General features: G+C 51.7%; 1 protein-coding gene across 1 annotated transcript; it reads right to left on the minus strand.

Annotated features, from left to right (window-relative positions):
* Window positions 1-14,418: 14,418 nt before the first annotated feature.
* CSRP1 (cysteine and glycine rich protein 1) lies at window positions 14,419-36,804 on the minus strand. The gene is made up of 6 exons (XM_034667019.1): window positions 36,671-36,804; window positions 26,114-26,232; window positions 20,657-20,825; window positions 19,595-19,724; window positions 16,174-16,267; window positions 14,419-15,686 (listed from the first exon to the last, which is right to left on the minus strand). Exons 2-6 carry the CDS (start codon window positions 26,223-26,225, stop codon window positions 15,610-15,612), a joined length of 582 nt encoding a protein of 193 aa, XP_034522910.1. The 5' UTR covers window positions 26,226-26,232; window positions 36,671-36,804; the 3' UTR covers window positions 14,419-15,609.
* Window positions 36,805-57,269: the final 20,465 nt, after the last annotated feature.

The following is a 57,269-nucleotide window of genomic DNA, read 5'->3' on the forward strand; positions in this document are numbered from 1 at the left end:
TTAGATAACATTTGTGAAAGGCCGGGGTCAGGGCCTGGCAACTCTCAGAGTCTCAATAGATGTCATTCCTCCCCTTCTCCCACTTGTATGGCCTTCAGAAGAGGATGGGGACCCTAAGATTAGGCCAGGCACAGGAAGATGGCTCATCTAGGTCCTGATTCTGCCCCATCTTGGTCAGCTCCACCAGCTCCCCCAGTTTCCTCAGGGCCTCTTCACCGCCACGTTAATAATAGATTATTATGGGGATAATAATAGATAGTAATGACAGTAATAAGACTTCTTTGTCCCCACAACCTGTTTCCACCCTCCTGCCCACTGATGTAGAGCCTAGCAGGCACAAGGAGGGTCCAGGCTAGAGGGGAGGGTTCCCCAAGTCAGGATGTGGGGGAGGGCGGCTGTCAGCGTACCACCACAGCTCTTCAGCCTGTGTGTTGCGGGAGCACCCCCCACCCCTAACACGCACGGGAAGTGAACTCCCTAACCTACAGAATGCCCCTCCGGGAGAGGGAATGGCCAGCACCACGAAGGAAGAGAAGCAGCCAAGAAAGGTGTCTCTCTTGAGGCCCAGATGGCAGCATTGGAGAAAGCTCAAGGTACCCACAGCCCTGTCTTAGGGACCCCCAATGGCTCAGCCTGCCTTCCAGCCCTGCCCTCCCATGGCTTCTCTCTCTGCCCCCACATCACCTCCTCCACAGGAATCTCTGAGTGCCCCAATCTGGCACAGTCCTGCCATGAGCCAAAGCTGTATCTTGAGGAGACAGGGCCCTAGACCAGGCGGCTAATCTGCCCCTAACTCCGTTTTCTCTCTATCACTTCAACCTCTCCCCGCGCTGAGTCTGGGACTCACTGACTCTCTCTCCAGTTCCAGGTTAATTCACAAAGAAAGGTACAGGCATTTAACGGTTATGGAGCCCTCTCAGGTTTTTTATTCTCACAACAGATTGCTATTGTTATTATTATTGTAATCGTTTTCCTGATGAGAAAAGTGAGCTCAGAGAGGTCAAGCAACCCAGATGAGGTCATACAGCTCTGTAAATGGCCAAGCTGGGAAGAGAATGGGTGGTAGCTAAGAAGGCCCAGGATCCTGTGTTGATGCTCAGGGTTCTTTTTTTTTTAAAGATTTTATTTATTTATTTGAGAGTCAGTGAGAGAGAGAGAACATAGTGGGGCGGGGGTGGGGAGCAGAGCTGAGCTGAACAGGGAGCCCAACTTGGGGCTCAATCCCAGGACTCTGGGATCATGACCTGATCCGAAGGCAGACACTTAACCAACTGAGCCACCCAGGGTTTTTTTTTTTACACAAGACCCAGCCACCCACACTTTCCTCTTCAGCTTACTGGGCAGAGTGGTACCAAGTTTTCGGACACAGGAGAAAGCGCAAAAAAACCCCAGGAATATTGGATAGCAAGATTGAGTGTGTAAAGAGGAAGCCATATGAGGGAATTCAGCACAGCATACTCTATTGCTGGAAAGATCTTTAGCAACTAAACATCCAGTTCCCAACACCACCTTTCCCCAGTGTCCCAGTGACCACTAAATTTGGTTTAGTGGTCAGATCGTGTCACTCCTTTCCCCAGTGTCCTGCGTAGGTCCTAATGGGAGTCCTGTCCTCCAGTCGCATGACCTCCTGGGATAAGGGGAGGTGACTCACTCTAAATTTTTCCCCAGAGTTGGCATCCTGCCTGGTACCCCAATCTGGGAGAGGCTTGGGCCCAAGTAATCCAACTTGATCCATCAGAAGGATCAATAAGCATACGCAACTAATGAAGCATCAAACTTTACATCGGAATCCGGGGATGTACTGTATGGTGATTAACATAATATAATAAAAAAAATCAAAAAAAAAAAAAAAGAAGGATCAATAAGCACTCTAGAGCCAGGGGAGCAGGGTAGGGGCTGCTGGGGTTGGTGGGGGGCTGGTGACCTACCCTCACCCCTTTGATGAAGAGTCCTTTGCTTCCTTCCTGCCAGAGTATCCCTGCATAGGGGATGGGGGGGAGCTCTAATTTAGTTTCCCTGGGGACACTCAGCTGGGGGCAGTGCTGGGCCCTAGAGATACTCACTCAATTCTTATGGACTTGTTGACTACATGGGATTGCTGGACAGAATGTCCCTGGTTGCAGCCCAAAGCTGGCTCCACCCTCTGCCCAGCCCAAAGGAAAGCTGATCTGCACTGTTAGTGGATCTGAGTCCAGCTGGAACAGGCTAGACTACAAAATGGCCCCAGGGAATAGTGTGCTAGAAATGCTCTCACTAGGTCTGAGCCATCCCTAAGGGGGAGGAGGGAGCCCTGGATCTACTTGGTGGCTACCCAGGACAGGGGGGAACAGGAGATGGGAATAAGGAGGGATAGAGGCCAGAACGGGACCCAGAGGGGCATAAAAAGTAACCTAACTTCTGTTTTCTACAATATTTACTTAATCTTCTAAATTTGGTTTAGTGGTCATTAATTGTCAGACTCAATCTATACAAAAAGCATCAAAGATCATTTTCTTTGCAGAGTAGAATGTCTATTAACACTATAAAAATTGTACACTGGAAGTCAGATCGTGTCACTCCTTTTCCTGCAATCCACCAGAGCCTTCTCGTCTCCGTCTGAGTAAAACACGTCAGCAAGGCAGCACCCTGAAAGACCTGCCCACTACTTTCGGACCTCAGCACCTGTGCTTTCTGCCCTCCCTCCGCTGGCTCCCGCCACACTCCTTGCCACCCCTCCACCAACGCCTTCCTCAGGGCCTTTGCTCATGCTGTTCTCTGCCTGGATCTTTCTCCTCCAGATCCTCACATGGTACATTTCCTCACCTCCCTCAGCTCTTTGTTCTGATATCACCTTCTCAGTGATGTCTTCCCAGAACGCCCTGTTTACCACGGCAACCCCCTCCCCGCAGACACACAACACATAGACACATACACACCGTCACGCTCATACACACGACATCCCCTCTCCTGCTTGATTTCTCTCTAGAGCACATGCCACCATCTAAAATTCTTAATATTTTTCTTATTTATTATTTATCTCCTCTACCACAAATGTCAGCTCTGTGCCAGCAGGGAATTTTATCCCGTTTTCTTCACCACCGTGGCTCCAACACGAGAATGTTGCCTGGTGCACGGTAGGGCCTCGATAAATAATTGCTGAATGAGGGAACGGGATGAGGATGGAACCGATGAACAGTGGGAGCTGGAAAAGGGAGAACGGAGAAGTTTCCCCTTCATCATGAACGTACCACACTAATGCAAGCTGTTAACAACGGGAAATGTATGGGGGTGGGGAGAGATACATGGGAACTCTGTACTCTCTGATCAATTTTTCTGTAAATGCAAACCAAGTCTGTGGGCACCAGGGTGGCTCAGTCGGTTAAGCATCTGCCTTCAGGTCAGGTCATGATCCCAGGGTCCTGGCATCGAGTCCCACAGCGGGCTTCCTGCTCAGCGGGGAGTCTGCTCTTTCATCTCTCTCTATAGCTCCCCCACCTTGTTCTCTCTCTCACTTTCTCTCTCAAATAAATAAATAGAATCTTTAAATAAAATAGTAAATAAATAAATAAATTTTAAAAATCAAGTCTGTTACTTAAAAACAAACAAACAAAAATAGTTAACAGTAGTTCCTCTGGGGAAGGACGAGGAGAGAAGATCAAGACTTTTACTTTTTTGTTTTATCATTCTGTACTGCTTGATTTTTATTTATTTATTATTTTCCTACCATCTGCATGTTTTGATTCTCTTAAAAATCCAGTTAAATGCACAGTGCATAAATGTTCATACAGTGGAGCAGTTAACAATAATGAAGCAGGTCTATAGATCTTAATAGAGAGAGATGTCTAAAATATATGGTTCTGGGACACCTGGGTGGCTCAGTCAGTTAAGCATCTGCCTTCAGCTCAGGTAATGATCTCAGGGTCCTGGGATCCAGTCCCACATCAGGCTCCCTGCTCAGCAGGGGGTCTGCTTCTCCCTCTCCCTCTCCTCCCTGCTTGTGTTTTCTGTCTCTCTCAAATAAATAAATAAAATCTTTAAAAATAAAAATAAAATAATATATATTGTTTTGTAGGGAAGACATTTCAGGATAGTGAGTATCATAAGGTGCAGATTTTGGTCCCAAATGAGCAAAAGTTTGTGCCTCTCTGTTATACAGGTTATATCTGGAAAGATTCACACCGCTACGTTGCCTGTGGAACCTCCAGGATATGGATCGACAGCATGAACGTGCTTGTTACTGTATAAGCATGTTTCTACAGGCTTTCCTCCTTTTATTGTACTTTGCAGATATTGAGCTTTTTACAGATGGACGGTTTGTGGCAGCCCTGCATCGAGCAAATCTATCTGCCCCATTTTTCCAAAAGGGTTTCCTCACTGTGTGTCTCTATGTCACATTTTGGTAATTCTCACAATATTTCCAACTTTTCCATTATTATTATATGTGTTATGCTGATCTGCCATTGGGGATTACAACTCGAGGGAAAGCTCAGACAATAGGTAGTATTTTTTAGCAATAAAGTATACTTTAATGAAGGTATATGTACAGTGTCTTTTTAGACGTAATGTTATTGCACACTTCCTAGACTACAGCATAGTGTAAACAAAACTTTTATATGCACTGGGAAACCAAAAAATTCATTTGACTCGCTTTATTGCAATACTTGCTTTATTGCAGTGGTCTGGAACTGAGCCCACAACATCTCCAAGGTATGCTTATATATGGTTTGGATGTCACACACATGTATTACACCTACTTTAAAAATAAAATAAACACATACATGGTTACATATATTTTTAAAATTTAAACAAAACCTGGGGTCGACTTGAAAGCAAGGGCCAATTTGGAGACTTAAATGGCAGCCCACTGGCCACAAGATCTCCCCAGGATGGGCATTGCAGAAACTTCCCGGCGAGGAGTGGTGTTGTGTGCACACAGCACAGCAGAGCAGCCCTGGGGCTGGGTGTGTAGCCTCTCCTCCATCTGCGGTCCCCTCACCCATTCCCCTCCCTGGAAAACACAGAAACAGGCAGCTTTCCCCAGAGGCCCCTGGGCACCTGTCCCATTGTCGCCCGGCAACTGGAAATGGAAGGTTCATCTAGGCTGCCTGGGTTTGACCCCAGTAAGGAAGAGGTGGTGTGGTGTAGACCAGGGCTTCTCAGATTCTAACGTGCAACAGATCACCTGGGGATCTTGTAAATGCAGATTCTGATGCAGTAGGTCTGGGACGGACTCTGAGATTGTGCATTTCTAGAAGCTTCCGTATTCCATTGAGGCCACTAGTCCTCGGACCACACTTGAATATCAAGGGTCTAGAGCAGCGGTTCTCAAAATGGGTGGTAGCAGCATCAGCATCAACTGGGAACTTGTTAGAAATGCGAATTCTTGGCTCTATTCCAGACCTACCAGAAGTTCTGGGTGTGGGACCCAGCAATCTGTGTTTTAATGAGCCTTCCCTGTGATTCTGATGCATCTGAAAGTGTGGGAATGCTGTGAGTGGAGGAAGGAGCAGTCAGCCAGGAGACAGGGCACCTGTGTTATAGCCCCAGCTCGGGGACACCTTGAACGGGTCACTTCTCTCACATCTCGTCCATCTTGTCTAGCTTGTATTGGGTTTGCAAGAAAGCCTGGCTAGTGTGGGGGGAGGGATGGGGAGTGGGGGCGGGGTAAGGAACTCTATCAGTTGTCTTTGCTTTAGGTTAAGACCGGAGCATCGCTACTTTGTCCTCAACACCCACAGTCCCCGATTCATGGGGTCAGACGGCGCCTGCTCGCTTAGATGACACAGGAAAGTGGGTTTGCCCACAGCCTGCTGCTCCTCCCCTCCTCCCTCCTGACTTTGGCACACGCCCTCCAGTCCACAGGTTCCTCCCTGCCCTCCTCTCCCTGGGAAACCCACCCCTCCAACAGCTGACCTGTCCCCCAGACTTCTCCTGACCTGCCCGCACCCCTTTGATGTAGAGTCCTTTGTTCTAGAGCTTTGGGGTTTCCTCGGATCTCTGTTTCTCTAAAGGGAAACAGAAGAAAAAACTGATCAAGGCTTCAAGCCTGACGATTTGGGTTTTACAGGCACCATTGCAACAGACCTCAGTGGGCCGCAACCCTGCAGCCGACCCGCCCAGGCTTGCTCCTGGGCCTGGCTCTCTCGGTGGAAATCCCCTCCCACGCTCAGCCCTTTAACCACTTTCTAGCCCAATAACTTTCCTGATTCACCAGGGATTCCTTTCGTCTTGAGAGCGCCCACTGCCCCCTCTCTGATGAGGCTGAGTCTGGGCTTGAAGGCATTTGATCCCAGCTTGGGTCTGGCAGGGATTGGACTTGTGGGCCCAGGGATCAGGTTGGGGCCTGCAGAATCTTCCCTTTTCCCACGTCGTTCCAGCATCTGGGTGCCCATGTTGGAGGAGCAAAGGGGCTGCCCTGGGATGACCCTTGTCCTCAGGACCAATGGGCCGAAGGGCAAGGACAGCAGAAGAAGACTGGCAGATACCCAGGGATCTAGTGGCTTTAACCTACCCGCCACTAACAGCTGGGCAAATCTGCACACATCAATTGCTTTCTATCCCATAGCTTTCTTTTTCTGTTCTTATAACATGAACCATGTGTTTCAAGTGCAATTAATAATTGAATGCATTTTTGTTGCAAAAATATTCAAAACAGAGAAAGTATCTTTCCATCTCCCTTCCAGTGCCCCCCCCACCGCCCCCACCGACGACAGTCCCCCGGTAAGAGTTGTGCCAGACATTTGTCTTGACTTCACACACATTTGCACCCAGAACATTTTAAAGCAGTGTTCTCATCGGTCATGGGAGGAGTAGGCTGGACAATTCATAGGTCCCCTTCCAGCTCTGACATTTCCTGCATTTGTGGGTGGCTCTCCCCTCTTCTAAAGAGCAAGCCTTCGTGGGATCTCACTACAATGAGGCCCAGGGGGCGGGGGGTGGGGGAATGCATAGAAGAAGAAAGGATGGAGGGAATAATAACAGTGTCAACAATAGTTCCTTCTGGGACGGGATTATAGATAACTTTTTTTTCCTGCTTGCCCTTGATTTTCAAATGTTTCATAATGAGTGATAGTGAATTTTCATGAGTATCACTTTCATAATTGAGAAGTTCCTATATAGTGACATTGTCAAGATCAGGCAGAGAAAGGCAGTGAGTTGTCCTGCCTGGGACTGGGGTCAAGAAGAAATTAACCAATGGCTCAAGGCAGAGAGGTGCGGAGGGCTGAGCGAGAGGAGGGAAGCTCATGGTATATTCTTGAATGTAACCTACAGGGATATTTGTGGAAAGGAACATCAGAGTAAATCTTATCAGGTGTAAATTAAGTGTGCTACAAGCCACACCCGGGCTAGGCCCTAGCAACACAATGGTGAATTGGTGGGTAACAGTTCTTTTTACAGGGGACTGGCAAAACAGGGGGAGGTGGAGCTCACATCTTTAGGGAACCCCCTCCTACCTTCCTCCTATTGAAGAGGATCTTGGGAGGTAAGCATCAGTTCGGTGACAGGCCAAAATCCTGACTTTGCAGAAACACGGTCCCCCGGTAATGGACACAGCTGATGTGAGTATGTGTATATGTCAGGATGGGCTAGGTTATGCTGCATGAACTAATTTCCCCCAAATCCCAAAGGCTTAACACAGCAAAGCTTATCCCTCCATACCGTGCATCTTCCTAAAGCTGGCCGGGCAGGTTCTCCTCACTGTGGTACTCACAGGTCCAGACTGAGAGAAGCTCTATCCTGATACATTTGATCATCTGCAAATAGGGTTAATGATAGCACCTACCTCTCGAGGTTACTGTGAGGATTAAATGCATGAACACATTAAAGGTCTTCCCATAAGCAATGGCACATGGTAAATACAAGAGAGGGGAAAATGATACTTTCTGTCGCAGGGGAAAAGGGATATGATAACATACACAGCAGGTCATAAAGAGTTCTGCCCACAAGTGACACAAATTACTTCTCATCTTAATTTAGAGGCCGGAGCATCGAACTTCAAGAAGGGAGAAATGTAACCCTCCCATGTGCCCAGAAGATGGGGAATATCTGTAAAGGGCAATGTGGCCACCATGGGACTAGCTGGTGTCCCCAGGAGGCAGGGCCATGAGGTAGGGTGTCCAGGGACATCCCTTCACTCTTTGATTAGAGAGAATCAACCCCCTTGGCCCAGAACCAAGCCCTTGTTGAGGTCAAGTTGAGGTCAACAGAGTGGAAATGTAAAAGGCTTGGGGCAGATACTTCAGAAAAGGCACCAAGGGCTTGTCTGGGCATGAAAAATGCCCACTAAGGGCTTTATTTACCATAAGCTACTTCCTGAATTTTCATGGCCTTTCGGGCGAGTCTTCCTAGGCCCACAAACTCAGAACGTCAGAGTTGGGTGGGTCCCCTAGAGCCTGGCCGCTAGAGTGTGGCCCCAGGATGGGCAGCATCAGCACCCCCTTCCCCTGAGAGCTTGTGAGAGAGGCTGGATCTCAGGCCCTGCCCCGAACTCCTGAATTGTAATCTGCATTTTAACAGGATCCCCGGGAGATTCCTATGCACATTAAAGCCTGAGAAGTACGTCTCTAGAATTAATTTAGGCCAACATCTTCATTTTGTAGAATGAGAGGTTCACACCCAGCAGGGAGGAGGCTGGCTCAAAGTGACACAGCTGGTTCCGATGTCCGCTCCGCCACTCGCCAATGATTTTGTGTAAGTCACTAAAAAATTCACTGCATCTCAGTTTCTTCTACAATAAAGGGATTATATAACCACTTCATAGTGCTGATGTAGGGATCAAATGAGACAACATCTAGACCAGAGCCAGCACATAGCACATAGTACGTGGTCAGTAAATGCCAGCTACTGCTATGGTCCTAACTCACCGTTTGAACGGCACATCGCATACCTCCTGGCATATGCAGTGTCTTCTAAAGGAAGAAGGAGCATGGAGTGGGGCATGGACTCAGCTGCCTGCGTTTATATCCTGCTCCTGCCAAGGCCATTTGACCTTGAGCCCAGGTCCTAAATTGTTCTTTGGTTCTTGGCTTCAGTTAGATCATTCATAAATGGACATAATGAAGGCATCTACTCACAGGGTTATTATAAGGATTAAATGAATTATTACATTTAAGGTCTCCGAATAGGTGATGGTACATAGTAAATCCTTCCAGAATGTCCAAAGAGGAAGTCTAGATGGGGTGGAGCCAGGCCGCGGGGAGAGTAAGGGTCTTTCTCAGAAGGAGCTGCCTCTGCTTTGGCCGCTTGACCCTACTGCAAGTCCCCGGTCTGCTTCTCCCGCCCTTGGACAGCCCCCAACCCCTGGCTGGGTTTTTCTTTTTCAATTGATGAGATGGCCTCACTGGGCTCTCTGGTGCCTCCATCAGGAACGGCAGAAAGGCCGGAGAATTTTGGTCCTGGAGACCCGCAGACGGCGGCGGGTGGGGCAACTGTTTCCCAGTCTCTGAAGTACTGTCAGGAGGAGAGGAGTTAGACCTGCTCCGGATGACTTGAGGGGACAGAAATTGGAAGCTTCAGAAAGTCCTCTCCAGTCATTACGACTGCTCAGAGGCGGTTTGGGCTACCAGGTGGGACACGGGGCTCACCTGCGAGGTTATCCGAATACCCATTCCAAATACAGATTCTCAGACCCCACCCAGGCCCGCTGACTCAGAGTCTCTAGAGGTGGGGCCAGGAGTCTATTGTAAAAGCCTTCAGTACTGATTCTCCTCCTGTGGGTGAGCAGGGCCGAGAGTTAGGGGAGGGGAGGGGAGGGAAGGAGTGAGAATCATCCAGTAGATGATCTCAGTGTTCTCTCTTGGTCTTGACCATCTTCCTCCCTTGATCTAGGCCTGGAGAACGTGACCTTCCTGGGTCTCTGCCCCCCCCCAAAGGGTTTCTGTACCCTTGGCTCAGAGATTATTCCCAACACCTGGCAGCTCTAACCCCCTCATCCCTGCACCCCTACCCCATGGCTCCTTCTGGTCCTTCTCCACCCTCAGCCCCTCAGGTGACCCAAACAGGTTGCAACGGCTCACGGAGGAGGCAAGCCTCGGGGGGGGGGGCGCTGGCCTGCCATCTAGAGAAGCAGCGTGTTCCCACATCCGGGCCACTCCTGCAGCCAGGGCATTGCTTCCACCAAAAGCTGTCTCCTGTGGGCGCTCTGGAAGCCAAGCTCAGCGATCACAGAAATGAGGAAAGAAATACACCCGAGGGAACAAAGAGCCTTGTTCCCCCTCTTCCCTTGGGTCAATTCTACGGTTGGATATACCGCAGGGCCCTATAGGGTGCAAATCCCCCAGCGGGAATCTATTACCCGGGGTTTGGAAGCGAGCGCCCTCTAGCTGCACAAATTGAAGTGCCCGGGGGTCAAGGGGGAAAGGAGTTGGTGTGGGATCCGCGGAAGGGGAACGCCCGCCTTATGCCCCGACCTCACAGCGCCACCTGGTGTCCTGGGTACTGCGCCAGTGCCGCGCCCGCGGATAGAGCCCCCTCCCTGCTGGTGGACTCTCCGTTTCCCAAGGCGCCGTGGCCTCCGGGGGCCCCCTCCCTTCCCTCGGAGCCCTCCCGTGTCACCCCGTCCTACACTGTCCAGAGGGTGCTTCGGGGCCAGTCACCTCCGCTTACAGCCCTCTGCCTTCACGCCGGTTTCACTCCCAGGGGGTGCATCCAGGCTCCTCCCCGCCATGGGACTGCTCTGGAAGACCGGCTGCCCCAGAGCTTGACAGCTAGTGTCGGGGGAGAGGCTAGTTCGGAAGAGGGCCTTGTGCTGGGGTTCCAAGCACCCACCTCCAGCTGCCAGCAGGGGGCAGACTATCTCCAGATTTGGGCCCCACCGGTTCCCAACCTGGCCATGCCCGTAGACCCCTTCCAGAGGATGCCATGATCCCACTGTTTGTAGAGCCTTCCATCCACCCATCCACCCCCATACACAAACCCTTCCCGAGAATTCCCATGGCAACATCCTGCTTCTGACGGAGAGAATTTATCAAGATGAAGGTGACCTGGCCCCACCCTGGGGAACTCGCAGCCAGTGGCAGCACTCTCCCGCTCTTTTACCTGTCACCTTGCACTTAACCTGGTGTTCTACACCATTAATTGGTCTTATACATGTTTAGGTCCCACTCCCAGTGTCAAGGCCACTGTTGGATCTGGCCATCTGGACATTATGCATACAAGGCCTGTTATTAAAGTCTCTGCCTCTTGGTGTTTTGTTGGGCATCCCTAGGACAAAGGACACTGCAACCCCTCAGATGAACCCTGTATTTACACATAAGGTCAGCCTTCCGTGGGGCAGGCTGTGGGGGCCTGCCGCAGACTAAATGTGTGTGTCCCCCTCAAAATTCCTTTTTTTTTTTTTTAAAGGTCTTATTTATTTGACAGAAAGAGAGAGCACAAGCAGGGGGAGCAGCAGGCAGAGGGAAAGGGAGAGGCAGGCTCCCCTGCAGAGCAGGGACCCGACTTGGGGCTGGATCCCAGGATCCCGGGATCATGGCCTGAGCCGAAGGCAGTCGCTTAAGCAACTGAGCTACCCAGCCCACCCCCCATCCCTATGTTGAAATCCTACCCCCAAAGGTGATAGTGTTAGGAGGCTGAGCCTGTGGGAGGTGGTTGGTCGTGAGGGCGGGGCCTCCATGAATGCGGTTAGTGCCCTTGTCAAAGAAGCCTGAGAGCTTCCCCCTCCTTTCCACTGTGTGAAGACAGGGCAGAAAGAGGGCCAGGAACTAGAAATGGGTTCTCAGAGGACACTGACTCTGCCAGCAACTCCATTTTGGAGGGTCCCAGCTTCCAGAACTGCAAGAAATAAATTTCTGTTGTTTATAAGTCCACCCGATTTGTGATATTTTATTGTAGCAGCCGGAACTGACAAAAACAGAAATTGGTACCAAGAAGCGGAGTGCTTCCGCAACACGTACCTCAATATGTGGAAGTGGCTTCGAAACCGGGTCATGGATAGAGGCCAGAAGAGTTCTGAAATGTCTGCTAGGAAAACACCTACACTGCTGTGGAGGGACATGTAAAGGACATTCTCGTGAGAGCTCAAAAAGAAAAAACGAGAACTGGAGAAAGCCCCATCTCGGAGAATAATGACTAATAATTTTGAACAGAATGTTGGTAGAAATGGGGATGGTAAAGGCCATCGTGATAACAAATGAGAAACATGTTATTGGAAACTGGACAAAAGACGATCCTCGTTATAAAGTGGCAATGAACTTGGATCCATTGTGTTCATTTTCTAATGTTTTGGGGAAGGTAGAACTTGGGAACAATGAAGTTGGGTATCTAGCTGAGGCGGTCTCTAAGCTCAGTGGTGAAGGTGCACTTGGCTCCTTCTGAGTGTTTATAGTAAAATGCAAGAATAGAGAAATGACCTTAAGGATGGAACTGTTAAGCAAAAAGGAAGCATAACTTAAAGGTATGGGAAATTCTCAGCCTACCCGTTTTGCAAAAAATGAAAACATTAAGGGTGTGGCCAAGGGACTTTTTGATAAGATTAGTTACGGGTGGGCCATGTCAACGGAAGCCAAGTGTTATTCAAGATAATGGAAGAATAACCCAGAAGGTGATTCAGGGATCATTAAGGCTGCCATGTCCATCACAGAACCCCAAGTACAGGGGCTTGGGGGCCATGGCTTCACCTATCTAGGTTTTAAACAATGGGGCCACCAGGAGCTGTCACAGGGCTGGGGCCCTGGCAGAGTGAGGGCATAGGCAGCACCCGGCTGGGCCGGGGAGTGATGCTGTTACCCCAGTGCATCCAGAAGACAGGGGGTTCTTCTCAAGCTTTAAGGTCTAATGGAATTTGCCTCATTAGGTTTTGCACTTACTTGAGGCCTATCACTCCTTTCTGCTCTCCTATTTCTCCCTTTTAGAATGGAACTGTCTATCTGAGGTGCCTGGCTGGTACAGTCAGTAGAACGTGTGACTTTTGATCTTGGGGTTATAAGTTTGAGCCCCACGTTAAAAAAATCTTAAAAAAAAAAAAAAGGAACTGTCTATCCTATGTGCATCCCACTAATGAAGGATAGTTGGAAGAAAGACAGGCAGGGGCAAGGGGCTCCCGCCCTAAGAGGAAACCACCCTTAAAAGGATTTGACACCACCCTGGAAGCAGCCCTCCACCTTTCCCATGTGCTAAGTCGATGACAAAAACCTGATTGGGTGACAGGCACAGGAAGGGGTAATCAGATTAACACAGCCCGCCAAGCCATAAAAACCCCTAGACCTGAAGGCCAAATTGGAAACCCTCTCAGGTCCCCTCCCTCTGTGGGAACTTTGTACTATTGCTCGATAATCTGTACTTGGCGGCCCACCACTCTTCGTCTTTCTGGTCTACCTCTTCATTCTTCGAAGCGGCATGACCAAGACCTGCGGGCCATAAAGGAAAAAAAAAATTCCTCTAACACCCCCATTGTATTTCAGAAGCACAGAACATGTTTTTTTCCCCCAAGTTCATAGCTGGGGAGGAAATTTGCCTGCAATGAATCACACTTGGAGTCTCTCCCATATCTTCTGTAGATGACGTTGAGTGAGGCTTTGGGCTTAGACTTACAGTTGATGCTGGAACGAGGTAAGACTTTTGGGGTGATTGGGATGCAATGGATGTATTTTCCATGTGAGAAGGACATGAATTTGGGGGTCAGGGGCAGAATGCTATAGACTGAATTTTGTGCCCCCCCCCCCGATTTATCCATTGAAACCTAATCCCCAATGTGATGGTATTAGGAGGTGGGGCTTCTGGGAGATGATTAGGCCATAAGGACGGAGACCTTACGAATGGAATTGGTGCCTTTATAAACGAGGAGGCTCCAGGGAGCTCCCTTGTCTCTTCTGCCTGTAGCGTAAAGACCCAGCAGAAAGATGGCTGGCTACGGACCAGGCCATTACCAGACACCAAATCTGCCGGCATCTTGATCTTGGACTTCGCAGCCTCCAGAACTATGAGACATACATTTCTGTTGTTTATAAGCCACCCAGTCTATGGTATTTTGCTGTAGCAGCCAGAATAGACTAAGACAGGGCCCGGACCACGGAGCACGCTGAGCTAGGCCCCTCCACTCCATCCCTCCTGGGCAGATGTAAACTTCTGGATGTGACATGAAAGTTCCTTGGGCTGAGTCTCCCTCCCACTCTGGGGTTTTCCAAGCTGGAAGACGCTCTGAGCACAGCTTTGGGGCCGTGCTGAGCCCCTCAAATGCCAAAGTCCACACAGTTTTCACACTGAGATGCGGGAGTGGGGGCTGCCATACAAGGCAAGGCAGCAGGACTGGGCTGGTCGTGTCATTCCAGGCAGTGTGGTTCAGTTAGAACGGATACTAGAAACTAAGCAGCCCTTAGAAAAACAGGAACAAACCATATTAATTTCCAGCTAACCTCCTGCTAATTTGATGGCTCCAATAAAGTTCCCTCCCAGCCCTGTGGTTAGCTGTACTCTCACAGACACAGGTTCAGGAGGCCAGAGTTCTGTTCTAAGAGCTTTATTGACCAGATGAGAAGTCAGCTTGAACATAGCTCGTGCCTGCAGCCCCTTCCAGGTGACTCCTCCGTATAGTGTGGTCCTTTCAGTCACTGGGAGCAGCAAGGCCCAGCCCCTCCCCTTCCTCCTGCTGTTCCCGACCTGGGGCCTAGAAAGGATGGGGGTGATATGGCCTGGAGAAGGGTGGGGTGGCAGGGCCAAGGCCCCGAGTGGGCAGGCAGGTCCTGCGGACTGGGCACACGGGGAAGCGGTGTCCAGATGAAGACTGAGGCTGTGTGCACCTCCCTCCTCATCTGAGGGTCGAGCAGGAGTGGTAGGAACAGAGCACCGTTTGGTCTGGTCCGTGCTGGGACAGGGAAGAGCTGCCACCACAGCCTCGGGCCCGGGGTTAGGGACCGAGCTATCTACCCTCAGATTTGGGCCCCTGATAAATGAAAGTGTGTGGTTGGAGGTGTTTCACCAGGGCCTACGCCAAACAAGGAACTAGATGCCTGGAGAGGTCAGACCACACCCTGACTTTGGGTCCCAGACCTGGGTTGTTTTCCTCACCCCAAGGGGAGGACACCAGGTCCCCAGAGCCTGAAAGGCAAGAGGCCCAGAGAAGCAAGTGGCTCCTATAGTCCATGACCCTGTCTGTAAGCCCTTCTTCATCCATAGTGATTCCCCGAGCTGGAACTCCCCAGGCCTATTCCGAGGGACACCAAGAAGCCCACCCTCTTACCCCCAGAGGAGAATTTCTGGGAGACAATGAACCACCAGCTTCCTCTGCCCCATCTTGGTCCTCCTTCCCTCTCCCCTGGGCCTACTGCTATTCTGGGATCCAAAATGTGGGCTCAGGGATCTTGGCAGGTTGATGATGGACACTCAGCCTAACAGGCTAAGAACAGAGGACTGTGGGGCGGGGTGTGGGGAGAGGGGCCTGGTCCCACCTGCGCTAAAACACTGAGGTCTCCTGCTGGTGATGGTGTCAGGTCAGGCAGAGGGAGCCTCACAGAGGAGTGGGATCTCAGGCAGACTCCAAACCAAAGGGAGCCAGACACCCAAGTTCAAGTCATTAGTGATGTGTGGCAGGGCTGAGAGAGGGAGGAGGAATCCTGGAGGTCGCCAAGGCTGCTGGGAAGGGAATGGCAATGAGAAAGCACAGGAGTGGGCAGCGTGCGGTGGGTGGCGGCAGCCTCACTCAGAGTGGACCAAAGCCCCAGCTCCTTGCCCAAAGCCAAAGCCTTTGGGTCCAAAGTTTTTCGCATAGCATCCTGCAGAGAGAGAGAGAAGGGGTCAGGCCCGGCTCCTCCTCCCCCAGGCCACACCTCCCAGCCCTCCCACCTAAATCCGCCACCCTGGGCATCCGGCCAGGTCTCCGGAACCGCAAAATCCACCAACAACCCTCACCTCTGTAGCACCCCGAACCCCAATAGTAAGAAGTTCTTGGCTCCACATTATAGCCATTTCCCCTACTGCTGAAATTATGGGAGAAGCACTATCTGCAGTAAGGGATCCAACTGGGAGTTAGGAACCCAGGTTCTGGCCCCATCCCGCCTGTCCATATCTGCCATACGATTCTGGCCAAGTCACTTTTTCCCCTCCAGGCTTGTCTCCTCATCTGTAAAGTGAAGGATCACACTGGCAGCTGTGGAATGGACCCTAAGGCCAGGAATTGGTTTACATTTAGCAAGGACATAACTAGTGAGCCGCCCACCCTCTCAGACCTCTGGACCCCTGCATAGAAGTGAAAGTACCCACCTTTGCAGTAAATCTCGCCATCCTTGTCAGCCAGGGTGGTGGACTCAAGGCCTTTGCCACACTTGGCACACCGGAAGCAGGACTTATGCCAGGACTGCGTAGGGAAAGAAAGAGTTAATGCTCTTCCAGGGATGAAGGTGTCCCTTTCCCTGCAGCCCCATTCTCCTTGACATAAGGACAGTGGAAGTGTTCAAGACACGTCCGAAGTCTGCTCAGCTGGTCCTGCAGGGAGGACGGGGCCTGTGGGTCCAGGCAATGGAGGAAGCAGGCCCCGGACCACACACGACCTCACGCCATCTTTGAGGAAGTGTTGCAATGGCTGGATAGTTAATGGCACCAGGTGCACCAGAGGAGGACAGACAAGGGGGTGGGATCGCCACCAAGATCGCTGTTCCCCGACAGGCAGGCACAAGCCTTCTCTAGACCCATCCTGCCTGTGGATCAGTGGTGTGGGCATGGGCTCCAGGCTCGTCCTGGCACTGCCAGCTACTAGCTGCCCAGCCTGCACCACTTCCTCCTCCGGGACACCCCTCTGCGCACCTTGCAGAATGGTCGTGAGACCCGCATGTGTACACGCCGGCCACCGCGCAGGCTGTTGTAACTGCGATTCGGTCCAGAACTGGGCTCCTTGTTTGCCCGGAAGCCACTCCCTCTTGGAGAGCGGGCTGGCGCTATCTCCCCCTGGCTGGCTGAGAGGATCAGAGTGGTAGATGGTGCCTGGCACGGGCCTGGCCCGGAGGAGGCCCTGAGGCGATCGTACCGAGTATTACTCCGGAAGGAGAAGGGGTCGATGAAGTGCACTGAGCTCAACAGGGAAAGGCCTGAGGCGTGCGGCTTCTCCAGAGGCCACAGAAGGCCCTCTGTGGTCCTAAGAGGAGTCTGGGAGCAACACAGGGCTAACAGCCTGCAGGGACGAAGCGGGCCCAGGTTTGCACACAGTGTCGGGAGCCAGCACAGACGCGAGGACTTCCCAGCACCCCGCTCCCATTCCCAACAGCGGAGCAGGCTGAGCCGCTGAGGGATAGACAGCTCTGCAAAACCGGGAAAGCCAGGGGCAGGCAGGATGCAGGCAGGACAAAACAAGGCCTTTTAAGGTCAAAGAGACTCCCTGAGCACAGCCTGGGCTGGAGAATGAAAAAGGAAGCTGGATCCCCTCAGATTTCCTGGCTGCCTGACCTATGCACGCTGGCTCCTCCTCCCAGGCCTCGGGGACAGCGGGGTCCAGAGAGCTGAGATGGGGGGGCCCCAGATATCAGTCTCCCTCGGGCCAGCTCCCCGTGAACCTCAGCAGCCACCCAGCCTTCGCCTCCTCCTTGGTAGAGCAGTGCTGCTATGCCAGCTTTCCAGGCTGGAGGGGGGCTGAAGTGCATGCGGACCCCTCACATTGCCTTGCCCGCCCCCCAAATAAGCTGGATCCCTTTGCTCACTCATTCAGCACGCAAATGTACCCCTATTCCTCAGTATTTCTTTCCTGGCCAAGGCCAAAGAGAGGTGGGAGCTTCTCCCGACCTTTTCTGCTTGAACACAAAATTCTCTTATCCACGCCCCCTCAGAAGTTACAGCCTTAACTTGGACCCTGTCTGGGTAAGGGACATATTGATTCTTAGCTATTTCTTTTATAATTTTTGAATCTCCTAGTGAGACATTATGAGCAGAAAAGATACCAACTGCATAATAAGATTAATATCTCCGTTTTCGTATCACTTAATCCATGGCAAGGATCTTCATTTTGACCTCACAACAATCCCCCAAAGTACACAATAACAGTAACAACAGCACTGATAGTAACAGCAATGGCCACACCCTGGGGCTGCACTGGGGGCTGCTCTGGGGGCGCATGTGCAGTATCTCCTTAATTCGCAGTATCTCCTTAATTCTGCAAAACAACTTTGTTTGATGGGACTGTCATTTGCTTCACTTTACAGATGCGATGGAGCCTTAGGAAGGTTAAATGATTTGCCCAAAGTCACACAACTAGTAAGTGGCAAAACTAAGGGTTGTCTAGGGTCCAAGTTCTTTTTTTTTTTTTACAGATATTTTGAAGATTTTATGTATTTGAGACAGAGCGTGAGCAGGGAGGGGCGGAAGGAGAGAGAGAGAATCCCAAACAGACTCCCTACTGAGCGTGGGGACTGAGGCAGGTTGATCCCAGGATCCCTAAACCATGACCTGAGCCAAAACCAAGAGTCAGGCACCTGACTGAGCCACCCAGGTGCCCCTAGGGTCCAAGGTCTTAATCATGGTGCCACGATTCACGACAGCTGTGTTAAGAGCACGAGCTTCCGAGTGAGAGGGACCTGGGCTTGACTACTAGCCCAGCCACTGCCTAGCTGGAAGAGCTGGGCAAATTAACTTAATGCCTCCGACACTCAGCTTCTTCACCTATAAAATGGGGATAATACCTATCTCCGACCATGACTGTCAAGGCTAAAATGAGAGCCTGCTATGGTCTAGATGATATGGCCTAAGTGTCAATTCCCCGTCCGTTGGTCCTGGGCCCCATCCTCAAGGTGGAAAAGACTTCAGAGCCAAGACCCAAAGCCAGAAGAGCTGCAGACAGACTCTTGGCCCAGGTGTTTCCAGACACTTGCTATGTGACCTTGGCCAAGTCACTCCTCCATCTGGGCCTCTCTGGCCATATACTGAGGGTGCCTCTTCCATGATTCTCTGACTGCTAGTCTGGGACTGCCAATTCTCCTGCCTCTTCTCCACTGCTGCCTCTCTGGGAGGAGGGATTGTCTCACTGGTCAGGAGCTCACTACAGTGATTCTTACTGTGCTCTGGGGTTGGGGGTCCACAGGGGAAAGGCATGCGTGGCAGTCAGAAATAGTTTGCAAAAGCTTCCCAGCAGGCTCTGATCAGCCCTGAACCTTGAAGGTCTCTGCCCTGGGGTTACATGGATGGGTTTCCCAGAGTCCAGGTCTTACAATGTGGAATGTATGTGGATTTTCCAGGGGCTCCTGACATTTTGGGGCTCACAAATCCTTTTGAAAATCTGAGAAAAACTGTGGCTCTTTTTCCCAGAAAGAGACATGTTCCCACAAAATTTTGCATATACTTTTAGGGGGCTTGTAGCCCCTTTGAAATCCATCAGATTGATCTTTACAACTCCCTATAAATTGCATGTAAGCATTTAATAATCAGTTTCATCAATGGTGAGCCTGTTATCCTCATGAATAAGAATGCTAGCCAAGCCAACTCTCCCTGGAGCCTATGGGTGTCTTCCTCAGTCCTTGCAGACTGGAAGGCACAGGGACAAGCAGCCCACAGGGACGAAGGGTTACTCCTTCCCTAGAAGGGAGGGGGTTGAAGCCTAGTGCTCAGGCTCCCTTGATCAGATCCAGGGTCTGACTTACAAAGTTCGAGAACCCACATTTCAAGAAGGTGTCTCCCCAGCCCGTTTTCCCAGAAGCCACCTTACCTTCCCGGCACCAATCACCTTCTCAGCCGCGTAGACTGCCTGGCTGCATCGGGGGCAGCGCTCGGAGCCACCAATCTTCTGCGCAAACTTGGAGGCATTGGGGTTGGTGGTAGGCCTGTGGCCAGGGGCCCTGTGTGGGCAAGGACATGAGGTGAGATGACTTTCACGGAGGGGGACAAGTGGGGCTGGCCCCGTGTGGGCATGACCCCGCCTTCATCTCACACCAGGTAGGGGGCGGCGGCTTTCCCAGCCAGGGCCTCCAGGGACCTCTCCCATTTTACAGACCCGGGCTCAGCACAATGCCGTTTTCACTGAAGCATCCTACTGCCCTCTGCCACTGAGTTAAAACACGGGCATCAGTGAGCAGCTCATTGGCTAAGAATTGCCCTCCTCTGTTCCCCATTCCTGCAGCCTGCCTATTAGATTCTTCCCAGGAGAAATCTGCTGACAAATCATTCCCTCTGGGGCAATGACCTTGGCTAAAATGTGCTCACCCATCTGTCATTTCTGTCCATTCCCCCCAAGGTCAAGATGCGAGTCAGGCGGACTGCCAACAGCCGCTGTTTCAACAAGTCAGAGGACAGTGGGTGCCAGTGAAACCCTGCCGCATTTCCAAGGAAGGGAGATGGCTTCCCCCATGGCGCAGGGGTGAGAGATAGCGAGAGAAAGAGGCGGGTGGGGCAGTGCTGCCACTTCTGAGCCCGGCTCTGGCTCAGACCCTGGCCGTGGGATCCCCGGCCAAGCCACTAAGCCTGGGCTGGGGTTTCTCTTCTGAGAAAAGAGGACATTGGACTGGGTAATTCTTGGGGTCCCTCTAAGCTCTAACCCCTACGAAAACATAGGCTGCACTCTCCATGCTGGGAGGAGGCTCGCCTGTTTTATTCCCCACGGGACCCTCAGCTCCTCTCATTGGCCCACATCCAACGGGTGCTCTGGGACCACCGTGGAGATCAGTGGCTTTCCGAGCTTTCCATGGCAGAACCAAAAGTGGCTGCAAATGTGTGTAACACAGGGGTGGGAGGAAAGACCTCAAGGAAGGGGGTGGCGAGACTCTGTACTCACTCCTCATGCCTGATGCCCAGAGACTCCCCTTTGTCGGTGCTCAGCGTGCCTGCACCCTGCCCGTAGCCATAGCCTTTGGGCCCGTACTTCTTGCCATAACAGGACTTGCAGTAGATCTCCTCGCCGTGCACGGCCACCGTGGTGCTGTCCAGATTCTTCTTGCAGACCACTGGGAAGGAAGGGAGGGTGGTGAGCTGGCACTGGGGTGCGCTGCTTGCTCACGGCAAGCCCCCCGCTGCCGAGGAAGCTCTGCGGGCGCTCTGGGAGAGAATACCCTGATCTTCCAGGAGCAGCGTGGAAATGGGAATCAGGTAGATGGCCAAGGAGCTGGGTGGGGAGGGAGGGGATCTTCATGGCCTCATTCTAGGAATAGCAGCTGGCGAGCCACCTCTCTCAGGGGCCCACATGTGCCTTCCTCCGTCCTCTCCACCCTCACACCTCGCACCCCAGCATCATCTGAGGCCACAGCCTCGCTGAGCCCAAGCCACAGGAAACCTGCTGAGGGCCTTCGCTCTGCTCTTGACAACATATCCCGACAGGAGAGAAGAAAAAAGAAAGGAAGGAAGAAGGGCTGGGTTTTCTTGCCTCCAGCAATGGCCTCCTGAAGAAACAACCCATGCGTCCCTGGTTGGGGGCTGGAGGTCAGGGGCGCAGGTGAAGGGATGCACCCAGAAGAAAAAGAAAAGTTTCATATTTACAAGTACCCAGCAAGGTGGGCCTTGAAGTGAGATGCGGGTCATGCTAATCACAACAAGATCTGGAGGTTCAGATCTCAGGAACCAGCTTGCCAGAAGGAAGAACGGAGGTCAGACTCGGAAGAATTCCTGACTCCTGGGGTAGGAGCAACTGGAAGAGGATGAGTTTCAGAAAGCCTGTGAGTCCCATGTACCTTCCCGTGCGTGTCAGGGGGCCTGTGCCCAGCCATCCAGAGGGAAATGGTCGGAGCCTAGGGTCATGCGCAGTCAGCCTGCCCAGAATCAAATCTCAACTCTCTTTCTTTCCAGCTATGTGACTTCTGTGTGATGGGCAAGTTATTTTGCCTTTCTAGCCTCCGTGTTTCCATCTGGTTCTTTTTTTGTTTTTAATTTTTTTTTTTAAGTAATCTCTACACCCAATGTTACGATGAGCCCGTCGGCAGCCACCACGAATCCTGAGCCATTCGAGATAGGGACTTCGCGGCCCGAGAAAGGATGCCTGGGTTGGGGGGAAAGCAAGGATGTAAGGAGGCTCAGACCCCGGGACTTGAACTCACAACCCTGAGATCAAGAGTTGTATGCTTTCCAGCTGAACTCAGCCAGGCACCCCTCGGTGCCTCCATTTGTAAATGCAGACCATAATATCTAACCCAAAAGGTGGTTAGGAGAACTAAATAAGATCTTACATGTAAAGTACTTGGCACAATACCCTGTACGTAGTAGGTGCATAATAAATGTTGGCTACTCTTATTAGTAGTATGTGAAGTTAGTATCACAGGGACACAAGGGAGGAGGAAGAACAGGCCCGGGCCTCAGAAGGTCATATGCACCCAACCCCCACCTACTTCTCTCAAGAGACTCATCCGCACTCTATCTGCTTATGTCTTACCCTATAATCCCAATTTGGTTCTATGATATTCCTTAAATAGGGAGATTGGGTGTGCCCAACTGGACCATATCCTCAACATGTCCTTCTGAAGAGGGAGCCCTGGAGAAACCACTAGAGAAGCCACGCCTCTCACCTCCCTCTGAGAAGGCTCTCATCTCAGCTCCTTGCAACTTGCCATCCTCTTGCCTTTAATGGGTCCGGCCCTCTGCCAGCTCCTCTCTCACCCTGAGCCCCAGGTTGCAGACTTCAGACTAAATAAGGACCCTCTAGTCCTGCCCTTGAGATCCTCACCTCATTCCAGTGTTCTGGGCAGCCCAAATATGGAACTTCCCACCACCTCCCCTGGGGCCTGGCTCCCGGGAAGGAGGGAGAAGAGAACAACAGACCAAGGGCTCCAACATTCCCTTCTAGGGCGGGAAGTCAGGAGTTGGCCTGGAAATGCTTCCCGTAAGGCCCAAGTTGAACTGGGAATTCCAAAACCAGGGGAAGGCAGAAAGCAGAGACAAGAGCAGTTGGGGGAATAGAGGTCTCTTTGGACTAATCTCGCCAGCAGGAGACCCAGGAGCTGAGCCCAGAGGAGACAGCAGGGCCTACGAGTCATTAATCTCCGGGCGGCTCCCTGCAGTGCCAACTGAACCCTGACTTCCAGATCCCGTGTCAAGACCACCCTGTTGGTTTCTGCCATGCTTTTTCTCCTCCAGGCCCCCCTGCCCACCATGGCCCACCTTCAACACCTTACCCGGGCCCTCCACCCTTCCACCTCCATCCGGGCAAGAGTCTGGTCATCTGAAGGCTCTACCGAGACTCAACTGAGGGGAATTTTGAATGAAGGCCTAAGTAAATTTCTACCAAATAATTTTAAGATAAAAAAAAGACTTAGGTATGGTTAGTTGTGCATGTGTTGGGAAAATGTCCTTCCAGATGCCACAGGCTCAGTGAGGTCTTCTGATGCTATTTTGAAATACGGGCAAGAGGCAGTCCCAGGTGAGAGGTCGGAGCCCCTTACCCCACCCTAAAACAGAGAGGGGTTCTCTCTGGAAGGAAAACCAAGGCCCACAAAGAAGTTCAAGCTCACAGTATTGGTCAGAAGCAGGGCCAGGTCAGAACCAAGCCTGATTTCCAGACTTGGTAGTTTTCTGTCTGCCCAACGTCCCTTTCAGGTAGGCCAACCCTATGGGACCCAAAGGGTGAAAACTGACACAAACTTCAGCCTGTGGGTGAGGAGATGCTGATGTCAGAGGGCGTGCAGGGCTTCTCTGAGCTTCCCCTGTGCTCTGGGGTTCTGGAAAATAGCGCAGTTTTATCATCCAACAACCATTAAGCCAGACCAGGTCTACTTTCCCGCAGAGCTGGCTGCTCCACCCTGACCTGCCCAGGAGGGAGCTGGCTGCCTCTCGGAGAAGGGCATGCAGCCTCAGGGTGGGCTCCCAACCGCAGAGCTGAGCTCTCTGGCCTGCTAACAGGTGCTGGCCGCCCCTCTGACATCACGGGAGTATACCGTAGGCCCTTTCTGCTCCTGCCTCCAGGCCGAAGGCCAAGCCCAGGGCAGAGGCCATTCTCCCTGACTCTGTTCCATCATCCTATCTTCCACCTGTCTGTCCCAGGGCCTTAGGAAAGGAAACGTAAGTGCCACGCTGTCTAGAAGCCAAAGGACCCAAATGGTCAGAGGCCCAGCCAGCCAAGGGACTATGGCCCTAATGCCACCCAGCCATCCTCTGCGAGCCTTAGGAAGGAAAGAGCCTTCAGGAGAAACTTAGGAAGGAACGCCCTTTGGTGCTCAGGGTCATTCTGAATTCTTGAATTCAAGCTGGACACTTCTCCCGCACTTCTCTGAAAGAGAGAAGCCACGCTCCTCCCATTCGTAAACAAACCATCACAACCCCCAGTGTGCTCCGGGCCCTTCTGGCACCAGGAATAAGCTAGCTGTGGACACACCTGATTGCCGGGACCTCTCTGAGCTCGGATGCCCAGGAACTGTGCTGGCCTGGAGACCCCAGGGAGACTCGAGACTGTGCCCCATGGCTATTACTTTCATAACACCCCCTCCCAGCCCTGCTCCCCAGCCTGACTTCCCACAACTGTTTCTAATCCTCCACACCCCCTCCACCCTGCCCCAGGCCTGCTCCCTTCTTCCTATGCCACCCCCTGAATTCCTGCCTTCCCCCAACGGCGACCAGCAGCGACTCCTCCACACGCAGGACTGAGGCCTCTCAGCTGGCCCCTTGTAGCGATTAAGCAACATGTGAGAGCAAAGACAGAAGCCCTGTGGACCCCAGCGGCCCAGAGCCTCTTCCTAGCCAACGCTGAGCCCTCATTCCCTCGGAACAAATAAACGACTTGAAAATCCCTAACTGCAGTGAACTGCTGGTAACAACACACCGCTGTGTGCGGCCTCCTCTGTGGGCCACTGGCCAGTACGGTCCCACTGGCCTCACTGACTCCCGCTCATCAGACGCAGCCCTCGGGTGGCCACTCCAGCTGGCTGCGCAGGGTGCGGGGGCCCCTGCCGCCCTGTGCTGGGTGGCTAACAGCAGGGTGGCCTGGCAGCAGGGGGAGATCTGGTGAACGTCCAGTGACCAAGCAGCCCTTGGTCCATCTGGTTCCTACTCTGGGTCACAAATCATCTCGGAACAAAGTGGCCACGGACACTCCCAACTTGGCTTCATGTGATACGGGATGGAAGGGACCCCCTTCCCTGGATCTCTCCGATGGGCTATGAGGTCTCCTGTGTCACCACACCGTGTTGGCTGCAGCTCCCTCAGCAGCACGTGCATGTGTGTGTGTGCGCACACGTGTGCGTGTGTCCAGGGCAGTGTCTATCATTTATTGAACATTCACAATTGCGTTAAGTACTTCGTTTTCCAGGCTTCTTTCTGTTTGTTCTCACAGCAACCCCATGAGGTAAGTATTATTAACTCCCCTGTAATCGTGAGAAAACTCAACCAGGGAGAAACCAACTAATCTCCCACTGGCACACGGATAACCAGAACTGAAAGATTCAAACCCTGCCCAACTGACTCCAGAAACGCAGGGCTTAACTAAGCCATTCCCCTGCCTCCCACCCCACCTGCCCTCAAGGAAAACTCCTCTTCCTCTGGCCAGGACCCTCTGCTCTGATCCTGGTGAACTGGATTATTTAGAAATGAGGGGAGGGGAGCCTCCTCGAGGCCCCCCTTCCTGGGTGCTCTGAAAACACCTTTGGGGGCAAGGGTCCCTGGAGCCACCTGCCGACTCCCAGCTGTCTGCTGTCTGTTGCCCGGCTTCCTACTCATCCGAGCTTGCGATTCGAGCCACTCTTGCTCCGGGTTACTGGGGGCAGATCTCAAAGATCTGCTCGCTCATCTTCCTCTTACCCCAGGCTGTTAGAGCAAAATGGGAGGTGAGGGAAGTGAGCAGGCCGGCCCAGGGGGGCGGAAGAAGGGAGAACCCCGCTCTTTCTCCAGACTCAGAGTCCCCATAAAGCTGCAGCCTCTGTCCCCTTTTAACAAGGGATCCTTTGGGTCCAAATTTGGCTAACACTTTGGGCCCAAAGTGGTTTCCTCTTCAATGATGGGACTGTGGCAGGGAGAAAAAGAGAAAGCGGAGTGGAAAGTTTCCCTAAGCAAGTCTGGAAGCTTGGCTCCCCGCCCCAGAGCGGCTGCCACCCCCACCAGCTCTGGCCAGTTCCTCCCCTTAGAAAGCAGCTTCTGAGCGGAACAAAGAGGCCTGTAAGTGCTTCCCTCCCCAGCTGTGCTCCAGCCAAATGTCAAGCTGTTTACATCCCATGAGGCCCGTCCCCTGGGGTGTTGACAGGTCCAGCCTGTGGAGGCAGGCCCCGTCCCAGTCCCCACGGCAACAGCGGCAACAGCGGCAGGGCCCGGGGCGCATACTCACTGCACAGGAAGCAGGATTTATGGAAGCTACTGCCTTCGCACTGAACCTCTTCTGCAAAGTAAACCGTCTTCTGGCACACCCCACATTTCTTGCCTCCTCCCCAGTTCGGCATCCTGAAACTGGACACAGACATGGGAGACATGGGAATTAGTTTTACGGGGAGCTGGAGACAGATTGCCCGGGACGGAAGAGCCACAGGCAGACCGAGGATGGCAAGAGGGGGAGGCAGAGCACCTGCAGGGGCCCCCCAGGTCTGGCAGGGCCCTTCCTCCTAATGGTTCTCCACATCCTTCTCACACTGCCACTCGGGGGCTTCCTGCCCCAGTGCCAGCCACTGACAGTCACTGAGCCACTGCTGTATTTGCAGCCCGTGCCAGGCACTCCAGTATAAGTAAGCATACGATACCAGCTCTACCAAGGAGGCTATGGTAGCAAGACACTGAACCCTCAGCTACATGCACCCACACGGATGAATCTCACAGAGTTTGCTGGAGCCAAAGAAGCAAATAAACTAGAATTCACAAAACACAAATCGTTTGTGGGAGGCTCACCAACAGGCAAAATTTATATTGTCAAGGGAGGAACCCATGGGTGGAAAAGTTATAAAGAAAAAGCGAGGGAAGATTATCAGAAACTATTATCTTAGACTTGTTATCTGTAAGACAGGGACAGGCCCACGGCTGTGTGGGGGTCTCCAGAGGGGCTGCTAAGGAGCTGACAATAGTTTTTTTCTTAACTTGGGTGGTTGTCCCATGGGGGCTCACTTTACAATTATTCTTCGAACTAGACATGAAGGTATTATATGCTCCTTTATGTGTAAGATACAGCTCACCCAAAAAACCCAGAATTTTTTTAAGCCGGGGGTAGGCACACAGGGCACAGTTCTCAAGCCTTAGAGCCCATTAGAACTGGGAGTGCACGGGGCACCTGGGGGGCTCAGTCGGTGAAGCGTCTGCCTTCAGCTCAGGTCATGATCTCTGAGTCCTGGGATTGAGTCCCGCAGCAGGCTCCCTGCTCAGTAGGGAGTCTGCTTCTCTCTCTCTCTCTGTCCTCTCCACGGCTCGTGCTCTCTCTCTCAAATAAATAGATAAAATCTTTAAACATGAATCAGGAGTGCAGGGGGCCTTCAGCAAAATCAAACTGACCAGTGCCACCCCAGACCCCAGAGGAAGTACAGGCATCTATACTTTTTTTTTGAAGATTTGATTTATTCATTTGACAAAAGAGCACAAGCCAGGGGAGCCGCAGGCAGAGGGAGAGGGAGAAGCAGGCTCCCCACTGAGCAGGAAGCCTGATGCGGCCTCGATTCCAGGACCCTGGGACCATGACCAGAGCCGAGGACAGACACTTCACCGACTGAGCCAGCCAGGCGGCCCTGCATTCGCTAATTATTACTAACACAGGAGAGGCCATGCTTCAGGCTGGTACTGATGTGCCAGAGGGCAGACAGCAGGTGCCTGCCACGGGAACTTGGAGAACAGAGACCCCCGCAGGCTGATGGGGTCCTCCATTCAACAAGCATGACTGAAGGAGGAAGAGGACAGAAGTTCACAGAGGGCGGGGTCCTGGGCAGGACACAGGTGACTGTGGGTACCAGACAGGGGATGAGGCAGCTCAGGATGTGGTGCGTATAGGATGACGCAGGGGTGCTGGAAATGAGGGGGGACGGGGCCAAAGGGGGCTGTTGCCTCAGGACACAAAGGCGCCTAAGGAGAACACGCACCAGTTTTGAGTATCAGGAAATGTTGCCAACAGGGGTATGTTATCCAGAGCCCACCCTCCTGGTAGCAGCTGGAATCAGCGTCAAGGACAGAGGGACACATGGATGGTTTCCACTGCTGGAGAGCATGCCATCTGACTGTGGACACAGGCCTCAGCTCAGCAAGGTCTAGGTTGTGTTCACAATGGAGTCCCCACAGCCTGCCCAGTGCCTGGAGTCCAGGTGTTCATACAGGCATTCAGGAAGTCTGGAGGAATGAATGAAGGATGCTCTGATACTGAATGCCACAGCCAGGGCCGAGTTCTCTATGTCAGGACCCAGCAGAGGTGCTCAGTCGACGAGTGCAGGCCGACAGGCAGGGTTTAGGGTGGGGAAGGTGATGCTGGTGGCACTGGCTCATGACGGTCACTGCGGCTCAAATATCACAACGATCACGGGGATTTTCAGCGAGGTTTTGTCAGGCGCATTTTCACGCCTCTGCTTTGTCCTCCCAGTCCGAAAAGCTGGGGTTCCCTCGGGGCCCACCCTGACTCCCCTGCCAAGAACCGGCCCAGGCTCATAATTTCAGGTGAGCATCTCCACCTGGATTGGATGGTCCGCACGTACCTCAGTTTCAATGTGAGGGACCTGAACGCATTGCCTTTTCTCAAACTTGTTCTTTTTCTTGACTTTTCCATTTTTGCTCATGGTACAACCATTCTCCCCATCACAACAGAATTATCCCACTCCTGAGAATGTCGATGGGCTCTTCCCCCTCCCGTAGCTACACCCCACTGTGTGTTCCCCTTTACCCACTCACCCCCGAAACCTGTGCTGAGCCCTTTAGACTCTCTCCTCTCCATCCTTCTTCCCAGCATCCTGACTCACCTCTCCCTCGTGCAGCCCATCCCATGCCCCCTTGAAAAGCACACCACACCAGATACACCTGTTTCTTGGCAACTCCTCTGATTTTCAGCCATGGCACGTGGCCTGGACCTAACCTAAGCAGCCAAGGTTATTGGCTCAAAGATGGGCCAGCTATCCACTGCAGACCAGTAAGATAGGAGAAGGCAGCTCTGGGGGCTCTAGAAGAAAAAGCATCCTCCTCTTTTGAGAGAACTTCCTGGAAGCAAGTCCCTCTTCCCCCAGTGAGGAGAGGGGTCTGAGGTTGTCGTCCCAAGGGACGCAGGCAGTCCCAGGATGAAGCTGACATCAGGGAAGACAGAGCTGAGAGACAAAAGAAAGGAAGTCTGCAATGCCATCATTAAGCCACCAAAGTCAGCCAAACCCAAAGGTCAATCTCTCTGAGTTTTCCAGTTAAGCAAACCAACAAATTCCCTGTAGAGTTTCAGCCAGTTACTTTACAAATGAATGCATCCCCAGAGAGACAGCAATTATGGTCCTGCTGCTTCTGGAGTCTCCCTCCTATTCCATCCCCAAGTAGCTGCCAGATCTTTTTTGTGGAGAGGGCTCCCCTGCTCAAAAACCCTCAGTGACTCCCTGCTACCTGAGAATCACACCCTCACCTTGAGATTCTCCCCGGCACAGTCTCCACTTCCTCTCCCAGCTGTCTCCAGTTACCATACCTCACCCATTCTCAGGGTTGGTGACTGAATCACTGCTTTTGCTCCCAGAATGTCCAGAGCAAGACCTGGCCTTCGGGGAGTGCTCAGTCCATGCCTGTGCTCAGAGCTGGGAGAGGCTGTGAGGAGGCGGAGGGCTGACGCTGGGGCCCACGGCTCTCTTTCACATGGGCCTGGACAGGCCACGGACCACACAGGTCCTCGGGCTTCCACACATCACTGACACACCCCGCAGGGAGGATTTCTCTAACTGCACATGACTTCTCTCTGCCTTCCTCAGATACCCCCACAGGGCCTGAGCTCCCCGATCCTGAAGGACAGTCCCCAGCCCCAGCCTCTGAGGCCCCACCACTCATTCCCTCAGGCCCACTCTGCCCTGAAGATTCCAGGAGCCAGCTGCCTTGTCGAGCAAGAGCTCAGGGCTGCAAAACCGTATGATGTGCAGGGCAGTTTGGTGAGAAGAGCGATATTGCTGTCGGCCTCAGCATCAACCGTTCCCCCCTTCGTGTGGCAGAACCCCAGGTCTACTCAGGCAGCCACCCTCCACTGAGTGACTCAGGGGAGACGCTCCCATGCCCAGCTCTAGAGGCCCACCATGGCCATCCCATTCCCCCAGTGGGGGGCGGGGGGCGGCTTTAAGAACAGGCAGTGATGTATGAGGGGAGCTCTGTTTGGGAAGCTTCTGGAAAAACAGGCGTTTCATATGGAGCCACACAGCTTCTCTTGTGCCTCTGAGGAGGTGACTAGGCATCGCCCCTGGGACTCCTGCAGCCAGGGCAGTCCAAACGAAAGACTACCCTCCACTGCAGGCCTGCTTTGCCCCAGGTTACATACATCACCCCGTTCTTCCCATCTGCACATGCAGAATATACGCCACCTTACAGAGGGGAAAACAAGGCTCAGAGAAACTAGGCACTTGCTTACCGTCCCTCATCTGGAAGAGACAGAACTGGGATTCCAATGTGGGTTTAGCCACTTCTGGGGCCCTCTCACCCCAGTGGTCATGCTGTCACCCCATCCTATAAAGGGTGTCCGCACACAGTAGGCATACAGTACACCAATGCTTGGCTCTCTCCTCCATTTCCAACCCCCTGAACTAGCAGGGAACACACTCCATGCCCCTAGGAATACCCCTAAGGGAGGAAAGTTCCCCTGACCATGTGGTCAGGAACCAATTCCAAGCAGTGTTTTGTTCCCAGATACAAAGCCCTTCTCCCTCTGGGGGAGACCCACAGCTCCATACAGGCCTCTCCTTGTTCTCCCTGGCTGCATGTCAGGGGCCCACATCCAGCAGGGCCCCAGGGAAACAGGAACATGGGCGGAGAATGGGTGAAACCCAAGGACCTGCCAGGGAGGAAAATCTGCCTGGGATGCCACTGGGCTGCCCCATTCCTTTGAGCCTGGCCATGACATTGGGGGTCTCCTCTCAGGAGCCCAGTGAAGGGACAAGGGCTCCAGCACCTTGGGATAAAAACCAATGACAGTTCACTGACTGGAAGGGTCCCAGGCTGCCCCTGCGGATGGGCTCCCCATCCCCTGTGGCCCCATGAGGACCCCTCCAGGGGACCCACCTGTGGGGAAGAGTCTCGGCTGGTGGGAGCCCTGGCCACCTCCGTCCCTACAAGGGGCAGGGAGCGCTCTTCACTCCACCCCCTCCCTTCTGCTCAGCCCCTTCTTTTCAAGAGTCTAATTCTAACTATCTACCAGGAAGCTGATTGCCTTAAAAGGAAACCCATTTCTCAGAGTTTCTGGAGTACTTAGAGGGATACCTGGCTTCTTCTCAAGTCCTGGCTGCCCGACGCCCTGTGGGAGACTCTGAGGAGGAAAGTTCCCCAGGTCCGAGCTCAGGTGGGAGAGTTCAGTGGTGAGGAAAGTGGGTCTGGACTCATCCGTTCCTGGCTGAAGGATCTCGGGCAACGTCCTGTTCTCCCTGAGCTTCCATTTGCGAGGCTCTAAATTGGACCGTACACTAGCTCCCTAAAAACACCACTCCGAGGAGGCAACGAGAATGTATGGGAGTGCTGGCACGATGCCAGGCCAGATCCGCTGATCACCACTGACAGGGCTGGCCCGGGCAAGCTTAACACCAGCTGTGGGGCCAGATGTCAACCGTCCTTCCCAGCTGGTCCACATCTGGAAGCAACAAGGCTTGAGAAATAACATGCCAAACAGGGACCATGAATTCCTGACTCATTTGTCAGCCCGGCGAACCAGACAAGTGACATGCCCTTCTTTGGGATTTAGTTCCCCCCTGGCGACTTGAGAGGCAAGCAGAGGCTTGTGTCTTTATACCAAGCTCTTTTGTGTATTGTTCCTGGTATTCGTGAAGCATTGCTGTCTTCTGTAATCACGTTATCCACCTGGTGGGTTTCAGAGAGTTACATTCCCGTTGGCAATTGCTCTCTGTTTTCTGGTTTGGCCTACTTCACTGTGTTGGTAATCTCAAGAGAGAATAGGGCTTGTATTTTCTGCTGAATGGCTAGAAATATCTGGTCAGCCATTTACCTAAAATGTCAGGATCCTGGGCACCTCGGTGGCTCAGTTGGTTAAGCATCTGACTCTTGCTTTCCGCTCAGGTCATGGTCTCAGTGTTGTGAGATGGAGCCCCGCAAGAATCGGCTTGAGATTCTATCCCTCTCCCACCCCCACCGCCCACTAAAATTAATTAATTAATTAAATCTTAAGGAAAAAAAAAAGTCAGGATCCTTAAGGCTGGCTGGAAGCCAGAAGCCAAGAACTGGTTTCTTCTGATAAGCTGCCCACGCCTTCCCATCCAGTTGTCCTGTTAAGAACTGAGAAGAGGGATTCAAGATGGCAGCTCACATAGCAGGCGAGAGAGGCACAGGCCCTCATGCTCACAAATGTCCTGAAAGTCAGTCTGAGCTGATGAGTTCAGTGTGATCATGTTTCAAGTACAAGGAAACACTTCAGAGATGTATAATCCTTAACCAGGGGCCACAAGAGCCTAAAGGAAAAGCCTCGTCAAACCACGGATTTGATAAACCATTCCATGTCTTTATTTCTCCAGTGGAAAAATCCCATCTCTCCCATTCCAAAATCTCTTATTTCCTAGGGTCAAAGAGCAACTTCTGGGCACAGGGCTCGGGTCCCCACCCACTTGGTCTGGTAGAGACCTGTCAGGTGTTTGTCTAGTTAGAAATGTAATGCTCCCGTTACCTGAGCTGCGTGGTACTTGGCCAGGTACTCAGAAGAGCTGTCATCCCATCCAACCCTCCACACCCTCATGCCAAGAGAGCAGCCAAGGAGAGAGAGGGAAGGAGGGGGGCCCTGTTGATCAGGGTTCAGAACCCATGTCTTCGAGGTGACACCTGAAAACCCAGGAAATAGACTTCCCCTGAAAGTAAAATGGTCACTGGGAGGGGATGAATGGTCGATAGAGAAATGCCAGTTTGTCCCCAGCTTCACACAGCCCACTACATGGTCCCTTCACAACCCTGCCCATGGCTGGCCTCTCTGAGAAGCTAAGTGGTATCGTTGCGCCATGATCCCTCCAGGCCCCACGGTATTCTGGAACTTGACTGTCACTCCAGCTCAGATATCTCTCCGCAGCAGGAGTGTCCTCTTTCCACATGCATGTCCCTGGCCCTGTGTGATTGTGAGCTGACAAGTACAGTGCTATGTCTCCTCCTGCTTGTCTCCTAACGCCTTTCACGGCAGAGCTCTCCACCCTTGGGAGTTCAGACATTTGAAGGTCAACCAAGGTAGAAGGAGGGGGAGGGTCTAGGATTTTTTTTTAAATATTTCAAAACTATTACAAGAAATCCTATATTATAATAAGGTCTCACAGGCTAAGCAACAGATCAAGTTTTTTTGGTTTTTTTCTGGAATGATGTCAGTGTAGAGTGGTAACAACTGGTAGTCCCATGCTGAAAGGTCTGATGGATGTTTCCTGGATTGATTTTTAAAAAGCAGAAACAAATTAGCACTTAGACCTGACTTCGCAGGAAGCTCCATCCCCCGCGATCCCCGCAGAAAGAACCCCAGGCAGGCACACTGGAAGGGAGGGTCTGGTTGGCTGGTCGGGGCTGAGCCTGTGCTCCAGCTGCAAACCTTCTATTCCTTCCTCCTTTGTCACTACTGAAGAGTCAGGCACTACTTTCTGGCCCTGGGGAAGCACTGGAAATACCAGAGTCTGGAAACGCTAACTGCCTCCGTATTTACACACTTGACCATACATGGGAATTACTCAATGCCGACATCAGACACATTCCTGAGGAGCTGCGTAGACCAGTCACGTCATTACCAGAGAAATTCCTGACAAGTGGAAACCACAGGCAAAGCCTCTGGTACCCAGCACCCCTTCTCCTCGTCCTCCCTACCCGCAGCTAGCTGCCGTGAGTGTGTGTGTGTGTGTGTGTGTGTGTGTGTGTGTGTGTGTCTTTTTCTCAAGCAGTCTCTTTTCCAGGCTTCTTTTCTTTCCTGCAAACCTGGCCTGGAAATTCAAGCACACATCAGACCTGGTGAAAGCATATCCACTAGGATCTGGGACCTAACATCCAGGGGTGTCCTCTCCTCCCTGGCCATGCAGCAGAGTAGAAACCTAGTTTCCATGAATCTAGGTCTAGGTCTAGTCTAGGTCACAAGTTCTAACCCTGCCTCTGTCCACGTTCACAAGGGCAAAGCCCTACCTTCCTTAAGTACTTTATAAGCCACAGCAAAGCACTTTGTAAAGCTCACAGATGGCAGGTATTTCCTTACTACCTGATCTAGAAATCGGAAATGTATCGGAGCAAAGAAAAATAGTAACACAGTGACTGAGCACAGGTTTGGAAGGAGTTTGCCTGTGTTTGAATGGCGCCTCCGCAACTAACCAGCTGCACTACTGGGCAAGTTCCTTATCACCTCTGAGCCTCAGTTTCTTCATCTGTACAATGGGCAGCATCAGGCCATTCATAGATTGTCCTAGATGACACACGTGAAGGATTTAGGCCCATCCCTGGTGCACGGTGAGTGCAGTATCTGCTTACGATCACCTTAAGGGAGGGCTGACTCTAACACTATTGTCCAGTTTTGGGACTCTTTAGAAATATGCCAATATGCCCAAGTGATGGCAGATGGTTGACTCGGAGGAAAGGCCCTTTTGTTCTCCCTGGCAACTCTTTGTTTAGAAGCCCTCGCTGGCACCTCAAAATGCAGAATGCAGGACTCTTCAGTCCTCAAGCAAACCCACTTTTCACAATAAGCTGGGTTTACATGAATATTTAAAACTTTGGCAACCTATCGCAAAAGCCTTCCCGGTTTGCTCTCCCCACCAGGAGATCCACAGTCAATAAAAACTCTGTCTTTTTCCCCCTCCCCTGGTTCTCAGTACTACTCACGGGGAAAAACTATTCGCAAGGTTTATGAGTGTCCAGTAGGGCCACTCAGCTAAAAGCCTGTATCTACCCCTTCCATTCACCAAATGTTTGCTGACCACCCTCCATGCGTCACGCTACGCTCGCAGGCTGCGAGCTCTGTTCCAGGGAGGACTGGCCTCTGTTCCAGGGAGGACTAGCCGGCTCCCAAGGCACATGTTTACAATTCAAAAAGGAAACACCCAGGCCGGGAAGAAAGCTACTGGGGCAGACCAGAGGCCAAAGGCTGTGGCACCCCGGGTTTGCACACTTCACCAGCAGCCCGGTTGCAGAGCTGGTGGGCCTGTTTTTGAGCTTCTCCCCTGCATCCCATCCCCCCAGACCCTCTGTACTGGGCAGTGTCCCCTCCCCCTCGTGCAGCCCACACCACACCCTCTGCAGGATAAACTTCCTTCCTGGTCTAACTGTCCCCTCCCCGGATTTCCTCCCTGAGGCAAAGGGTCATTCCCTGGGAAGCCGTGAGCTGGGCAAGGCGGCCTTCAGCAGTGGCGGGACAAAAGCTGCCCAAGGGCAGCTGGGGGCTGAGGAGCTCTCTCTGGAAGGAGGTGACCCGGGGCTCTGGTTGGAGAATCAGGAGGCACCTAGGGAGCGAGAGCTATGGACTCCCTGCACCCCGGTCCCCCAAATCCAGGAGAAACCCCCAACCTGCACTCTGAGGTGCCTGAGACACAGCGGGCACGGGCAGCCCCCTCAGCTTCTGGGAAGGAAAGGGGAGGACAAGAGAGAAGAGGGTCATTGAGCCCTGCTGTGTCCCACGTCTGTGCAATACAACCCCCAAGGCACCATCTCCAAAGGAAATTGAGCACCGAGAAGTTACTTCATTTGTCCAAGGTCACCCGTCTATTAAGCGGCAGATCCAGCTGTCAAGACTGAGCCAGTCTGCCTTCCCAGTCATCTCTCAGGGAGATTCCCAGCTGCCCCTTCATGACACGCTTTCCACCGGAGCCCAGTGGATCTCCTCGGTGCCACTGCAAGTGGATCCCAGTGCAGAGCCCTCCCAGGGAGGGAAGGCCCTGCTCCTTCATTCACCCCCATGGAGCAGGGGTGTGGGTGGCTGCAGCCCAGGCTGCTGGGGAGGCACCAAGCCCCCGCTACTGCCCCAGCCTAGACCCAGGTCCTGGTTAGCTTAACAGCAGCACGGGGACCGAGAGCATGCAGGATCCCGCGCCGCCTGTGCGCGTGCATACACCTGCTGCTGAGGATACTAGGGGTACCCGATTGCAAAGTGCTTTAAATTTGCCCAACACCCGCTCCTTTCTTGCTCCCCAGCCTTCAAGGGCTGAGGCCACGAAACACTGACGGCGGGGGGAGGGGGCATAATCGTCCCCACCTAGCACCAAGACTTGGGGGTGGGGGCAGGGTCAGGTGAAATGTTGCCGCTTCCATCTGGTTCTCGAGGGAGAGTGAAAACTGACACCTGCGCTCAGGGCTGGGCCACGAAGCCAGATGTTTCCCCACCCCACCCGCGGGCACATTCTCCTCCTCTGGGAGCAGGAGGGTGAGGGAGGGGGTGGCACGGATGCCCTCATCTCCCTACCATACAATGAGCGTCAGTGGCGCGCAGAATCGCTGATTGTTCTGCCGCCAGACCTGCAGGCGATGGGGGAGCCGGGCCACCCCGGGTCAGGCGCACGCAGGAGCCGTTTGTGCCAGGGCGCCCCGAGCCGGGAGGCACCCAGAGCCTCCCGGAAAGGGAAGCGCCGCTCGAGCTAAGTGCGGCCGCTCGTCCCACTCCCACGGCCCGGGACAGCAGCCTGGCCGCGGCACTTTCCTCCCAGAGCGCCGCAGCGCCCCAGGGGGGGTGGGCGGGCTGGGGACAACGGGCAGGCGCCGCGGGGGTGCTGGGCCGGGCTGGGGGCGCACGGGGAGCCCGGGACGCGCGGCGGCGGGGCGCACTCACCTGGCAGCTGGCTTCGCGGCGCGGGCGGGAACGCTGTCGGAAGCGGCAACTGGGTGCGCCCGGCCCGCGCCGCGTTTTGTTCCGCTCCGGGGAAGGCGTGTCCGGGTCCACACCAACCAGTGGGCTTTGCACACTGCACCACACCAGGGCTGATGTCATGGCGCGAAGCCCCGCGGCGCTGCACCACCACCCCCCGCCCAGACCCGTGACGGCCAGACGGCGTGGGCAGGAGACGCCAGCTCTGCCCCTGCGGACCCACTGTGCACTCCTCCGCCGCTGCTGCGGAAGCGTCTGGGGCGCATGCTTGGGCTTGTTGGGGTTTTCCTGTCCGCCAGGTGGGAGGTTGCGGATGTGAGCTGAGAGATCAGCGTCCTGGTAAACTCGTGCCCCGAGTAAAAGGCTGAGGGCATGGCTGGGGGCTGTGGGGTCTTATATTCACACGTGCTGGTGACAAGGTGTAAGGGGCACATTTGGGCACCAGAGTTAAGACAGGCCTGAGCTCTGCTCTTGCGCGTTCCACATACTAGCTGAAGCCTTGACCTTGACACCTAGCCCTTCTGGGCTTCAGGGGTATAATACAGGGATGTCGTGGGGGATAACGGTGAGATCCTATGGGACCAGTAAGCCCTCAGCAGTGGCCCACCATATGAAGGATACTCAACTCTTTCCTCCAACAGCTCTTGTCCACCTCAGCTTTCCCGCATCTTCCCTACTACCCAAAGGAGAGCACCAGACCCCCAAAAGCAGCAGTTCTGAGAAGCGGGTCCTCCTCTGGGGCTTTTCTCTGGGCCTCCAAGCTTCAGTATAACAGACACAGGCTCAGGCCACACAAAGCTGCCCCTGGAGCAGTTAGCCATGGGTATGGCACCTTCACCCAGTTCCCAGCCCTTCCTGCGTTCCTGTTACAGGCATTGCAGAGGGCAGAGAGGCTCACATCCTGCCCAGTCTCTGCTTCCACCAGCGGAGAGCCTCCACTGCTTTCTTAGACTCAGGAACAACCCAGAAACCCAATGCTCTGAACAGAGAAGGAGCTCCCCAGGTGCCCCAGGCCCAGAGTGGGGAGCAGAGCCAGGCTCTCAAGCCATTTCCACCACCACCCCCTGCCACCACCACGGCCCTGCCCTACCCTGAGCAAGGAGCACTGCCCTCTGTTTGGGACTTGTGGTCTTGGGTTTGGAGGAACTTGGAGAATCCAAGAGGCTGATGTTCCCAGGAATGTGAAGAGCGACACAGAAGTGAGAGCCTCAGGGAGATAAAGTCTTCTAGTTTGTGGTTTTTTGTAGCTTGTTCACTGTATTTCTAAGTCAAAGGGGAACTGAGGGCTGGTGCGATCTCTTATTGTTCGGGTCTGAGTGACATTATTCACGCTGAGAAATGAACTGAACTCAGATCTTAGGTACACATTTCACTGTGATTGTGTTTGCTTGGTGGGTGTGCCCGTGTGTACCTTTCTGCTGCTCTCTCAGGCTCTAGAGCATTCTCGGAGCAGGAAGTAGTGCTGCCTCCTTCTGCCCATAGCAGTTAACTGGGGGCAGGTCCTGGACGGTTTGTTGGGCAGCTGGTCACCCCTCACCCTGAGTCATCTATACATGGAGCTGCCACATCTCCCAGCCTGGACAGGTGTCAGGGGCTCAGACCCTCACAGGCTTTAAGTCCCAGGATTGCTGAATCAACTATCATCTAGGAATAAAATCAAGCATCTTATTATCTGGAAAATGAAGTGTTTCTCTAGGTCTTTCTTACCTTCTATGAGAAACATCTTTCCTTTGGCCAGGCTCTTCATATAAACAGGGCCCTCTAGGATTGGGACGTCTACAAGCACCCCACCAGTGTTTCTTGCAAATTGGGCCTTCCTCATCTGACCCAACCAAAATGTAAGAAGAAAAGCCAGGAGAATTTCTGGCCATTCCTGCACTGAGCAAGCAATAAATCAGCAGGTACATTAAATTGCAGAATTATGATCAGTGTCAGAGGCCATGGGCTTGCTGCCCAAAGGTGGCAATCTCGCAGGATTATCCTCTCTCCCTTCAGTTCCCAAGAACCTGGAGAGAAGAGCTTTGAAGTCTTTCCCAAGATCTTACAAAAGGGCAAACTCCTGTATTTCTTTCTCTGGCCTGGGTTTGTCCTTTCTGGAGCCGTGGGACCGTTGGTGGATTTCCCCAGTAATAACATGCCAACCTGTGCTTAGGCCTTCGGGAAGATCCAGGGAAGGAGAGTGGTAACAACAGTCACACTTGGATTTCTTCCAGAGGATCTAAAAGCACCTTGTAAATAGAGTGGCTACTTGATGTGTCATCCAAACGGGAACGCTTTCCATAGTGAACAATATAGTGATGGTCGTCATAATTACCCTAAGGCAACAGAACTGTCCCAGGTAAACTGGGATGTATGGTCACCTGCACGTTCACCCACAGACCGTGTCAGGGCACATGTCTTAGGAGCTGCTGAGGCAGACTGGAGATAAAGAAAGCCAAGTAGGCCCTGCCTTGTCTGCTGCTTTTCCAGAACCTCACACATTTTGGTTGTTGCCCTCCCTGTATGCTGCCAGTCATGTGGGGCTTGGTCTTGGATAGCTCACCTGCAGATAAAGAAGACTCAGGGAATCAGGCAGGACTTCGGGACTGGGGTGAATCAAAATTGTGCTGGGGTCATCAACCATGCAAACAGGCCCGAGCACGATGTTGAAATCACACAAATGGCCAGTAAATGCTTGGGACATCACACAGGCTGAAATTCTTAGGGGAGAAACACTCATTCTGGCTGACCTCAGTTATGTAACTGTGCCCTGACTGGCTCCGCTCACCTCTGCAGAGATGACACAGTCAGAGCTCATCACCGAGAGGTTCTCTGCTGGGGGTTCTAGAAGGAGATCTGGCACACACAGGGGCTTGGTTGCTTCTCTGGACCCTCAAAAATGTCTGAACGTTTCAGTATCCTCATTTCCTCTCTGTGCACTCTAGCCCCCAGTGTCTCTGGATTGGAACCTAGCCACTGGGGATGAAGTAGGGCAGACTACAGGCAAGCAGGAGGGCTCCTCCAACTTCCAATTTCCTCTGCTGCCTTCTCTGACAACTTCTCCTCTTTCTTCCCTCATCTGCATCCTGATGTCACATCTTCTCGCTCCCTTCTTGCTACAAAGTATTTCTTTTTCTCATTGATACTGGGTGAGGAGGACATGAGTGTGAGACAGGAGCTGAAAGTGAGGGAATGTGGTTGGCTTAGCTCTGCCCACCATCCCAGAGAGCTTAGAGATCCAAGCTGGGCCACAGATTTTTCATTCGTCCATTTTCCCTCCATCCATTTCTCCATCCATCCATTCATCAACATTTATTAAAGTCCTACTCTGTGCTGGTCGTATGCTATAGGTTCTGGGAAAATGGGAAAGAATATGACTTGGATCCTGACTCTAGTGGGTAAACCAATATCAAGGCTCCTATGTCTTTTAGAGGCATGAGGGAAAAGGTATAGAGGACAGCGAGCAGACAAAGAATGAATGCTTACTTCTCTTTTTGTGGAAGAGGGTACAGGGTGAAGAAAGTCTTCTTACAGAAAGTGAAATAGGAATGGAGTCTTGAAAGATGAGTGAGAGTTGACCAGGAAGCAAGGAGAAGGGGCAAGATCCTGGAAAAGTATTGTTAACCAGGGAACTGCAAGTTCATCCGTAGAAGTGACACCTGGGATGAAAGACCAGGTCCCATGAGAGAAGGGGCTGGCAGGCAGGCGGGGACCGGAAGAACATGGCAGCCATTGTCAACCATTTGAAGGGGGGTGGACTGTTCTGAGGGCAACGGAAGCCTTAAAGGGTCTTAAACAGGGAAACAACATGGTCAGTTCAAAAGTATTTGGGAAGATGCTGTGAGTCCTATGAAGGCTAGATGAGAAGGAGGCAAGACAAAAGCCAGGGGGGCCTATTAGGAGATGGTCCCAGTAGTCCAGGAAAGAGATGATGGCTGGCAGTAGCCTGGGGCTGAAAAGTAGGTGATAGATCTAAGAGTTGTTGAGGACACAGAATCTGTAGACTTGGTGACCAATTGGCTTCTGGAGGTGGGGTCCGGAGTACAGCAGAAAGGGAGGGAGGAGTCAGGGATGGCTCCTGGCTTCGGGGTTGGACAACTCACTAAGATAATTAATTCAGGAGGAGCTGCGGGGTGAGGAGTAGGGAGGGGTAGTGAATTCTGTTTCAGATTGGTTGGATTTGAGATGCTTGAGGAACAAGTAAGCCGAAGTGTCCAGTAGGCAGCTGCTCACCAAGGACAGAAGAGAGACCAGGGTGGAGATGGAGATGTGAGGGTCTTCAGTCTAGAGAGAGCTTGAGAGCAAGAGCAAGTTCAGGACCCCAGGGACACCCGCATTTGATGGTGACTGAGAGTCCAAAAAGGAAATCATTCTGAGAAGGAATAATCAGAGATGTAGAGAGAGGACCCATGACATGGAGGCCAACGGAGAGAGTTTCAAGGAGGAGGGCACATGACATGCCCAGGCTGGGCCTCCTTTCTACTAGGCCAAGGTAGACTAGAGAGGCACAGAGACACCTGGGAGAGAAAATGGATAGAGGGTTCAAGAAAGGCCAGGGTTGGTGGGTTGAAGTTTTAGTACTCCTTCCCCTCCCCCATACCCCAGAAAATGTGTGACTGGTTTCTTGGAGTCCTTCTTGCAGGGGTCGAGGATTCTGTGCAGTGCTAAAAAATGAATTTGGGGAATATGAAGGTTCAAGTAAACACCGCGTGCTGCAGATTAAAACATTTTTCAAAAGGCGTTGCCTTTCATACTTCCCAGGGGGACTTCAGAGCCATTTCCTAGCTGCAGTGGAACCCAGAGAAGAGCAAGGCCGCTCAGATCACTATAATTTAGAAGATCCAGGGCTAGCCTTGCAGTTTGAATCTCAGCTCTGCCTTCAATCATTAAAACGAATCTTAATAACTAATTACTGAGCAGTCGCTGCACATCAGACACTTGACTCCATCATCTCCATTAATCTTCACAGGCACTGAAGACATGAGGACTATTTTTAGCCCCTCTTTTGCATGCGAGGTAACCAAGGCTCAGAGCAGCAACTAAGTTAAGGGGCTGGGACTATAATCTAGATCAGTTTTCTTCCCGGGTCACATGAGAGGTCAGACTACCCCATATGCTCTCAGAAGTCTCCCCTAAGGTCCCCCTGAGAGCAGAGAGGGTGGACATGTCCCTCTGGAGGAACTCAGGACGGTGGCAGCACCAGCCCCCTCCTACATCTCTGAAGTCTGAGGTTTTCTCATAGAGGTTGTATTTACATCTACATTCTCCTTCACACATCCTGTTTTCTACATTTTTAAATTTTTTTTATTTTTTATTTACTTTATGTGGAGCCCAACGCAGGGCTTGAACTCATGACCCTGACATCAAGACCTGAGCTGTCAGAGGCTTAACCAACTGAGCCACCCAGGCGCCCCTCCCTGTTTTAATTAAAAGATAATGCTGAAAATGATTGACTCGCGAGAGAAAGGGAGGTCCTTGGGAAGTGTGTCAGTCTCATTGCGTAGCTTTAGGACCCCCTGGCAGCCCCCCTGTGGACCCCTGGGACTATGAGGGGGCCTGGTACGGGGAATGGATCACCTCTCAGGCTCTTTGCAGCTCTGGATCTCCCTGGATCTTGTTGGATCTGGCTCCACACTTCTGAGGCTCTGACAAGGAAAGTCAAAGGGCAGGGGGGGCTGTGGTGGGGCACCTAGCTGGCTCAGTCAGTAGAGCTTGACACGCTTGATCTCGGGGTCATGAGATCGAGCTCCAGGTTGGGCATAACGATTACTTAAAAGGTGGGAGGGCTTGCTATGGAATGGGGCCTAGCTCTCCTGAGCTGGGCTATCGGTCTCTGTAGTCACATTCCCAAGGAGGAGCCCTTGGAATCCAGGGTTTGCAGGAGAAATGAGCCCGATGGGCCAAAGGCAAAAGAAAGACCAAAATATGTCAAGTGAATGTCATGAAGATAAAACACTTGGAGGCAAGAAAAAGGGAAATTCATCTGGAAAGAATCAGAGGCAATACTACTACAAAGGGCTCAGGATTGGGAAATGTGTTCTGATTTTCAAGCCGACATTAACACCGGGAAGTACAAAGAATGTTCCAGGGGAGCTCAAGAGGTGATTCAGAAACTCCTTCAGGGGAGGCTCAGGGTCAGGTCCTCAAGCGTAGATGTGCAACAGGCTGAACAACTTTAAAAATGACCACTTCCCCTTCCCGTCCCCTCAGCCTGAGAGCTCTGTAGAGCCACTTCCGCTCCTGCGCCCTCCGCAGCCTCTGCTCCCGCTCTGTCCAAAACAGCGCTGGCTTGTGGGGGTGTCTCAGAGCCAGAGTGGGGGCAGGGACAAACAGGAGGGGCTGGGAGGGAGAAGGGAAAGGGGGCTCCCCCCCACCCCCCAGAGCTGGCTGTGCAAGCTACTGCTATTCTGAGGCTGTAAGGAGAAGTGTAACCAAGGCCGGGGCTGAAGGCTCAGAAGTTTCTCTGAAAGACCTAGCTCCAGTCACTCCAGCTGTCTTTTGCTCCTGATCAGTTTTGTTTCCCTCTTGCTTTAAAACCTGTTTTCAGGGGCACCTGGGTGGCTTAGTCACCTAAGCATCTGCATCGGGCTCCTGCTCAGCGGGGAGTCTGCCAATCCCTCTCCATCTGCCTCTCCCCCAGCTCATGCTCTCTCTCTCTCAAATAAGTAAAATATTAAAAAAAAAAAACACCTGTTTTCACTGTTTATTGTCTAGAACACCACCTTTGCAGCTCCAAACCTTCTCTGTGATCATCTACCAGACAGCAATGTTTTAAGGCAGTGAAGTAGATTGGAAATAACCAGACCTTATGCAATACCTTTGACCCCTCTGTTCCAGCAGGCCGATTGTATGAAATTAGACTTTGAGATGAAAGGATTGGCTGACTTTTGGAGTCATCAGTCTAAAGACAAGCTCAAGAGACATAGGGTTTACAAGACAGGAAGGTCTCAGAGGGAAGTTTACTCTCCTTTGCAGCTCACACAGTGCCTTACATGGAGCAAATGCTTCATATTTTATGAATGCAATAAATTCACTTCATAGTTTGCAAGGTAGGAACCAGGAGCAAGGCTTCCATCTGCTGGGGAATTTGTGAAAGACACTTCTCAGGGGCCCTCGTAGCCTAAATGGCCCTTTTCTCAGTAACCTTAAGAAGACTTCCAGGGCTCCTGGAGGGCTCAGCCCATTAAGCGTCCTGGGATCAAGTCCCAAATCAGGCTCTGCAGGGAGCCTGCTTCTCCCTCTCTCTCTGCCTGCCACTCCCCCTGCTTGTGCTTGTGCTCTCTCTCTGTCAATTAGTAAATTAAAAAAAAAAGAAAGAAAGAAAACTGCCAACTTAAGGGTGCCTGGTTGGGTTAGTCCGTACAGCATGTGACTCTTGATTTCAGGGTTGTGAGTTCAAGTCCCATGTTTGGTACGGAGCCTACTCACAGAAAAACAAAAACAAAACCCTGACCTAGACAATCCTTTTATCACCAGGATCTCCTGATACTTAAATTCTTCTGTCTCTCACTCAAGACATCTTAGGTTCCTAGTAGAGAAACCAAAAGAGAAAAAGGCCTATGAAGGTACGGGAAGCTATCTTGCAACTCGGGGTACTTCTCTCCATTGGCAAATATTCAGTCTCCCAGATATATTTCTCCATCACCCATCCAGGCAGAGATGTGAGCACCCATGACAAGTCAAGTGCTGGCCTAGGTGCAGGAGTTGATGAACCAGGACTTTACAGGAAGAGGGGAGATGCGTGGGCACCAGGATGTGTTAAGGGAGACTGGCACAGGCAAAGGGCACTGGGAGCTCAGGAGGGGAGACCCCACTGCAGGAGTCAGGGAAGGCTTTATAGGAGCTGAACAGACAGTGATGGGCTCAGCCATCAAGGGTGGTGAGGCGTCTGACGTGTGCAGATAGACAGTGTTCTGGTTACCTACTGCTGTATAGCAAATCACCCCAAACTGAGTAGCTTAAAACAACAGTCTGGGGCACCTGGGTGGCTCAGTTGGTTAAGCATCTGCCTTAGGCTCAGGTCAAGATCCCAGGGTCCTGGGATTGTGCCCCACATCCAACTCCCTGCTCAGTAGGGAGTCTGCCTCTCCCTCTGCCTGCCGCTCCCCCTGTTTGTGCTCACTCTCTCTCTCTCTCTCTCTCTCTCTCTCTCTTTTATCTCTCATGGCCCTGGATTTTACTGAGCTCGGCCAGATCTAGATAGTTCTTGCTCCAGATCTCTCATGTGATTGCAATCAGATGATAGCTGGCTAGAGTCATCATGGAGACTTCCTTACTCACATGGCTGGCAGCTGATGCTGGCTGTTGGCTGGGAGAACTGTTAGCCAGAACCCCTACATGGAGGCTACCCAGGAGGGCAGGATTCTCTCACAACATGTCAGCTGGACTACAAAGGCAAACATCCCAGGGACATCTGGGTGGTTCAGTCGGTTAAGCGTCTGCCTTTGGCTCAGGTCATGATCCCAGGGACCTGGGATCAAGCCCCGCATCAGAGTCCCTGCTTGGCGGGGAGTCTGCTTCTCCCTCTGTCTGCCACTCCCCCTGCTCATGCTCTCTCTCTCAAATAAATAAATAAAATCGTAAAAAATATATAAAAAGACAAGCATCCCAAGAGGGAGCCAGGAGGAAGTTGTCTTGCCCTCTGTAACCCAGCCTCAGAAGGCACAGAGCAGAACTTCCCCTGTTCTTTACTAATTGAGACAGTCACAAAGCCCCACCCATTTTCCAGGAAAGGGGACACAGACCCCACCTCTCGATGTGTGAGTTGCAAGGTTCTGGAAGAGCATGTAGGATAGGAAATATCACGGCAGCCCTTTTTGGAACGTACACTTTACTACAAGCAGGAAGTCATTCCGGGTGGCTACCTGAATTGATGGTACCTTAGGAGATGCATTTTTCTGACAGAGAAAGCCGTTTCTCAGGTGGGGCATTGCTAAGTGAAAACATGAGGTTTTAGAAATAGTCACTGACCCATCTTTACTAAGAGTTATGAAACACATTTCTCTGAAGGGGAGACTCTGAGAAAGGGGGAGATGCACACTGAACTCCCAAGGGGGTGACAGGAGGCTGAGATGGATCGCCAGCCCCAGCGAACCAGGATAGCAGAGTTGTGATCATGGAGCCCATCATGTGAGGTTCTGCCAAGATGGATTCTTCGAGGGGGAAGAATGGTCTGGTATCACCACAGCAAGTGGCCAGGAACACCCAGAGGCTGTGTCCAAGCTGAGTCTTTGAGAGCAGTGGTGGGCAGGGCCCAAACAGGGAAGTGACAATTCATAAGCAGCTGTCGTGTAGCCGGAGAGATAAGACGTGCACACATTAGCATGGAGCTCTCTGTTTTGCTGTAACACAGATGCAGGGAGCAGTCCTCTGGCAGAACAAGATCTAGGGTGAGATAAAATACAGCCTATGGTTATAAAGCAGGTGGACACTGAGACGAATGGGGGGTGAGATCAAGGACCCCAGGAGAGCCCGAGAGCCCGAGGCCCTTGGTGGGATGAGGGCCCTAATGCTCAGAACCCCCTGTGTCAACCACCAGCCTTATAGGGAGAGATGGGTGAGCCTGGTTTAAAGGCTGAATGAGCCAGGAATGGCAAGACTCAAGCTTGGCTGTCTTAGACCGGAAGTAGAGAAGTCCGGAGATCGGGAGTTTGTTCACTCAGCAGCTGCTGGGCGTCTCGGTGGTGAGCTTCAGGTGACAATGTCGGGCCCTGAAACCTGATGGGGATGGAGACTTCAGCTTCCATCTCTATACATATTCCATGACCTAACCATATCAATAATCACATTAAATCTAAAAGTTCTGAACACCTCATTTATTATTTTTTAAAGATTTTATTTATTATTTATTTGAGAGAGAGAGAGCACTGAAGAGAGCACAAGCAGGGGGAGCAGCAGAAGGAGAGAAAAGGCAGAACTATAGAGACAGAAAGCCCATTAGTGGTTGCCTGTGGCTGCAAATAGGAACTGGGATTGATTGCACATGGGCTAGAAGGATTGCTTTTGGGTGTTGGAAATGTTCTAAAACTGGACTGTGGTGATAGTTTTACAACTCTTTAAACTGACTAAAAATCATTGAGCTGTACATTTCAGATGTGTGAATTTTATGATAAGTAAATCATATCTCAAGAGAGCTATTATAAGGTGGTGATATAGAAAAGCCACAGACTTGAAAAAGATAAATGAAAAGAGTATAAGTGTATATATAAAGAATTATTACAAAACAAGGGGAAAAAAGATTAACAATACAACTGAAGAAAGATTTGGAGATAAGAATAAATAGAAGGCAATCCTAATGACCAATAAACATATGAAAAGGTGCTCAGCCTTGTTAGTGGCTGGTGAAATGCAAATTAAAATCACAACGATCCACAATCTCCCATCAGTCTGGTTGTCCAAAAAAAAAAAAAAAAGATCTGACAATCCAGGTGTTAGCATAAATAAATGTGGTAAAATGAAAGATATCAACCATGTGGGTAGACTCCTGAAGAAATTCAAATGTGCACAATAAGCTGTGTAGGAGAATTTCCATAGTAGTAAGACTGTTATAGTAGCAAAAACTGGAAACAAGAGAATCGCTAAGTGGTAATATAGTTGTAGATGAAATGTTATACAGCAGTGGACATGAGTAGACTAAAGCTACATGAATCAACATAGATGAACCTTACAAATGTATTGTTGAGTCACAAGGAAAGTTCTAGAAGAATTTTATACGCAGTATGAGTCCATTCAAATAGTTAAAATATGCAATATGCACCTATGGTGTGCAGTGTGGTAGAAGTGTTAAGATATGCACAGAAATGATTAACAGCAAGTTCGGAATAGTATTTCCTCTGGCAGGGGGTGGGAGGGGAGAGGTGAAGCTTAAGCTATATTCGTACTGTTTTATTTCTTAAACTATATCGTGTTTATAGGTGTGATGGCTAAATTTTATATAGCAACTTGACTGGACCATGGGGTGCCCAGATATTTGGCCCAAATTATTCTGGGCGTTTCTGTGAGGGTGTTTTTGGATGAGATTAACATTTAAATTGGCAGACTGCATAAATCCAATCTCCCTCCCTAGTGTAGGTGGGCCTCATCTAATCAGTTGACTATCGCCAGAATAAAAGAGCATTCCTCCTGCCCGATAGCCTTTGAACAGGGACATTGGCTTCTTCCTGGGTCTCCGGCCTCCTGGCCTCCAGACTAGTATACCATCAGCTCACATGGTTCTTAGGCTCTCAAACTTAGATTGGAACTAAGCCATTGGCTTTCCTGGGTCTCCGGCTTGCCAACCCACCCTGCAGATCTTGGGAAAGTGTCAGCTTCCATAATTGCCTGAGCCAGTTCCTTACAATAAATGAATGAATAAATGAATAAATAAATAAATAAATAAATATTCTATTGGTACTGTTTCTCTGGAGAACCTTGACTAATACAACAGGTATGTTTGTTAAATTATTTCCTATACCTTTGGCATGTCTAAAATATTTCATAATAAAATTTTGAATAAATAAATAATGAATGAGTTGTTAAGCTATCAGGTGCTATAGAGGTCAAGTAACACGAGAACTGGAAAATGTACATTAGGGCATCTGGGTGGCTCAGTTGGTTGAGTGTCTGACTCTTGGTTTCGCATCGTGCTCTCATGGGTCCTGAGATCCAGCCCCGCTCCAGCTCCCGCTCAGCGGGGAGTCTGTTGGAGGAGTCTCTCCCTCTGCCCCTCCCTCCACTTGTGTTTTCTCTCAAGCATGAGCTTTCTCTCTCAAATAAATAAACAAATCTTAAAAAAAATGCACATTAGATTTGGCTTGTGAAGCCAATGATTGCCTTTGCTGGAGCAGTTTTGGCACTGCGTTCAGAGTGGAGGCCTGCTGGTGATGGGTTGTAGAGAAACAAGCAGTACAGGGGCACCATATGCAGTGAAGGAGAGCACGGGGTCTGTTGCTAGAAAGGAGTGGCGGGGTAGAAGAAGGGCTTTAACAATGAGTGACCTCAGTTCTTGGGGCCTCCATACTAATTCTGGAGGAATTATCAGAGTGTCGGTGCTCCTTTGGTCCCTGTTCCTATTCCAGTGAAGATTCTGGAAGACTTGAATTTCGTCCCTTGGGTGTAGAGAAAGATTTTTATTTTTTTTTAAAGATTTTATTTATTTATTCGATAGAGATAGAGACAGCCAGCGAGAGAGGGAACACAAGCAGGGGGAGTGGGAGAGGAAGAAGCAGGCTCATAGCGGAGGAGCCTGATGTGGGGCGATCCCATAACGCCGGGATCACGCCCTGAGCCAAAGGCAGACGCTTAACCGCTGTGCCACCCAGGCGCCCCAAGAAAGATTTTTAAAATAACTAACCACAGATGCAAATATCCTAGATGTCAGCTTTCTTAACTGTGGTTTTCCAAAGAGCATGAGACCGACCTCTCTCCATGGAAAGAAAGACATAAAGCCATGACTATCCCATGTTAGCCCCGGGTCTAAGGGGGAACGTCAGACTCACAATAAATTAAGCTAAAAGTTCAGGAAGGCTCTGCACTGGAATAAGAAAGGAGAGAGAGGGAGAGGTTTTTCTTTCTTTTTTTCTTTTTTCTTTTTCTTTTCTTCTTTCTTTCTCTTTTTCTTTTCTTTTTTTTCTTTTTTTTTTTTTTTTTTTTTTTTTTTTTTTTTTTTTTTTTTTTTTTTTTTTTTTTTTTTTTTTTTTTGGTTGAGTGGTTGAATTTGGCTAATGGAGTGTTGCTAATGGTTTCCCAATTTAGGTTCGCGGGGATCGGCAGCAGGGAGTTTTTTCCGAGTCACAGGAGCTGAAAGAAGCGCTAGTCTGTCTCACTCCTCCCAGAAACTCAGTCTGGGTTTTACTCTACCTTCTTCTGGGTCTCATCAGAGGAGCTCCAGATGACGAAATTTTGCGCTGGGGTATTTCTTCCTACCCCTCCCAGACGCATTGCAAGCTTTTTCCAATACTCCACTCTCCCTGGGGCTTTCCCGGCTTGCTGCGGAGAGAAATCCGCCAGCAGGGGTCAGCAGTGTCTCACATCTGGCCCGGAGCCGCTTGCCACATGTGCTGTTTGTCCTGGCACCGCCAGCGTTGATGGGGAACCCGAGAATACCTTCCTGGGAAGGCCTTGGCATCACTCTGAGCATCGCCGGCTCACGATTCCTTCCCCTGAGTGTGGAGTAGCATGGGGAAACGGAAGGTATGTTCATTCAAAGGCCAAAGTGGGTGTGGGTGTGCACACATCCAGACATCGGCAGCGCCAAGTCGCCATCTGGTTTTCTACCAGGCTTTTATGTGTATTGGCACATGCCATGCCTTGTGTGGATCTGGATGTCAGAGGACGTGAATCTCGGTTTGCCTTGTTGAAATGTTCTCAGCTCCCTGGGATTTCTGGATTCGCTCAGCACCCCGGCGCACCAGGAGGGTGGCTTCGCTCTCCCACGACTTAGAGCAGCGTTTGCACCGCGATCCCACGGTGCCTGCCCAGTCCACGCCTCCACGCATGCTCAGTGTGGAATGGAAGTCTTCCAGGGCTGCAGCCTCCGGAACGAATGTCTCGGCGGCCCAAGCCACACAAGAGCGAGTTCTGCTCTCATTTCCAGACTCTTCCTCATCTTTGGCCCCACTGCCAGTCTTCTCCCCAGCTCAAGTTCTCTTCGAGTCCTCTGGTCCACATTGCTGCTCAGCTTCCAGGATAGCTAGAGGGATGGATCCCATTGGAGGTGTCTGTCTCTCGCCTTGCTCCTCCGTCTCCCCCACCCCAATGTGGCAGGGGTGGGAGTAGTCAGAGAACCAGCCGGGGGGCTATGGGACAGCGATACAGCTGGAAGCAACTCTGGACTGGAAAGGGTTCCAGGCTGTAGCTGAGATTCCCAGGGCCCTGGCACCTTCCAGGCAGCCTCCAGGAGCTAGCTGCTGTGACAGGCAGAAGCTGTGCCTTTCCACCTGCCAGAAGGAGGACTTCTGCAAGCCGGGGCACCTGGCCTGCTTTCCCAGGAGTAGAGTTACAGCAGCTGATCTAGGCAACAGGTGTAGGTTGCATGGTACAGCTGCTGCCCAGCACATCTGTACCCATGGAGGGGGGTGCAGCAGCAGGGCTCGTCAATCATTCCCACACTCCCCAAAGCTGAGGCGGATGTGCAGACAGGGCCAGGCGGTGAGAGAAATGTGGAAAAACTGGGATACGCATTCACAGAGCACTTCTTTCCTAGAGATCCCAAAGTAGGACCCTTGCCAGGTTGCCCCAAAGTCAGCCTCGCTGGCGGCAGCTTGAGAGTCAAAGCCCTGAGCCCTCCTCCTGTGTCTTGCTGCCCAGTCCTTCCGCTGCAGCCAGCTCCTCTCCCTTCTCGGTTGGCTCCGCTCAGGCCTCTGCAGGCTGGAGCTCAGAATCCTGGCTCCCAGAGGCTCTCCCAGAAAACTGGGAGGGGAGTACTTGAAAGAATGGCTCTTTATATATGCAAATGATTTCTTACCACTTTAGTTCCTCAAACCACAGAATCAATTGAGGGGGGCAACATTCCGGGGCTCTGGGTCTGTGCCAGGCACTGGGTCCAATGCTTTACCCATATCCCCTCATCCAATCCTCCCCCAAACCCTGCCAGGTATGTTGTCAGGATCATTTCTGTTTCATAGGGGAGAAATCAAGGTTATGGTCACACAGAATACAGTGGGTCAGACACCTGATGGCTGCCCTGCCTCCAAAGCTTATACTCCATTCTCTGTACACACTGCCTGCAACCTTCAATCCCCGGGAAATCCCACGTTAGGCGCCATCCCTCTTCCCCATGTAGGTAATTCCCTGCCTATCTCCAACTCATCCATTTCTGTTCAGTGCAGCCAAAGTCACCTCTAAAACCTTTATTTGCAACTCACCGCTTTTCCAACCCCTCCGGTCATCCCACCGCCACCCACCAAAGAGGATGCCACAGCTGTCACCCTCTGGTCAGTGGCTTCTCACACCCAGTTTCCTTCCTGTGGTCCAGCCTGCTCACCTTCAAGCCCTATCATGGGCCTGAAAGTCTTTTGCTTCTATCTATCATTCTTCAGTGGCCCACTTCACACCTTGTTTTTCCCTCTCAAGACATTTTTTTTCTTAGTATTTTAAGAATATTTATTGATATAAAAGGGGCCCCTGGGTGGCTCAATCGGTTAAGCATTTGACTCTTGATTCGGCTCTGGTCATGATCTCAGGGTCATGGGATTGAGCTCCCATCAGGCTCTGCTCTCAGTGTGGAGTCAGCTTCTCCTTCTCCCTCTGCTCTTCTCCATCAAATAAATAAAATCTTTTTAAAAAGAGAGAGTCTAGCTTGGGCTCTGCTCCCTGTCCAATGGGCAAAGCTGGCTACATCATATCTGGGATCCAGTGCAAAATAAAAATGTGGGCTCCTTTGTTTAAAAAATCATCAAGAATTTAAAGATTGAAACAGCAAAGCATTAAACCAAATCGGAAGTCCTTCTAAGTATGGAGTCCCGTGTGACTGCACAGGTCACATGCCCATGAAGCTGGCCTACCCATGGGTCCTACAGAGACTGGCTGTCTCCTAGATGCCTTGAGTCAATGCATCCCCTGTTCTGAAAATGGACATTCCTGCCTCAGCCTCCACGTTGGCTCTCGTCCCTTGATTCTGCACCCAGCCTTCCCCGGCTGCATTCTCGGCACCAAAGCCAGCATGCTGGACATTCCAGCTTTAGCACAAGCAAACTCCCGGGGTCCGTGTCAGCCAGGCGGCATTGTTCTGGGAGCACCCACAAAGAGCAGGGTGCGAGACAATGACATCCCTGTGCCTGGGGTAGAAAGTCTCTCCAGAGATAAGAGAATCTGGAGACCCAGGTTTCAGTTCCAGCCCTGCCATGAAATTTGCTGTGTGCTCTTACGGGGGAAATTGCTCAACATCTTGGCACCTCCGTTCCTTATCCCTTAAAGGAGAGGGTGGGATGAGGTAGTTTTGAAGACCACTCCCAGTTCTAAAAGTGTGTATTTAAATGACCCTAAGAGACTATAACAATAACCACCTCTGCTTGAGCATTTACCCTATACCTTCTGCAAGCTCATTTAATGCTGACAACAATCCTCTGAGACAGGCACTGTTATTCCCCTTTTACAGATGAGGGAGTTGAGAGTCTGATGAAAACATATCTTAAAAGAGGAAACTTTGGGAGTGATGGAAACATTCTGAAACTTGGTTGTAGGGATGGCTGCACAAATCTGTAGATTAACTAGAAATCATAGAATCGTATACCGACACTGGGTGAATTTTCTAATTACGTTGTATACTTCAAAAAAGCTGTTAAGAAGCTAGAAATAGGGGCTCCTGGGTGGCTCAGTCGTTTAGCTTCTGCCTTCGGCTCCGGGCGTGATCCCAGCGTTCTGGGATCGAGCCCCACATCAGGCTCCTGGGCTAGGAGCCTGCTTCTTCCTCTCCCACTCCCCCTGCTTGTGTTCCCTCTCTCGCTGGCTGTCTCTCTATCAAATGAATAAATAAAATCTTTAAAAAAAAAAGAAGCTAGAAATAAAGAAATGTACTGAAGGTAGAAGACGATAGAGCCCTTCACCACTACCCCACGCTGCCACGGAAAGACCCCTTTTCTCTGCCTCTACATAGAACTTGAAAGCATGGCCTCAGGAGCTAGACTGCCCATTCAAACCCTGGCTCTGGCACTTACCAGCTGTGAGAACCACGCAAGATACTGACTTCAATTTCTTCACCTATACAATTCAAATAAAAATGATACCTTTTTCGAAGGGTCGTTGCGAGGATTAAATGGATGAATGTGCGTGAAGGGCTTGGAGCTGCAGTTGGCCCACCCGCAGTGCTCCCCAGAAGGAAGGACTATGACTCTTTTCCAGGATTGCTATAGCCAGAGCCTGCCTTCTTCAAGGGGACTGTTTCTCCTTGCCAGCCCCATCCTTACCCTCCTGGCCCCTTAAAGAAACACTTGTCTTGAAAAGCCATCTTTGGAAAAACACCGTGATGACTTTCAGTACATCTCACATCCTGGTAACAAAGAAAGGGAGAGAAACAGCATCTTCCCGATAAGGGATGAGGCAGTGACTTGCTCAGTCTCGTAAAACAGTCATTACCGTGCCAGCTTTTCCCACACACAGACTGTTACTCCCAGGTCCTCCCAAGCCCAGGCCATCAACACAGAGGGCCCTTCTTAAAGGGGACCCTGAGGCCAGTCATGAGGCATGAGTGGCCTCGGATGGGGACAACTGCTTTGCCCACACCCCCCCCCATCCCATTGGCAAGCAGCCCCTCCTGGGTTAATGAATCAAACTAGAAAGGGCAAAGCTTACTAGTGGACAGTCAGATGTCTACCACTTGAAAGTCAGTTTTCGAGCACTGAGCCCATAATCAGAGTGCATGTGACCCGGGTGGGGAAGAACCTGGGGGGGCGGGTAGCTGGTGCTTTCTGTCTCATCATCACACTTCTGCTTATATTTGCACAGCACCTTATAAGCCACTTTCTCTTCCATTATCTCACTGAAAACTCACCTAAGCCTCGGTGGGTGATTATTGTTCTCCCCCGGGTGTCAACACCCGTTTTTACTGATGAGCACACTGAGGTGACGCCCTTCAGCCAGCAGCCGAACCAAAGCGCGGACTCAGGTCTCCTGATAGCATGCCCAGTGATTTTCCACTGTGCTGAGGAGGAGGAAGTCAGAGGCTCCCTCGGACTCCACCTCAGAAGCTCTCATGACATTTATTAAACGCTCAAGAAAATAAAGCCACGTGCTGTCTTCATAGCCCCACCGCGGGCCTTACAAAGGGCTCTGGGAGGCCTGAACAAGAGAGCCAGGGGGTAAAGGCAGTCCCTCCCTGGGTCACACGGAATGTAGGAGCTCTGATCTGTTCAAGTCCCCAAGGTCCCACATCAGATAACCCAAGTGGCAAAACAAATGAGCATGGGTCCGCGGACCTCAAGGTGGCAGGAAAACAGGCAGAGCCCCCTCTCCCCCACCAAGAAATCAGTCTGGTCTGGAAATGCCACTTGTTCTGCTCCCTGGGACTCCCAAAGCCCTCATCTCAACTCCAGCCAGGTCTGAGAGTCTGTGGGGGTGACAACAGGCTCCTGGTCTGATTTTTTAAAACCTATTTGTCACATTGACATTAATCCTCTTGTTAACAATCTCCTGCCCTGAAGCAGGGTTGGCTCTAAGCTGGGGAAGGGGAGCTCCTGGGTTTTAAGGAGTCCCAATAAGGTCAGCAGGGCCTGGAGGCCACCTTCTTTATGGGGGGTGGGGTGGGAGGGGAACACAGGCTGAGACAAGGGGCCCCCAACAGTGAACCTGAATCTCCTTCAATTACCAACCGTCTCACTCCCTAGCACCCCTGTTGTTCTCTCCACCCTCCACTCTCCACAACCAGGCCATTGCCTTTACTTCTTATTGATTTTCATATTTAAGGAAAATCCATTTGCTTGATTCAGAGCAACTGAGTCATCACTGTGTTCAGAGGAAAATCACTCACAAAGTAGGCACTTGGCAGAAGCCAGCTCTAGGGTGGGCGGGGACTCTGCTTACACCCCAACGGCTCTGTCCAGAGCTGCCTCTGGCTTCTCTTCTCTGCTGCTCTGTCCTAGTCACTTTCTCTTTCAGGAGGCTTCACAACCACTGCCTGTCACCCCAACCAGGCTGGCCTCTTTGTTCTCTGACCCCCCCAACCTGTCCACATGCTATTCTGTTTATCTGTTGAAGGCTTATGATTGGGACATTTGGAGTAGGGTCGGAGATGACTTGTTTGATTAACCATTCATAAATGGGGGAGAAATATTAATTGTATGCAGTGGTGGAAGAAATTTAACCCTTACAAAATTATGGCTTTGGCCCTCTTTCCCTTTCTGGGTAGCACCAAAGGAACTGCATCATTCCAACATTACCCACGTGGGTGAGGGCCCTGTATCTAGCCTCAAGACAGGCGGGGGGCGGTTCAGTCTCTGATACTGGTTTGTATGACTGTTGTGTCATCTTGGTCCCTGGACCTAGAAGGGCCAAAGAGATCAGCCAATCCACGCTATGAGCCCTCAAGACGAGACAATGCTTCTTCTTAAAGGACCAGGCTTCCCCTTTGCAGGCAGAGAGGACAGTGAAGAGCAGGACAGAATTCCAGTTAGCACATCATTGAATGCCAAACGGATGCAGGGTTGCAGAACTCGGACTCAAAACTCAATGAGGCATATAGAATGCTACCAGGCACTCTTCTAAGCATGTCACCTGTGTTTATTGCCCTTAATCCTCCCAACAATTTATGGCATAGCCACGATTATTATCCCATTTACATAAAGATGAAGAAATGGAGGTGGTCAGAGATTAAAGAATTTGTTCAAATTCCTATGGCTAGTTAAGTGGTAGACCCAGGATTTGAACCCAGGCTGTCTGCCTTAAGAGCCCATACTTTCAGCCATTATACACACACAGGGCAAGGGATTCATCTCAGGTATTCCTCAGAGACGGTCCCCCTCCCCACCTCAAAAGACAATTCATTCCTTTCATGGACAAAAGGCATGTAAAAATCTTCTCTCCTGATCAGATGGGGAATGTCTTCAATGTCACTGCTAGTCCCTGTCTAGGGGTCCTTGATCCTCCCCCTATGTCCACATGCACTGTGACCTGAAAGGCTGGATAGGGGCTTAGGAAAAACTCAGGGCTCTCATCCTGCCTCTGCTCCCTACTGGTTGATGCCGCTGGCGAAACATTCAGAGACCTCCCAGGGAGTTGGCATTTTTTTGCTTTCTATCTCTCAACCCCTCAAGACCCGAGAAATAAATCAGTCCTCATGTTGGCTGGAGCTGGTGAAATCTCTGCTCCCAATCTGCTGGGTCCTTGGCCACCGCTACTCCCTTTCACTTACAGAGCTCAAAGCTTGCTCCAGGGGCACGGGGGCCACCTGATTTCCTTCTGGACTCTTCCTGCACAGTCTGGAAGCCCTCAGGCCAAGAGGTGGGTGTGGGGGTGGGAGGAATGGGGGTGGAATCCTTGCACTGCGGAGAGGTTGCGCGAGGTTTAGGCTGAGGACCTCCTTCCCATTCTGGCTCTTCAGCTCTTGTCATTTCCTCTCCCGTTTTCGGCCCCCTCCTCCCACTCCCACGGCCCTAGAAGGAGGACGTGGGAAGAAGGAAGTCGCGTTATTTTACTAAGCACCTACTATTTGCCCGGCACTTCTGGGGCCTCCCCTCTCTCCTCTGCACCCGCAAGTCCCAGCTCAGACCAGGGTAGAGAGGAAGGAAGGGTGGGCGGAGTCAGAAGCGGGGCGAGGAGGCTGGCGGGTCCATCTGCCCCCTTCCAAAGAACGGCCGAACCAGCGGCAGCCCGGGGACGTGGGTGGGGGTGGCGGGTCCCCGGGAGAAGGAAAGGCGTAATTGTGCAAAGGCTTCCTGCCCTGCCAGCTCTCGGCCCCAGCCCAGTCCCAGGCAGCCGCCTTTCTGCGGCCGGGGAGGCGGGACGGGAAGGCGAAGGCAGGAAAGGGTTACGGGAATAGCTTTCCAATGACAAAGTCTGGAAGGGACCCATGCCTCCGCCCCTCTGCGGGTTAAACTGGCACAGTGCGGGGGGAGGAAGGCGAGGGGCACCATACGCAGAGCCTCCCCTCCCGCCCGGCCCCCTGTCCCCCCCC

This window comes from Ailuropoda melanoleuca, chromosome 8 (genome assembly GCF_002007445.2).
Source record: "Ailuropoda melanoleuca isolate Jingjing chromosome 8, ASM200744v2, whole genome shotgun sequence".
NCBI lineage: Eukaryota > Metazoa > Chordata > Mammalia > Carnivora > Ursidae > Ailuropoda > Ailuropoda melanoleuca.

Excerpts from the sequence above, each read along its gene's own strand:
- CSRP1 (XM_034667019.1), bottom strand. The coding sequence starts at position 26,225 with ATGCCGAACTGGGGAGGAGGCAAGAAATGTGGGGTGTGCCAGAAGACG. Across the intron at positions 19,725-20,656 it reads CTGGGCATCAGGCATGAGGA|GGCCCCTGGCCACAGGCCTA; the intron begins GTGAGTACAGAG and ends TTGCCCACACAG. Across the intron at positions 15,687-16,173 it reads TGGCGAGATTTACTGCAAAG|GATGCTATGCGAAAAACTTT; the intron begins GTGGGTACTTTC and ends CTCTCTCTGCAG.